Here is a 72,089-nt window from a genome sequence, read left to right on the forward strand (position 1 = left end):
ACATCTCCCTGCCCTGCGGGACCAACCTGCAAGATCGCCGCCGCGACAGAGTAGCACTCACAATCCGGGACCTGCAAGTGACCCGGCCTCGTCTCCTTCCGAGCTTCCTCCTCAGCTTCCTTCACTTTCGGCGGGCGCGCCGAAGACACAGCCTCCCTCGCAGCGGCCAAAAGAGGTGCATGGGATCGGAGTGACACGGCCCTCCTCCACAGCAGACCCGGGGAACCCGAGACTCCCAGATCACTCCACCCCACAGATGGGGCCCGAGGTGGGTGCGCAGGAGACCACAAGCTGGCCGCTAGCACAGCACCGGTGCGGCCCACTCTCCCACACCGTCCCCCAGGGAGCTCTGTCTCCATCTCAGCAGTGCTTCCCCTCACTACTCCCCAGCCAAGAGGGACCCTCCTGCCCGCAACTGCCAGCTCCTATACTGAGTGATGTGGACCCCCCTTCCCTGGGTTCCCCCCCATAGACTCCTCCACCTGCACAGTGGGGAGATGGGGATGTATCTCCCTCTTCTCAACCTCTGGCCCCTACAGCGACCCAGCCATCTTCCCTGCCTCCCCGTAACGGCCTGATACCTCCTGGTGGTAATACTTCAGATTTGCTGGGGTCCATTTCAACATCCGACCCCTCTGTGGACGCAGGGGACCCACTGTCTGCCTCCCTTCCCCCCCCCCCCCCGGCCAGGCGGTAGCTTTACTTAAGGGACATCCCGAACCCCAAGCACTACTGGAGCTGCTCCCCACCAAAAGGGACATGACCGCCATGGCTCTGGATATGAAACATGCCTGGCGGAGGGACCTCCAGCCGGTCAAGAGAGTGAGGCGTCTTGAAAATTTCCAAACCACTGTTCTGGACACTCTGCAGAATATACAAGCCACCTTGAGTGCTCAATCCTCCATACAGCAATCCCTGGCGGACCACCTAGATGACGTCGAGAATAGAAGCCGCCGCAACAATGTCCATATACGCGGCCTACCGGAGGCTACCAGAACCCAGGACCTGCTGCCCACAGTAGTTGGTGTGTTCAACATGCTACTAGGTCACCCACCAGACACTCATATTGAAATAGACAGGGTCCACAGGGCTCTCAGGGCTCCAAGTACGGATCCTACCTGTCCGAGAGACGTCATATGTCGGATTCACAGATTTTCCCTGAAAGAACAAATTATGCTTAAAGTGCGGCAACAGGGTGCAATGGACTTTGATGGTGCCTCCCTCCAGTTGTATCCCGATCTGTCTAGGCATACCCTCCGCCAGAGGGCACTCCTACGGCCACTGTTGCGTATTCTTCAGGACAGACAAATACCATACAGATGGGGCTTCCCCTTCGCCCTGAATGTTGCCTTTGGAGACACTGTGGCCACCCTTCGGTCGCCTAGAGACTTCCCCTTGTTCTTATCCACCCTTGGCCTGCCGAATGTGTCCCTCTCGGACTGGTCCGCCTTCCTGGCAGACCCCTACGTGCCCCTGCAAGCACCCAGACCATCACAAGGATCCTCAGCCAGGCGCCCTAATCCGGGTTGGCTGATTCCTCAGCGTCCGCGGCGGGCGTGCCGCCAGTCGCCTGGGCCCTTCCTGGAGACCTGAAGCCTGAGTTAATGCTTTCCCGTCGTTGCAACTGATTCCGGACTCTCGAGTGGTGACTGTCCTATACCTGATGTTTGTGCGGATGGCCTAGGCGGCCCTACAGGACTTATTGTTATCTTAGTCCGTTTCCGAGAGTTTGTTTTTTCCTGATACTGGGACTGCATTGCTCGCTCCTTCTGATTGTCCGTTTACAGATGTTTTACAGTTATCCTCCCTAGCTTTCCCCTCCCCTCCCCCCCTTCCCGTCCCCTCCCCCTCATCCCCCTGCCCCCCCCCCACCCTCCAGTCCCCACCCCCCCCTCCACACGACCCTCTGCCCCTGTCCTCCTGACCTCCCTCCCATACACCCTCTTGCCACCTGACGTATCATTCCCCCATTCCATTAGCACCTGGTTGCCTCCTATTCCGGGAGGCTGCTGTTCATGCCTTCTCATAGCCGTGGACGGAATTTTTCTTTTTTTCTTTCTATATACACTTGTAACGAATCGCATAGTGTTGCTATTTCCAATCTATTTTAATCTCCGTAGTTGTTCCCCTCCCGAGCGGTTACCCCCACTTAGGGCCGGTGTGAGCTTATCACACCCATTTGGCAGACAAGCACTGTATTCTGCCGTTAGTTCTACCTTGCAAGTTACCTTGCTTTTTGAGTTTTTCATTTTCCACTTGTTTACATTTTGGTTCTTCACTTTCCTCTACCCCTCCCCCCCACCCCCTCCCCCAACCTCAGCTCCTTTTCTGGTCACTCTTGTTTTTTCTTTCTTCTCTTTCTCTGACAGGTTTCACCGAATTGCCGGCCAACTGTATTGCTGCCCGATCGCTGCCTCGATCCCTGACCCGCTGACCGCCTGACTGCATCCATGTCGGAGTTGAAAGTAACCTCCCTGAATGTCCAGGGATTCAACACACCAGAGAAGAGATCGCAAGTCCTGTACCACATGCATAAACAAAAGGTTAGCGTCTTGTGTCTACAAGAGACTCATTTCAAAATGGGCCATGTCCCTGATAGGATGAGCCGCTACTTCCCCACATGGTTCCACAGTTCTGTCCCGTCAGCCCGCTCCAGGGGAGTCTCTATAGGCATTCACCGATCGCTCCCCTTCAGCGTACTGGAGACTAAAGCAGACCCAGAGGCTAGGTTCCTCTTTGTGCGCGGCACTGTGTTGGACCAAGTGGTGACGTTGGCTGCAATTTACGCCCCCAATAGCTCCCAGGTCCCTTTCCTCCTTCGGACCCTTCAAGCCCTCTCCTCCTTCACCTGGGGTCTGCTCATATTGTGCGGAGACCTTAACATCGCCCTCCACCCCTTGCTGGACACATCCGCGCAGCGCTCTGCGATTTCCTATCGCCAACTCAGTCGCCTAAAACGTTGTCTGCACTCCATGCAGCTATGAGATGCGTGGCGTGTGCAGCACCCGGGGGATCGGGACTACACTCATTATTCCAGCCTCCACGCGACCTACAGCAGACTGGACTACATTTTCCTCCCCCACTACCACTTACCCAGGCTTTCCTCCTCACTAATTGGCAATCTCTTCCTCTCGGACCACGCCCCAGTCTTTTGCACACTTCACATGCCCTCACTCAACACCCCTCAATTTTCGTGGCGTCTTAATGAGACCCTTCTCCGGGATCCCCTCTGTTTGGGGGAACTCAAGAGGACCATTGACAATTTCATGGGGGACCACTTGTCCGATCATACGCCACCCCCTATTCAGTGGGAGGCACTCAAATGCGTACTGAGAGGAGTCCTTATTAGTCATGGCTCCCGCCTTAAAAGGGAGAAAGGGGCTAAGATGAAGCACCTCTTGGAGGAACTCCATGCATTGGAGATCTTGCACAAGAGAACGCAACAGGAGTCCACGTTGAGGGACCTCATTAAGACACGCCACGACCTCCGGGCTCTGTTAAACGACTCGTACAGACAGAACAGTCAGAGGAGCTCCCGAGCCTTCTACAAGTATGTTAACAAACCGTGTAGATACCTGGCTAGGGCCCTTAGGGACCAGTGTGCGGCACTTTATGTCCCCTCGATATGCTCCCCAGACGGGAGTACATCGTTCCTCACAGAGGATATTCTCAGGGCCTTTGAACGCTACTACTACAACCTCTATAACCTCCCCCAGCCCGCATCCCCCCGCGCCCCTCCCACCCATCTCCCTGCAAGATTACATACATCAGACTGCCCTCCCCCGACTAGCGGACTCTGACATTGAGATGCTTGAAGCGCCCTTCACTGAGGAGGAGATTGCTCGGGCCATTACCAACCTGCATTCAGGCAAGAGCCCTGGTCCTGACGGCTACACATCAAAATTCTACAAAACTCTCAAAGAGGCCTTACTCCCTATACTTAGTCGCGCCTTCAACAGTGTCTCCCCAGAGTCGACTTTACCCCCTCGTTCCTCCATGCTTACATCACTGTCATACCCAAGGAGGGTCGGGATCCAAATCTATGTGCTAGTTATCGCCCCATATCCCTCCATAACAATGACACCAAACTCTTCGCCAAACTGCTCGCGGACGGCTTGGCGGCTGTCCTTGGACAACCTGCTGATCCACCCAGATCAAACGGGCTTCCTCAGAACTAGAACGGTGAGGGCCTTCTCTATTACACACAGGGCCTCTGTCAGTAAATGGCCCCTGATGCTTCTCTCATTGGATGCTGAAAAGGCATTCGATCGGGTGGACTGCGGGTTAATGGGGGCCTCCCAGGAGCAAATAGGCCTGGACCCCTCCATGCTGAGCTGAGTGGCGGCTCTGTACAGTGACATCCAAGCTAGGGTTAGAGTAAACGGCTCTCTTTCCCCACCGATCCCCATCCGGAATGGAATGCGCCAGGGATGCCCGCTCTCCCCCCTCCTTTACATAATCTGTATGGAACACCTTATGGTGGCGCTACGTAATGATCCGGAAATTAAGGGTTTTTCCTTGGGTGGAGACGTGCATCTCTGTGCGGCATTCGCGGATGATCTACTCCTTTATCTCTCCTCCCCCCGTACATCCCTCCCGGCTGCTCTGCGGACCCTCCGCCTCTATTCACACTTCAGTAATCACAGGATTAATATGTCTAAAAGCGTGGCATTGCCGATAGCCCTCCCGGAGGCGGTTGTCGGCCGCATAAGACGGGAACATCCCTTTCAGTGGGCCCAGGGGTCGATTAAATACCTGGGGGTTCGAATCCCGGCGAACCCGCGCGACGCCTTCTCCATCAATTTCTCTCCGCTGCTCTCCGCTCTCGAGCAGGACTTGACTAAGTGGTCAGTGGGTATCTTCTCCTGGCTAGGGAGGGCCAATATCCTCAAAATGAATATCCTACCGTGCCTACTGTACCTCTTTCAGGCAGTTCCTTTGACTATCCCTTTCCCATTTTTTCGCAAATTAGACACACTGATTCGATCCTTCGTCTGGGCGGGTCGGCCATCTAGGATCTCCAGGCAAGTACTGACTAGACGAAAGAAGGCAGGTGGATTGGCGGTCAAATTCTCCATCTCCTGTAGGGCTCAGGAGACAAATTACAAGATAGTCTCTCAATGGTACAGGGTACTCACATTACTACACAAAATGTACCCATCGGTATCGGACTTGTGTTGGCGCTGTGGGAGAGCTCAGGGCACCATGTCCCATGTCTGGTGGTCCTGTACCTCTCTACAGCCCTTCTGGTCAATCGTGATCTCGCGAATCTCCACAGTGACAGGTGTGTCCTACCCAAATGACCCGAAGGTCCTTCTCTTGTCTATCATGCCCACGGCTCGGAAATCCCCAGCTAAAACCTTAGCCCAGTTCATGCTCATGGCTGCTAGATCAGTGATCGCTAGGCATTGGAAGGCGCCCCTTCCCCCCACTGTCTCTGAATGGTACCAAGAGATACTGTTCCTTTGTCGTATGGAAGAATTGATGGCAGACTCTTCGGGCCGCAACGAAAAGTATGTTGTGACCTGGAGACCCTGGCTGACGTTCCTGGAGACTCCCCTCTACAGGGCGGGGTGATACCGGGGATTCCCCCTCCCCCCCCTCCCGTCGGCTGTGCTCTTCTCCGGTGTCATCCCCTGAGAAGGGGCAAACGCTGAATCGGGCCGGGACCGAGGAGACGCAGGTCATCATATTACAGGTCAGTCTTTATTTCCCCCCCCCCCCCCTGCTTTCCTCTATCCTCCTTTCCTTCTCTTCCCTCTTCTTCCATCTGCTTCCTCAGTTCCTCAAGCCCCCCGACCTCTCTTCCTAACTATTTTCCCTTTGCTGTATTCTCCTTTTTCCTATCTGAATGTCGTCCAGTGCGGATGTTGACACCATGCTGCCTTGCTCGGAGCTTAGCTCACTTGTCGGCAGTACATTGCACAATACACTAAGGTTCACAGAGTTATGTTAGTCTTTTGCATTATACTGTCAATACCTGAGCAACTATATACTTATTGACTGCTTCCACTACGCTGGAACTATCGTTCTCTAATTTGTATGTTCTTGTGTTGGTTTAAATAAAACTTTTTTTGAATGAAAAAAAAAATATTACAGTGAAATCTGGTCCTTTCTGATGGGAAAAAGATTTCCTACAGTTTGAGTATCATGAAGTCTGAAGGTGATCTTTCTGATGTTCAACAATTCCTGATTCATGAATAAAACATTCCTTACATTCAATACAAGAAAGTGGCTTCTCCCTATGGACAAGTTCCTTAGGTTTCTCAAGAGGACCTTTCACTGGACAAGGTTTTCCAGATTCCAATCCCAAGAACAGCTTCTCCCTTGTATGAATTCTAAGAAGTTCCACAAGATTTGATTTCCGGGTAAAACCTCTTCTGCATTCTGAACATGAAAATGGCCTCTGCCCTGTGTGAATTTTTTGATGCTCAACTAGATTTGATCTCTGAGTGAAACATTTTGCACATTCTGAACATGAATATGGCTTCTTCCCTGTGTGAATTCTCTCATGCTTTACAAGATCTGACTTCCGGAAAAAGCACTTCCCACAATCTGAACATGAAAACGGCCTCTGTCCTGTGTGAATCCTCTGATGTTTAACAAGATCTGATTTCCAAGTAAAACAATTGCCACATTCCAAACATAAAAATGTTTTTTCCCCTGTGTGAATTCTCTTATGTTTAACAAGATCTGATTTTGTGGTAAAACATTTTCCACATTCCGAACATGAAAACCTTTTCTCATCTCTGTGAATTCTCTTGTGAATAGATAGATTAGAATTCTTTTTGAAACACTTGCCACATTCTTGACACGCAAATGGACTTTCATCTCTATGAATTATTTCATGCTTACAAAGGTTAGATTTCTTACATTCAGAACAAGTAAACATTTTATTCTCTCTATGTCCTTTACTTTGTTTAACAGTTAGTGATTGATCAGATGAGGTTTCCTTGTTAATAATGGAATCAGTAGGAAGATATCCACTGAAAAGGACTGAGGGAATATTTGGTGTAATATAGAGTTCTTTATAAGTATCTTGTGAAATATTGCCATCTATTACTTCATAATCTGGAGGTAAAAATAAATATCCATTTGAACCACTGGCCCAGTCATCTGTGGGGAAAAAGATGACTTCTATTATTTTGCTTTTACCAAAGCACAATGGATAGTGATAATGCAATTCAAACAATCCAATAAATCAGTGCCTCACCAGCAATAATTTAAGGCTTTTTAAAGTCTTCTATACCCTCATCTTTCTCCACTTTCCTGAGATAAGTTCATGTCAAATAGCTTTGGGAAAGGAAAGGGCCTTACAGGGGTATATTGGCATCACAATGTTTAGTGTATTCCTCTAGCATGGAAGAGTACACTAAGCAAATGCACAGTGTGCACTCTCCGTCTCAGAGATGCCACCATGTTGATCTAGAGGACAGGCTTAAAGGACATCTGCAGAAAAAGACAACTTATACCCTTTTCGGGATAAGTATTTGATCACAGGGGGTCTGACCACTGGGATCCCCCGCGATTTCCTGCACAGTGCCACGGCTCTGCCACGCCTCCTCCATGTATCTCTATGGGTGAGGCGGGGAGGCAGCGTTCGTGGAGGGGAGGCCTGGAGGGGGCTACGTGCATTAGCTGCTCACATAGAGAGGCAATGCGGGGGCCTGTGCAGGAGATCACGGGAGTCCCAGTGTTTAGACCCCTCATGATCAGATACTCATCCCTTATCCTGTGGATAAAGGATAAGTTGTCTTTTGCTGCAGATGTCCTTTAAATGCAGGTGCTTCTGCAAATAGAGCCCCCAATGATTATTTAAATGAACTGCTTGTATCAGGTGGGCAGGGGAGCAAGGGGGAAGTTACCAATCTGAGATGAAGGGAAAATCGCTGAAGAAGAGAAATTCTCTTCAAGGGGGTGAGTCCCTCAATGGAAAGACACTGTTTAATTTCAGCCACAAAAGTATATTGATGATTTGTATAACTTTTAATGAAGCCTAACTGAGCCCTAGTTTTAGGTGTCCGAAAACCCTTTAACTTTGCTCTCTTTATGTGGATAGTAACAGAAACCTCCCCCTAATATTTTAACTGCAACTATTGTTAGCAAATCTAAACTTTAGCAGTCTGCTGAAGGTTCAATTGGCTGAAAGCCACTGATGGTGAGTGCCATTGTCTCATAATTTTCTATACAAAATACTGATGATAATGATACTTACCTATCCTTGATCCGTGGTCCATCCGCCCATTATCTTCCTTATTCAGGCAACAGGCTTGGTGCATGAGTGGAGCTTCAGAAACTGCTAACTCAAGCCTGTTCACAGCTGGGCATAGTGAGGAAGCTGCAACGGTGACATGAGTGCGCTCCTGGAGCGACGCCAGTGCACCAAGCCTGCTGCCTGAACAAGGAAGAAAACGGGTGAACAGGACCATGGATCATTAAAGGGGTACTCCGCCCCTAGTCATCTTATCCCCTTTCTAAAGGATAGGGGATAAGATGTCTGATCGCGGGGTCCCACCGCTTAGGACCCCCGGGATCTCAGCTGCAGCACCCCGCTGTCATTACTGCACAGAGCAAACTCGCTGTATGCGTAATGACGGGCAATACAGGGGCCGGAGCATCATGATGTCACGGCTCTGCCCCTCGTGATGTCACGGCCCGTCCCCTTAATACAAGTCTATGGGAGGGGACGTCATGAGGGGCGGAGCCGTGACGTTACGATGCTCCGGCCCCTGTATCACCCGTCATTACACACAGAGCGAGTTGCTGCAGCAGAGATCCCGGGGGTCCCCAGTAGCGGGACCCCCGCGATCAGACATCTTATCCCCTATCCTTTGGATAGGGGATAAGATGTCTAGGGGCGGAGTACCCATTTAATAGGTATAATTATCATCAGTGTTACCAGCACAACAAACCTGTACTAACAGGTTAGTACAGTGGCACTGACAACAGTTTCCCTTTAAGCTGTAAACATTTTCCTGTGTCTTAAATTTGATGAATATTGGAAAAAGGTCTGGTCATTTCATGTCTGCACATTGACCAATATTTTGTGGATATTACTCACCTGGACTATTAGCTGTATTTGTCTTTTCCTTACACTGCTGATCCCCCAACATATCTGTCTCTTCTTCCACTATAACTTCAACTTTAATATCATTAAGAACTTCTTTCTAATTTAAAATGAGAAACAATGTACAATCCTTTAAAAAATGTAATCTAAAAACAATATGGGTCTATTTCATGAGACCAACCTCATAATCCTGCAGAACATTATGACTGGGACAATCCTGAGAATGAAGAGCACTGGAACAGTTCTCTGGTGGAGTTTTCATTCTGGAGCCATCCATAGGAAACACACAAACTGCAAATACATTGATTAAATAGATTTATCAGGTGTTTCTAGCTGACCCTCACTCTTGCTTATTTACAGTCAATGAAAAGCTCTTCTTACCTGGTGATGCGAGGGACTGGTGCTCCTCCATAATGATGTCTTTATATAGATCCTTGTTTTCTTCCAAATATTTCCACTCCTCCAAGGAGAAATAGACAGTGACATCCAGAAACCTTATAGGAACCTGATAAATACAAAGTCATCATGTAATGACATTGCTGTACTTACATACTGTGTAATGTCCCAGCATCGCTCACCTCGCCGGTCAGCAGCTCAGTGATCTCGTTGGTGAGTTCAAGGATCTTCTCTTTATTGTTTCTCTCATGTAGCTGGGAATAAGGTGGATATTCCATGATGGGGCTCTGGCTCCTGTTCTGTTCTCCCAATTTAGGTGAATTGCAGCTGTATGTCCTATTCTGACACAATGTCTTCTTAACTACTGTGTAATCCTGGGAATGAGAGATTCTGAGAATTTGTACAGTATAAAGGTGGCTTTCACACCACGTTTTGTACTTACGGTTCCCGAATACGGCTGGGAGGAGGGGGGGGGGCTTAATCGCGGCGCCCGCACTCAGCCGCATTCGGGAACCGTTTTTAATGCATGTCTATGAGCCGACCGGAGTGAACCGCAGCCTCCGGTCAGCTGCGTTTTCGGCTGTATGCGGTTTCCCGACCGCAGGCAAAAACGTGGTCAACCGCGTTTTTGCCTACGGTCGGGAAACCGCATACGGACAAAAACGCAGCCGACCAGAGGCTGCGGTTCACTCCGGTCGGCTCATAGACATGCATTAAAAACGGTTCCCGACTGCGGGCGCCGCAATTAAGCCCCGCCCCCCCTCCTCCCAGCCGTATTCGGGAACCGTAAGTACAAAACGTGGTGTGAAAGCACCCTAAATTATACTCTTCAGTTGAGTTCAAAATTTATTTAGGAATAAGAATAAATACATAATAGAGATGTGTCATTGAAGCAACAAATTTCCCCAGATCCCTCACCTCTCCAGTCAGCAGGTAGATGATCTCTAGAGTAAGATTTAATATCCTGTTGGCCATTTTATTCCTGTTCTTATTCATCCTTGCTGGGATGGACAGGAAAATTATCTTTGTTGAAAAGATATCAACTGGGAGGATCCTAAAATGTATAAAACCAAATGGATAAAACCTTAGTTATTTTAAGATGCTATGACACAATCCCTTATCACTACTATAAAAGGGGTATTCCAGGCAAAAACTTTTTTTTTTGTTGTAAAACATTAAAAGAATAACATCAGTACTTGCTCAAAAGTTTTTCTTGTTTTTTGGAGTAAGTGATATAGGACGGTAATAATTAAAGGGGTATTCCAGGCAAAACCTTTTTTTTTTATATATCAACCGGCTCCGGAAATTTAAACAGATTTGTAAATTACTTCTATTAAAAAATCTTAATCCTTACAATAGTTATTAGCTTCTGATGTTGAGTTGCTGTTTTCTGTCTAACTCCTTTCTGATGACTCACGTCCCGGGAGCTGTGCAGTTCCTATGGGGATATTCTCCCATCATGCACAGCTCCAGTGACGTGACATCATCATTGAGCAGTTAGACAGAAAACTTCAGAAGCTAATAACTATTGGAAGGATTAAGATTTTTTAATAGAAGTAATTTACAAATCTGTTTAACTTTGTGGAGCCAGTTGATATATATAAAAAAAAGGTTTTGCCTGGAATACCCCTTTAATTATTACCGTCCTATATCACTTACTCCAAAAAACAAGAAAAACTTTTGAGCAAGTACTGATGTTATTCTTTTAATGTTTTACAACACTGGGAAGCCAGATAGTAAACTATTTGTTTGTGTAAGTGCTATTAACTTTAGAGATCAGACACCTCTCTGGGCTATGGACATTGGTGTGGATGTCTGTATGCTGGAACTTTAGAACCTGAGGTCTATAGGAGAAATCTGGTCAAATAATGTTAAAGCAAATTTAAATGTGTGTGTGTGGGGGGGGGGGGGCATATATTAAGCATTTAAACCAGGTTTTTGTTGTAAAAAAAATTGCTAATTGTTTTTCAATACTCAGTTGGACAGAAATCTGTGACTTTTGGCCGATGCCTTCCATGCCCACCACTTGTGACATAGAAGAGACATGGCCATGGCAGCCTGTAAAATATACTATGATTTACACCAGTTAAAGGGGTACTCCAGTGGAAAACTTTTTTTTTTTTTTTTTTAAATCAACTGCTGCCAGAGAGTTAAACAGATTTGTAAATTACTTCTATTAAAAAATCATAATCCTTCCAGTACTTTTTATGGGCTATATAGTAAAAAAGAAATGCTTTTCTTTTTGGATTTCTCTGATGTCATGACCACAGTGCTCTCTGCTGACCTCTGCTGTCCATTTTTGGAACTGTCCAGAGCAGGAGAAAATCCCCATAGTAAACATATGCTGCTCTGGACAGTTCCTAAAATGGACAGAGGTGTCAGCAGAGAGCACTGTGGTCGTGACATCAGAGAAATCCAAAAAGAAAAGCATTTCTTCTGTAGTATACAGCCCATAAAATGTATTGGAAGGATTAAGATTTTTTAATAGAAGTAATTTAAAAATCTAAAAGATAAAAAATATTGAGGCTCAAGGTCTGCAGATATTTTACACACTTATTTATTAAATGATAATTGATGAATAATACATGTCACACTGATAGTCCTGGGATCACAGGGCCCTTGTGAATCCGCAGGTTCAGAGTGATTATAATGATAAAATAACATGAAGAAGATATTAATTAGTTAAAATATAAATAGCAATAAAACCAGACCACTGTAGATAAATAGATAAATACGTAAATAGATGAAATAAACAGCTTTTGCTCATCGTTGATTAATAGTTCTATCTAGGCAGCTAATCACTGTAATGCTGTCAATATATATCCGTTGAAGCCCTGTGACAGTCAAAGGAAATATCTGTATATCTGTATGCCAATAAATTCACAGTTTTTGGCAATGGAACAATGTAACAGTTCAGGGGGTAATTAGATATCCATATCCTATGCCAATAGAATCACTGATGGAGCAATGCAACAATGTGACAGTTCAGGAGACAGTTATGTATCCATATATCAAAAACTCAATAGGCAGTAGCGATCTCCTGTGGACACTTTCACTTATCAGTGCAGTGCCGCTGAGTTCAACAATGGTTGCCGGCAAATCTTTAAACTATGCGCATAGTATAATGTAACAGGATCGCTCACCAGTCTGGATGTCAGTTGGAGATATTATAGTTACCACTTCTTGTGATGCTGGAAGCGATGTTCCGCGGCCGTCCCGTGCCCGCTCTCTGGGAAGAGAGCAAACCGCTGGAGTCTCGACCGACTCCTATTACAGCAGGGCTTCTGAATGGTGGGCAGCGTTCTCGGGGGCTGCAGCGCTTCTACAGGCACGTAGTCACAGTGGCGTCCTCGTGGTTAGGGAGCGCGCTCGAGTTCTCAAGCCGCGCGCTCACAGGATAATTGACAGGTCGTTGCAATGTGATGGAGTGGGATTCCTATTGACTGTACGTACTGATAGTATTACAGGTGGTCTTTTGGTAATCTCAGGGGGGTTGCTGGACACGTTTCAGGACCCACTAGGTCCTTTCTTCAGCAGCTAATTTTATAGCTATGTCACAGTGTGACATGTATTATTCATCAATTATCATTTAATAAATAAGCGTGTAAAATATCTACAGACCTTGAGCCTCAATATTTTTTATCTTTTAGTAGTTTTTTGCAGACACCTTAGGTACAGGTGTCAGATTGAGTAGCTCGGGTCATATCTGCAAAACTTCCCACAGGAGCCTCTCCATTCTTTCTAATCTAAAAATCTGTTTAACTTTCTGGCACCAGTTGATATAAAAAAAAAAAAAAGTTTTCCACGGGAGTACCCCTTTAAATGACGGAAAACAGAAAAAAATCTATGCTAGCACAGAGCTGGAGTAGATTTCAGTGTGCGGCGCACAGCCAGCTGCTGCACAGTGGCAAATTTATTAAGAGACTGGTGTGTCCTAATAAATCTGACAAGACTAACTGCAGAGGGAGTTCACCTTAGACTAGCATGTAATATGCCAATGTTAGTAAATCCCCCTATGTAACAATCCATAATAGCGTCACTGAATGGCATAATAGAGAACCTAAACCCTACAGCGCTAGTCTATTGGTTCTCTTGTCTGAACCATCAGATGAACTCAGGCCCTGTTCACACCCAAAATATGAAACTAAGCATATGCCTGCCATTAAATCCCATTTCATAACAAAAAGTACACAGTACATGCTTTTTGTACATGATGGCCTTGTATTGAAAGGTATTATTTCTATGCTTTTTAACACATTTCAAATAAAGGTATACAGACATACCAGTCAAAGTAAGGCCTCTTTCACACTATGAAATAGTTCCGTTTAGGAACTTCCGCCACAAGTTCCGTCACTATATTGGGGAAAACCGACCATTACAAAACCCCTGACGGCCGTGACTAAATCGCATTGCAACCTATGGGGTTTTGTAACTGCCCGCTTGCACCCGAATATGCCCGTAATTCATTACGGACGTGATACAGTGACGGGACATCGTGGCAGAAAAATTACTGCATGCAGGTTTTCCCCGATATAATGACAGAACTTTAAAAATGAAAAAAACGGAAGAAAACACGGACATCAAAATTTTAAAATTGAAGTCTATGGCAAACGGATGAACCTTTAATGTCATCCGTTTGCACCCGGGTTTAAAATATCCGTAATTACATCTGAGCATGCTCAGGAGAGGTGACATCAGCAGACTACTACAGTGTTGTGGGACTACTACTACTCTCATCATGGAAACAAGTCTGTTCCATGATGGGAGTAGTAATTCCCCGGCTGCAGGAGTCTGCCGGTGGCTGGGGGGGGGACTACATTAGTGTTTGTACTACTATCCCCATCATGGATCAGGCTCTGTTCCATGATGGGGGTTGTAGTACAGGGGCTGAGGGATTGATCGCATCGGGTCTCACTTCCGAGACCCGATCCGATCAGAAGTTATTAAGCAGGGGAGGGGGCGGCATGGTCCGCAACCTTGCGATCACCAATGTATTTTACTTTCATTTTGCAATTCCCCGCAGGAAGCTCTGAATGGCTGGTACTGAGGAGCCATCCAGGGCTCCCTGCGGGGTTTTTTAAATGGAAAATGTATATGAAAAGCGCTGTGGGGGCAAGATATATAGCACTATATATCTAGCCTCCCAGCGCATTTATAAAGATATAACCCCCGCCAGCACAAAAATATATACCCCCACAGTATATATATGTGACCCCTTACTGGCGCATTTATAATGTAACCCCCGCAGGCGCATTTTTAATTATATACCCCCGCCTGCGTAATTATCAATATATACCCCCCCGCCGGCGCATTTGTCATTAATGCAGTGCTATCTGTGAAAAGCATTTTACGCGCAGAGCATCGCACCAGCTGCCACCGGCGCGATGCTGCTGATAGATTACTATTTATACATAGCGCTGCAGGGGCATATTATATAGAAGTGCTGTGGGGGCCAGATAATACTATATATCTACCCCCACAACACTTCTATATTATATGCCCCTGCAGCGCTATGTATGAATAGTATTCTATCAGCAGCATGGCGCCGCCGGCGGCTGGTGCGATGCTCTGCGCGTAAAATGCTTTTCACAGATAGCACTGCATTAATGACAAATGCACCAGCGGGGGGTATATATTGATAATTGCGCAGGCGGGGGTATAAAATTATAAATGCGCCTGCGGGGGTTACATTATAAATGCACCGGTGGGGGGGTCACACATATATATATATATATATATATATATATATATACTGCAGGGTATATATTTTTGCACTGGCGGGGGTTATATCGTTATAAATGCGCTGAGGGGCTAGATATATAGCGCTATATATCTTGCCCCCCACTTTTAATATACATTGTCCATTTTAAAATCCCCGCAGGGAGCCCTGAATGGCTTCTCAGTACGGGCCATTCAGAGCTCCCCGCGGGGAATTTAAAAATGAAAGTAAAATACATCGTTGATTGCAGGGATGCGGACCATGCCGCCCGCTCCACTGCTTAATAACTTCTGAACGGATCGGGTCTCGGAAGTGAGACCCAGTGCGATCAATCCCTCAGCCCCTGTACTACAACCCCCATCATGGAACAGAGTCTGTTCCATGATGGGGGTAGTAGTACAAGCACTAATGTAACCTCCCAAGCCACTGGCAGACTCATGCAGCCGGGGAACTACTACTCCCACCATGGAAACAAGTCTGTTCCATGATGGTAGTAGTAGTAGTCCTGGCTGCGGCAGTCTGTAGGTGGCTGATTTTTCATACTTAAAAAAAAAAATTTAAAAACTGATACCCATTTGATCAGCCGTTTCTATCCGTTTTTTTTTATTTTAAATGAAACAGGGGCAAATGGCCATCTGAACGCACCCTAATACAGGTGATTTACCATTGAAATGCCTATTCTGATTGGACTGGTATGTTTTGTAGATCTGGACTGGCTGTAGTATTGTATGTTGAGTCTGGATTTCAGTAACAATGGTCCAGAAAAGACCATTGTATGGTGAAAATATTGTAAAATGCAGCCATTGTAACTTGAGGGATCACTGTATAGGTTTTTATGTCTGTAGAAGTGCAATCACAGCATGAAACAGCTGTCACCTGTACACAGCACTGAGGCATCCAAGCCCACAGCATGCTGAAAAACAGTCTGGACCTACCCACTGGCTGCATGTTTAAAGAATAATGCATAAGAACTACTAATGGCGAGTTGCCGCTTCTTTCTCTTTGTTTTATGTGACTGTACCCTTAAAGGAGTTGTCTAGTGAAAAGTACGGTATCTTCAGTCCATTGTGCCCGGGCTGCAAAAAAGAAATAAGAAAACAAACTTTAATTCAAATTCCTCCATTCTCCCCTACAGCTGTTCGGTCCTCAGGTCCGGTCTTCTTCTTTCTTCTGTGTGCACAAATGGTCACACTGCACTTTGCCTATCACCGGCCGAGGCGTCACCTGATCTCCATGGAGCGCCCGACATTCTGAAAGTTTTTTCCAGAACGCCGGCTTTGGGCAGCCGTGGTTGTGATGTCACGCCACGCCCCCTTGTGACTGTGGTGACTTGGGATGAGGGGTGAACAGGGGTGTTGCAGGGTAGTGTTTCTGGGTAAAGGATTAACCCTTAATTATCGTGATGCCAGGGTGCGGGTTTCCTCAATGTATCTATACATCCTACCGCCACCTGTCCCAGGAACGATAGGGAGGAATAAAGGATTGTCCACAGCCGGTACTGTATTGAACTTGAAATAACTTTACTGCAGATTTTATGCAGGATGCAATTAACAAATGTCTTTACTAGAGGACCGTAATTTAGGCTCCTCACAAGTTGGCTGGGACCTTGTAGGGAATAAGCTTTGAATCCTTGCTTTACGCTGTTCCACTGAATTTAGGGGTGTGTTTTAGGTTCAGTAGTCACATAATATTTTAGGATGGAGTTGGATAAACTCACGGTTCAGTATGCAGCTGAAATTGGTCGGCTTCAGGCCTAGATTGCTTGTAGAATGGTACAGAGCTCCGCTCGCTGTCATATCCCGGAGGAAAGAGAGCGATCATTGGATACAGTGCCCTTATATCTGAAGGGGCAGGCTCAAAGCTTATTGGTTCCCCAAACCTGTCAGTCCTAGTACAAAGGATTGTGGATAAAACACGTGACCTAGTCACATGACCCGAAGGTCCTTAACCTCTAATACAACACAAATATCATTGATCACGTGACCTAAGGTCCTGTACATTACTTATACTACATTATAATATATTAAATATATACAATTTCAAGAACACTAGGAGGCGACTAGGGACTATCCCACCAGGAGAGCCCTATCAGCATGAGGAACTCTGACTATGGGGACTTACAACCAAAGGTACGGGACCGAGTCCAGTACCGAGACACCACATTACATAATGCCACGCCCCTTCCCATAGAAATGAATGGAGGAGGTGTGGTGTGACGTCACGACCACAGCCAGGGTTCTGAAAAAAACTAAGAATGCCGGGTGATTCACGGAGATCATAGAGGGTCCCAGTGGCGGGACCCCCACGATGAGACATCTTATAGATAGATATAGAGATAAGATGTCTAGGGGTGGAGGACCCCTTTAACACAAAGGACAATAACAGAGTACAGCAGAGATAAAAAAAAAAAAAAGAAAAAAAAGCCTATTGCCATAAATGGGATGTGTTCCTGCAGTACATAGACATTGTATATACAAAATGTATAGGACACACATCCAGCTCTCTATACACACATAACACTTGTACAGGACAGCTACGTGTGCACTGTACACAGTGTTCTGCTGCAGGCATATGTAACACACAGACAGCTCTGCTACATGCACTATATACTCTACAGCAGTGGTCTCCAATCTGGAGACATTCAAATGTTGCAAAACTACAACTGCCAGCATGCCCAGACAGCTACGTGTGCACTGTACACAGTGTTCTGCTGCAGGCATATGTAACACACAGACAGCTCTGCTACATACTCTAAAATACTCAACATCAGTGTTTTTCACAGTGTGTGCCTCCAGCTGTTGCAAAACTACAACTCCCAGAATTCCTGGATAGCCATTGGTTGTACGGGCATGCTGGGAGTTATAGTTTTGCAACAGCTGGAGACACAGTTTGAAAAACACTGCTCTACAGTAGTAGTGTACAAATTATAGACATCCAGATGTTGTAAAACTACAACTCCCAGCATGCTCTACAGCAACCCTGATCTCCTAAACTTCAGCTCATCCAGGATCAATCACCACCCAAGGCTATGCATACTGTGCAGTTACATCTTCATCAGCCGCATCTGATCATGTGATTCCCTGTCTGATCATGTGACTGTGACATCATCAAAGGTCCTGTTACCACTGAGCAACCACATAGCTACTCTCCTGTTTGAGGTGTGTTGATGTTCTATTTATGTTTCTCATTGTATTTATGCCAGTTTTGTGTATGGATTGTCTCTACCATCCTTCAGTGTAAGGGTATGTTCACATGGTGCAGATTTCTTGCATCTGTAATCTGCAGATTTATCATACCTTGTGCAAAGGAACATAGCAACCTATAACACTCCAGCCTTCATTTTAAAAGGCTTTGGAAAAAAAATGGAATTTGGTTGCTATATCCATATATATATCACTATTCCTTAACCCCTTAAGGACCCAGGGTTTTTCCATTTTTTACAATTTCGTTTTTTTCTCCTTACCTTTAAAAAATCATTATTCTTTCAATTTTTCACCTAAAAATCCATATGATGGCTTGTTTTTTGCGCCACCAATTCTACTTTGTAATGACATCAGTCATTTTACCCAAAAATCTACAGCGAAACAGAAAAAAAATCATTGTGCGACAAAATTTAAGAAAAAATGCCATTTTGTAAATTTTGGGGCCTTCCGTTTCTACGTAGTACATTTTTCTGTAAAAATGACAACTGATCTTTACTCTGTAGGTCCATACGATTAAAATGATACCCTACTTATATAGGTTTGATATTGTCGTACTTCTGGAAAAAATCATAACTACATGCAGGAAAATGTATACGTTTAAAATTGTCATCTTCTGACCCCTATAACTTTTTTTTATTTTTCCGTGTATGGGGCGTTATGAAGGATAATTTTTTGCGCCGTGATTTGAAGTTTTTATCGGTAGCATTTTTGTGTTGATCGGACTTATTGATTGCTTTTTATTAATTTTTTCTTGATATAAAAAGTGACCAAAAATACGCTATTTTGGACTTTGGAATTTTTTTTGCGCGTACCCCATTGACTCTATGGTTTAATTGACAATATATTTTTATAATTCGGACATTTCTGCACATTCTGCGATACCACATATGTTTATTTTTATTTAAACAGTTTTTTTAATTACATTTTTTATAAATGGGAAAAGGGGGGGTGATTCAAACTTTTATTAGTGAAGGGTTTAAATGATCTTTATTAGCTCTTTTTTTCACTTTTTTTTTGCAGTGTTATAGCTACAATATGGGGCAGGTAGGAGGACCCTCCTAGTGTCCTACAGCTGTACGGGATGCCGCAATTTCGCCGCGGCGACCCCGAACAGCCCCCTGAACTAAACGGCAGCAGTTTAGTTTCAATTTAGATACGGCGATTAACTTTGAACACCGTGTCTAAAGGGTTAATAGCGCACGGCGCCGCAATCAGTGCTGCGCGCTATTAGCCACGGGGGCCCGACTCGCTATGATTATAGAAAGGGAGTGGACTCAAGGCATACAGGTACGCCCTGGGTCCTTAAGTGGTAAAAACAGTACTCCAGGATAAGAAATCTATATCCCCTATCCTAAGGATAGGGGATAAGTTTCAGATCGCGGGGGGTACAATCGCTGGGCCCCCTCCCCCGCAATCTACCATACGGGGCCCCGGTAGTCAGTGGCAGCCGACGTGGCAGCATGACGTGGCAGCCGACACGCCCCCTCAATACATCTCTATGGGAGAGCCGGGGGGGCCCAGCGGTCAGACCCCCCACGATCTGAAACTTATCCCCTATACTTAGGATAGGGGAAAAGTTTTTTTTTTTTATCCCTGACTACTCCTCTAAGACCCAATTTTGGCCCTGAGGACACAGCCAATTTTCATTTTTGTGCCTTTTGCTTTCTAGAAGCCATAACTCTTTTTTTTATTTTTCCATCCACAGACCCTTATAAGGGCTTATTTTTTGCGTGACCAATTGTACTTTGTAATGACACCATTCATTTTACCATTAAATGTACGGTGCAACCAAAAAAAATATATATATATTATTTGTGGTGGGATATTGAAAAGAAAACCGGAACTTTTGGGGTTTTTGTTTTTACACAGTGCACTTTATGGTAAAACTGACATGTGATCTTATTTGTGGGTCAATACGATTAAAGCAATAACAATGGCTTTACTATTATTGTACTATTTTTTTAAAGGAGAGCTGAGGTGTAAAAAGTCCCCCTGTTCCTGGACTGCAAAAACATAAAAAAAAAACTTTAACTCACCTTCCTACGTTCCCCCCCGTTTCGGAGATGTCAGCGTCCCGTTCCTCCTGCACATCTGGCTTCTTAGGCTCGAAACATCACACTCCAGTCAGCATATCACCAGCCGCAGTGATGTTCCGCCTCGGCCGGTGATAGGCTGAGCACACTGTCATGTAAAGAGCCCGGGCCCCGTCTTCTCCCTGCTGACACAGGGGGACTCAAAAAATGTTAAAATTTTAACCAAAAAAAACTTTGTTTAAAGTGGGGCTGCACAATTTGGGGAAAATGTCCGATTGCTATTATGGAGGTAAATATTGTGAGATGCAATTGTGATATAATAAACAAATGGTGAAATCCCCCCAGTTCATATACAATCCCCTTATTTAATAAAGCAAACCCCTCCTCCTTAATTTCCTGTACAATGACTGAACATAAAATAGAAGGGATTGGATATGAAACGAGGAGAAATTAACTGAATTCTTCCCCACATTTCATGTACCTAGTCTAGTCCATACACTCTCCGGTGTTGTTGCATTGCTCTATGGTGCAGCGCAGCCGCGTGGGAAGGAGCACTAGGGGAGTGTTTGACTCTACACAGTGCACTTCTCAGTAAAAATGACAGTTTATATTTATTCTGTTTTAAAAAATCTTTATTCTTTTTGTAAAAATATTTGTATGCCTAAAATTGTCCTCCTCTGACCCCTATTATCTTCTTATTTTTGCGTATACGGGGCTGAATGAGGCTCAATTTTTGCGCCGTGATCTGTAGTTTTTATCGGTACTATTTCTGTTTTAAGGGGGACTTTTTGATCACTTTTTTTTTTTTATTTCTTTCATTTTTTTGAACATGAAGTGACAAAAAATTAGCAATCCTGGTATTTTGGTATTTTTTTTTTACATTCACACCCTGGCTGTGTTGTTTCATAAACGTTATATTTTCACAGTTCGGCCATTTACGCATACCACATGTTTTTGTTTATTTTTGTTTACATTATCTTATTTAAAAATGGGAAAAGGGGGGTGATCTAAACTTTTATTAGGGGAGGGGCTTATTATTTATTACCTTTGCTTTAAAAAAAAAATTATTTATAAATTTTTTACTATTTTTTTGTCCCCATAGGGCAGTATTTTCTAAACAGTGTGCTTGCAGCTATTGCAAAACTACAGCTCCCAGCATGCTTAAATCTAAAGGCTGTCCGGGCATGCTGGCCTTTGTAGTTTTTCAACAGCTGGAGGCAAGCTGTTTGGAAAACACTGCATTGGGAACTACACTACTACTTATAGCATTGATCAGTGTTACCGCTGCTGAGGCACCTGAATTATTGGAGCACCGATTGGATGAGCCGGAGGCAGGTAGGGAACCACCGCTCGTCCTCTCAGCTAATCGGGACCCTGCAGGTTTTGCCGCGGTTGTCCTGATCAGCTTCTCTGAGCTGCCGGAGATGGTTTTTGGCATTTTAGACGCTGCAACGAACTTTGATTGCAGCGTTTAAAGGGTTAATGCCAGACATCACCCGGATCTATGATGTCTGGCATTAGCCAGTATGAAGAGAGCTCAGCTCTTGAGCTCCCTTCATACACCCGCTGCACAGCTGTGCCGTATTTATACGGCAGCCAGTCTTGGTGGGAGGAGACACATTAAGACGCACAATGGAGGGGCCCGGTGTAATGAGAAATTCTGTGTCTTGACAAGCTCTGTGTCCCGATCAGCTGATAAAGTACTGAGTCAGCAGAACTGGCAGCACAGACACTGTGATTGGTTGATGGGAGGGTGTGTCTGCATTTCTCATTACACCGGCCACACTGGAGCTGAGCATGCTACCGCCGCCGGCTCCCGTGTTTCACCTTATTGTCGCTCCCGTGCGCAGCCCGGGCCCTCCGGTGTGCGACCCACTTTTTCTCCTCTCAAATAATCGCAAAATTTTGCAGAGGGTCAAATCACTTTATCGTAATCCGCAATTATCGCAATTCGATTGGGATTGCGATATATCATGCAGCCCTAGTTTAACCTCTTAAGGACCCATGATGTAAATGTACGTCCTGAGTCCGCTCCCGTTCTAACAATGGCCGGGGCCTGTGGCTAATAGCGCGCGGCACTGATCGCGGTGCTGCGCACTATTAACCCTTTAGATGCGGCGTTCAAAGTTGAACGCCGCGTCTAAAGTGAAAGTAAATCATTGCCTGTTAGCTCAGGGGGCTGTTCGGGATGTCCGCGGCGAAATCGCAGCATCCCGAACAGCTGTAAGACAGCAGGAGGGTCCCTTACCTTGCCTCCTGGTGTCCGATCACCGAATGACTGCTCAGTGCCTGAAATCCAGGCATGAGGAGTCAAGCGGCAGAATCATTGATCAATGGTTTCCTATGAGAAACCATTGATCAATGTAAAAGATCAGTGTGTGCAGTGTTATAGCCCCCTATGGGAGCTAAACAAAAAAAAAGTGATGTATGTATGTATGATGTATCACCCGTCATTACGAACAGAGCGAACTCGCTCTGTGCAGTAATGATAGCGGGGTGCCGCAGCGGCGATCCCCGGGGTCCACAGCAGCGGGACCCCGGCGATCTGACATCTTATCCCCTATCCTTTGGATAGGGGATAAGATGTCTAGGGACCCCTTTAATTAAATTGCACGGTCAATGGCGTACGTGCAAAAAATCAATAAGTCCTATCAATACAAAAATGATACAGCTAAAAACTTCAGATTATGACGCAAAAAATGAGCCCTCATACCGCCCCATACGCGGAAAAATAAAAAAGTTATAGGGGTCAGAATATGACAATTATAAACGTATAAATGTTCCTGCATGTAGTTATGATTTTTTCCAGAAGTACGACAAAATCAAACCTATATAAGTAGGGTATCATTTTAATCGTATGGACTTACAGGATAAAGATAAGGTGTCATTTTTACCAAAAAATGTACTGTGTAGAAACAGAAGCCCCCAAAAGTTACAAAATGGCGTTTTTTGTTTTTCTTTTGTCTCACAAAAATTTTTCCCCCGTTTGTAATGATGTCAAAAATATACAGCCAAAGTAGAATTGGTGATGCAAAAAATAAGCCATCATATGGATTTTTAGGTGCAAAATTGAAAGAGTTATGATTTTTTAAAGGTAAGGAGGAAAAAACGAAAATGCAAAAACGGAAAACCCCCTGGTCCTTAAGGGGTTAAAGTTTTCCTATTCTGACCGCTATAGCTGTTTTTTTATTTTTCCGGCTGTATGAGAGTAAATTTTTGGACTGTGTAGTTTTTATCGGTACCACTTTTGCGTACATATGACTTTTTGGTCACTTTTTATTTCATTTATTTATAGCAATCTATTAATTGCTATTGCTGTTCAGTGCTATGCATTGGCATAGCACTAAGTATTGATATCTGTGATCCACTTGTATAGCCTGCCAGAAGACAGACCATACACATGGATACCGATCTGGAAGAGCAACATGAAGGCGGTAAGGAGACCTCCGGCCACTATCTTGACTCATCAGACCCCTGCAATTGCAATGAGTCTCACAAAGTCCCGTAGATACTTTACATGGCGTGATCAGTATTGAAGGCTTTCTGAAGGGTTATTGGTAGGCATCAGTGTGATTGCTGATGTCCGCCATTAGTGGTGGCCCCCGGCTGCTTCAGCAGTTTAACTGCAGTCTATGAAGAGTATGCAGCGCCTACGCTCTTTTCATGCTGTAGGGTGTAAATGTACGCCCTGGTAATCGAAGTACCAGGTAGCCATGGCATAAATTTACGCCCTGCGTCCTCTAGTGGTTAAAGGGTAACTCTCATTAAAATACATTTTGCTATTGCACTCCTTATGGTAAATAAAAAATATTTCTAATATACTTTGTTTAAAAAAAAAAATGAAGTTTTCTATGTTTTATTTGTGCTTAAAAAAGCTCAAGAGCACATTTTCCCCCATCTTATACACAGACTTTGGAGCGAAGTCCAAACCCAGGAAGTGCAGCCTGGAGTGCTGAGGGGGGGGGGGGTGTCCAGCCTCATCCAATCATAGCTCCTCTCACACATAACCGCCATATGCTGTTGGTTGGACCCCCCCCCCCCTCCCTCAGCACTCCCGGCTGCACTTCCTGTGTTTGGACTTTGGTCCAAAGTCTGTGTATAAGATGGGGGGGGGGAATGTGCTCTTGAGCTTTTTTAAGCACAAATAAAACATAGAAAACTTCATTTTTTTTTAAATAAAGTATATTAGAAATATTTTTTATTTACCATAAGGAGTGCAATAGCAAAAATTAGTTTTAATGATAGTGCCCATTTAAAGGTTGATAAATCTCCCCAATTGAGATGTTTTTTTTTTTTTCTTTGTGCAGAAACACTGGATAAATTCTGCAACTTGTGAAAATATCCATATACATGACCAGTGAATCCAATCATGGAATTAATATGATTTACTTTCAACAAAAATGCATTGAAAAAAAAACCTAAGGGGGGGGGGGGGGGCATCAAAGGACATTTTGACATTTTTATTTTTTTTATTTATCCCGAAAGCAGGCCGCTAAATGGGATTTGTCAGTGCTGAGTAGTGACAGGATGGGGGGTGGTCTGGGACAGGCAGGCAAAAGTGTGTTTACACATTTAGGCTTTTAATTGCAATAACTGAATACAAAACTATAAAGGTCTATGGGAGGAAAAAGACCACTGAAGGGTGAGAAAACACCAACAACATAAATGTTATCTGGGCATGGCATCACATAATTCCCTGTTGACTCAGAGCTAACATCTGGCCACAGCATTAGCCCCCCGAAAAATGACTATAAAGCAAGTATGCCTTTTTATTGGGTGTCTGTTTCCATCCTGACCGAGAACGGTGTGAAGTACAGTAGTCCCTCAAGTTACAATATTAATTGGTTCCAGGACGACCATTGTATGTTGAGACCATAACTCTATGGAAACCTGGTAATTGGTTCTGAAGCCACCAAATCTAAAAATAGGAAAAAGCCATCATCTAAAAATAGGAAAAAGTGAGGATTAAAGAAAAATAAGAAAACTAATATAGATAAAGCAAATCCTTACATATAAAAGTAAGAAAGATCTGCTGGGAGCTGTAATCACTGTCTGTTTCAGTGTTTTGGCTGTCCGGGCATGCTGGGAGTTGTAGTTTTGCAACAGCTGGAGGCCCCCTTGTTTGGAAACACTGGTCTATGTAGAGGACAGGAGCTTCTTCAGGGTCCTGTACAGTACACAGTGTCCTAAAAAAGTTAAATGGAGCCGCTCTTACTTGGTGTCCAAAGGAGCAGCTAAACATGGCATAGGTTAAAAGTAGTACAGATCATGTAGTACCTCCCTCTACTGTAGGGGGTGCTACCAGACACCAGTCAGGGCATACACTTTAGGAATATAGGGGTTTTACCACTGATATGTCCATTCTAATTGGTCGGTTCCTCCAGCCATTGACATGTTTCACAGATTCCATAGCATTGTATGTTGAGTCTGGTTTCAAGTTACAATGGTCCAGAAAAGACCATTGTATGTTGAAACTATTGTATGTTGAGGCCATTGTAAGTTGAGGGATCACTGTAATAACATCCAGCTAGAGGAGATTCTTGTTGATGAAAGGAGTCAGAAGAGGATGTCCAGTATAGGTCAGATGGACAGAAGGATGTAGTCAAACATTGTAGCCAACCACGTTTATCCCATATATACTATTTATTTCATAGCAGAAGGACAACGCACAAGGGTCATATAGTTATGGATTTGTGCCAGGAACTATACAGTTCTCCTTGATTCCATGATCATAACAATCCCCAGACTTTACTCCTATGGCTCAGTGATCTCCAAACTGTGGCCCTCCGGTTGTTGCAAAACTACAACTCCCAACATGCCTGGACAGCCATTAGCTCTCTCCTGTTTTACTGTTCTTCTTTTATTTCTCCTGAATAAATATGAACACATTGACAACTGGGTGTTGCCATGTGTAAAGTTTGTAGGGACACACCCCAATTAGTAACCTTTAAAGGGGAATTCCAGGAAAGAACTTTTTTTTATATATCAACTGGCTCCAGAAAGTTAAACAGATTTGTAAATTACTTCTATTAAAAAAATCTTAATCCTTTCAATAAATATCAGCTGCTGAAGTTGAGTTGTTGTTTTCTGTCTGGCCACAGTGCTCTCTGCTGACATCTCTGCTTGTCTCAGGAACTGCACAGAGTAGAAGAGGTTTGCTATGGGGATTCGCTTCTAAACTGGGCGGTTCCCGAGACACGTGTCATCAGAGAGCACTTAGACAGAAAAGAACAACTCAACTTCAGCAGCTCATAAGTACTGAAAGGATTAAGATTTTTTAATAGAAGTCATTTACAAATCTGTTTAACTTTCTGGAGCCAGTTGATATATAAAAAAAAGTTTTTTCTTGGATAACCCCTTTAAGATATGTTCACACTGTGTAATTCCTGCGGACAATTCCGCAGCTGAAATTGATTTGCGCAAAGAAAGAACATGTTCATTTGTTGCGCAGAAGTCCGCGAGCACTGCATTGTCGTCAATGCTGATGGTGCTGGGCCGCGCAGTCCTACCGCTGAAGTATTTCGGTGGTGGCGGCCACCAGATGGAATCTATGCTCGCGGAATTCTGCAAGCAGAGATTCCGTTCACATTCCTCAGTGTGAACATAGCCTTAGTTATCCTTTTATTCCTTCATTTATTGGGGGCATATCAGAGTAGCAACATAATTCAAAGTTCCAAGAGAAGATAATTCATGAAGGATACAAGTATTCACTAAAAACAGACATTTGTTATTTTTACAAGCTATAACAACAAAAACTCAGGTTATATATACAATAAGGTTGTATTTTTATATATATATATATATATATATATATATATATATATGTAGGCAGCACACCAAAATAGGTGAAAAAATAAGTGCTTTATTCCAAGGAAAATTGACAACGTTTCAGCGATCTCTCACCACCATTTTCAAGTGATTTACAAGTGATACAAGCGGGGTTAAATACCTCCCCGGATAAGTGACATCATCAACATTTGCATATCATGTGACATCTGACATATTATAAACAAAGTATAAAATATACAAACCAATAAGTGAAAACATAATGAATTTAGTGCATTCAATACAGTGGTGTGAAGTGTATACATCCCTGTATTCCGATCGCCAATCACTTGTAGGATCGGATGGTGATATGTACCTACAGTTATAACAGTGACCGTGTAAACATAATAGTGAATAAAGGGTTAAAAAACGTTACCCAATCAAGCAAAACCCGTTTGCTTAGCCGGCCTCTTAGCAAACGCGCCATGATCCGCAAACCCGAGTCCCACATGGGACGCCGGGATCTACTTCCGGTGTAACCGGAGTTCAACCAATCATAGTAACGGCGTCCCTAGTAGTCATAGAGACGTCCCGACCTGTCAGAACAACATTGACTTGCGCATCGCGGCCAAGCTCTCATGCTCAGTGTATACATAAGTGTTCACCAGCGCCATATTAGTTCAGGGCAAATGAATAGTAAGTCATATAGTGAACTGCTGGCAAAGCACTTCACTCAATTACTAAATATATAATGTATAATAAGAATCATTGTATTCCAATATTGTAACCCCGCACACATGCTAGAGGACAGTCAAGGGACCTGGACACTTGCCCTCTGTTATGTACTGCACGGATCTGGGTGCGACTTATGGAATCCATAGGGCCCCAAAGTACGCTTATCCCTACCAGATTGGTAAAACCTCACCTTCTGGCTATCAGGATTTTCCACCAGACCGTGCTTGTCAATACAGAGGTGTCCAACGGCAACCCATCATACACGTGACAATCATACCAGGGTACAACATTAGTAATAGATATACTAGAAAACATAAGAGATATGTGTCTTACAATATCCATATTGATATAGGGGCGGCGTCACTATACTGGTAAAAATATAATAATTAAACAAATATAGGCAAAAAATAAAAATAAAATTGCGGATCCATGTTGAGGTACTCGGTTCTTTTCTCTGGGTTGCTTGATTGTAACGTAGATGGTATATACTTCAAGATTTCTGAAAATGAAGACGACAAGTATTAGTAAATAGTATCACTTGTAGAGTACATAACCACACTGTACATGACTTTACACTAGGACCCAACAACAATTATCTCATCATCATCTTTGGCGTAACTACAAATTCTACATTCAGACCATGTGGTTTAAGTGAATTGAGGTCATATATCCACCTTAATTCTCTTTTTTGTAATGCGGAGACCCTATCTCCACCTCTCTTTAGTGGTGGGATGTGATCCACCACCATACACTTCAAATCCTGTTCTCGATGTCCCGCTTCCAAAAAATGCTTGGACACCGGTAAATCGATGTGGATATATGTGGATATATGACCTCAATTCACTTAAACCAAATGGTCTGAATGTAGAATTTGTAGTTACGCCAAAGATGATGATGAGATAATTGTTGTTGGGTCCTAGTGTAAAGTCATGTTCAGTGTGGTTATGTACTCTACAAGTGATACTTAGGGATGCACCGATATATCGGCGGCCGATACATTTCGGACGAAAATAGCTATTTCGGCAAAATGCCGAAACAACTAAAAATCTGCCAATAATGACCACCTCCCCTGCCCGCCCACAGCACAAGTTACAAACACTGCCAGTGGCAGAGGCACTCGTGGGCGGTGCAGGGGGGGCCGGCCACAACATCTGGGGGGGGTTGCGCTCTCCGGGATAGGATTAGGAATACTTCTTTTTATGTGCCTGGGCCGGCTCCCGTGTGTGGCTGCAGGCGGGGGCCGACCAGAGCATATAAAACCTAATACTGTATACTAAAATCCAGGGGGCCTCCAGCTGTTGTGAAACTACAACTCCCAGCATGCCCGGACCGGCAAGGTCTGTCCGGGCATGCTGGGAGTTGTAGTTTCACAACAGCTGGAGGCCCCCTGGTTTTTAGTATACAGTATTAGTTTTTATATGCTCTGGCCAGCCCCCGCCTGCAGCCACACACGGGAGCCGGCCCGGGCACATAAAAAGAAGTATTCCTAATCCTATCCCGGACATCCCTGTGTCCCGAAAAATCTTTTCGGGACATAAGGATGTCCGGCGGTCACTCACGATTCCCCGGCGTCCTCCTGCGATCCTCCCGCGATCCTCCTTCGATCCTTCGCTTCTCCGCCTCTATGGTCGTACGCACGGGACGTCACTGATGTCCTGTGCGTACAACCATTGAGACGCAGGAGGACCGCAGGATCGTCGCAAGAGAACGCACGCCGGCCGGGGCCTGGTAAGTGACCGCGTCATCTTCTTCAGTGTTCCGGTCCCGGCACCTACTGCTATGGTCCATAGGCCATAGCAGTAGATGTGACCCCGGGCCGGAGGAGCGGTGACCGGATCACTGTGGGGGCAGCAGTACAGACATACAGCCTCCAGCCATACACTGTATATGGCTGGAAGCTGTATGTCTGTGGGGTGGGGGAACTGCTGACCTAATGTGGGGGGGAGCTGCCTACAAATGTGTGTGTGTGGGGGGGGGGGAGCTGCCTAATATTGTGGGGGGGAGCTGCCTAATATTGTGGGGGGGGGAGCTGCCTGATATTGTGGGGGGGGGGGGGGAAGCTGCCTGATATTGTGGGGGGGGGGAAGCTGCCTGATATTGTGGGGGGGGGGGGGGGGGTTAAGCTGCCTGATATTGTGGGGGGGGGAAGCTGCCTGATATTGTGGGGGGGGGAAGCTGCCTGATATTATGGGGGGGGGGGGGGGGAGCTGCCTGATATTGTGGGGGGGGGGAGCTCCCTACAAATGTGGGGGGAGCTGCCTAATATTGTTGGGGGGAGCTGCCTAATATTGTTGGGGGGAGCTGCCTGATATTGTGGGGGGGGAGCTGCCTAATATTGTGTGGGAACTGCCTACTATTGTTGGGGGGAGCTGCCTACTATTGTGGGGGAAATGCTGACCTAATGTGAGGAACCTGCCTACTATTGTGGGGGAACTGCTGACCTAATGTGGGGGGAGCTGCCTAATATTGTTGGGGGGAGCTGCCTACTATTGTGGGGAACCTGCCTACTATTGTGGGGGAAATGCTGACCTAATTTGGGAACCTGCCTACTGTTGTGGGGGAGCTGCCTACTATTGTGGGGGAGCTGCCTATTATTGTGGGGGAGCTGCCTACTATTGTGGGGGAACTCCCGACCTAATGTGGGGGAGCTGGCAATCTAATGTGGGGGAATCTAATCTAATGAGCGGAGCGCTGCATTTTACCAGAAGACGGGGAGAAGTCATTTTCGGTATCGGTATCGGCCGGACATTTTTTTCGGTTTCGTTTCGGTTCTGAAATTTCCATTTTGGTGCACCTCTAGTGATACTATTTACTAATACTTGTCGTCTTCATTTTCAGAAATCTTGAAGTATATACCATCTACGTTACAATCAAGCAACCCAGAGAAAAGAACCGAGTACCTCAACATGGATCCGCAATATTATTTTTATTTTTTGCCTATATTTGTTTAATTATTATATTTTTACCAGTATAGTGACGGCGCCCCTATATCAATATGGATATCGTAAGACACATATCTCTTATGTTTTCTAGTATATCTATTACTAATGTTGTACCCTGGTATGATTGTCACGTGTATGATGGGTTGCCATTGGACACCTCTGTATTGACAAGAACGGTCTGGTGGAAAATCCTGATAGCCAGAAGGTGAGGTTTTACCAATCTGGTAGGGATATGCGTACTTTGGGGCCCTATGGATTCCATAAGTCGCACCCAGATCCGTGCAGTACATAACAGAGGGCAAGTGTCCAGGTCCCTTGACTGTTCTCTAGCATGTGTGCGGGGTTACAATATTGGAATACAATGATTCTTATTATACATTATATATTTAGTAATTGAGTGAAGTGCTTTGCCAGCAGTTCACTATATGACTTACTATTCATTTGCCCTGAACTAATATGGCGCTGGTGAACACTTATGTATACACTGAGCATGCGCTGAGAGCCACGGAGCTTGGCCGCGATGCGCAAGTCAATGTTGTTCTGACAGGTCGGGACGTCTCTGACTACTAGGGACGCCGTTACTATTATTGGTTGAACTCCGGTTACACCGGAAGTAGATCCCGGCGTCCAATGTGGGACTCGGGTTTGCGGATCATGGCGCGTTTGCTAAGAGGCCGGCTAAGCAAACGGGTTTTGCTTGATTGGGTAACGTTTTTTAACCCTTTATTCACTATTATGTTTACACGGTCACTGTTATAACTGTAGGTACATATCACCATCCGATCCTACAAGTGATTGGCGATCGGAATACAGGGATGTATACACTTCACACCACTGTATTGAATGCACTAAATTCATTATGTTTTCACTTATTGGTTTGTATATTTTATACTTTGTTTATAATATGTCAGATGTCACATGATATGCAAATGTTGATGATGTCACTTATCCGGGGAGGTATTTAACCCCGCTTGTATCACTTGTAAATCACTTGAAAATGGCGGTGAGAGATCGCTGAAACGTTGTCAATTTTCCTTGGAATAAAGCACTTATTTTTTCACCTATTTTGGTGTGCTGCCTACATCCATTTATATTTAAAGAGGACCGGAGCACCGAGGGCTTGCACCCAACCATCTGGATACAAGGAGGTGCTGCTTCATATGATAATTGTTATATACACATATATATATATAAAGAGAAGGCCTGACTCACTGACTCATCAACACCCAGCCTAAACCCTTGGACCTAGAAAGCTGAATTTTTTCACAGGTGTTGTTTTTAAGACGTAGACGAGGAACAAGAAAGGATTTTTTTAAATTCAACCCTTAAGGGGGTGAAAAAAGGGTTGAACGTTTGTATGGATGTCCGTAAGTTTTGAAGCTAGAAGCATGAAACTTTGTTTTTAGGCTAACAATTAGAGATAAAGAAACATGTGTTTTAACATTTTCTTAAATTCCACCCCTGAAGGGGTGAAACGGGGGTTCAAAGTTTGTATGAATTAACCCCTTGCCCCAGAACGCCGAGTATACCTGGCGCTGCAGCACGGGAGTGTTATGAAGCGAGCTCAGGAGCTGAGCTCGCATCATACCTGTACAGTTTCGGCTGCTATCAGCAGCCAGGACCCATGGCTAATGCCGGACATGGCCGTTCCGGCAGATGTCCGGCATTAACTCTTTAGATGTGGCGATCAAAGTTGAAAGAATTCGGGTTGTTTGCATGCCCGTAGACTTTACCCAGAGCGGCCTCATTACTATAGAATCATAAAAAGTACATACTATGTTACTCCAAATTTAACGCGAGCAAAGATGCGGGCAAAAGCTAGTGGTAGATAGAAATCAGAACTAGAGACAGGTCCTCTTTTATATCTCCTCAAATGTTGCCACTTATTTTCTGTTGTTGTTTTATTTATAATTTTTTTTTTCCATTCAGGTTCCTACAATATAGGATCCTCTTCCTCATTGACCCATCACAGATGGATAGGAACAAGATAGCAGAAACTATTCTAAATCTCACCTTAGAGATACTTTTATGGCTTACAGGAGAGGTAAGAAAGTATGGGAATTATACCACATTACATCATTCTGGTCTATGCAGATGAATATGACTGGTAAGAGGCTATTTAAATGTAAATAGTGATTATGTCTCTGCATAACTAGGATTACACAGTAGTGAAGAAGACCTCTAGTGAGAGCTGTAAAGCCTCAGGAAGAACTCTGAACCCAATCACAGAGCCTTCACCTCAGTCTCTGATACAGGAGGAAATCAATGAACAGAAGATCATAGAACTCGCCAACAAGATCCTTATGATGTTGACTGGAGAGGTGAGCGCTGCTTGGAATACTGGGACATTATATGCTTGGAATACTGGGACATTATACTGTAACACCAGAGCCATAATGTGTCTTGATGATGACTGTATCACTGTGTGTATCAGGTTCCTATAAGGTGTGAAGATGTCGCTGTCTTTTTCTCCATGGAGGAGTGGGGTTATTTAGAAGGACAAAAAGATCTATACAATGATGTAATGATGGAGATTCATCAGTCCTGCACATCACCAGGTAATAGACATGGCTAAATTTACACATCATCTTACCGTTTCTCCTTAAAGGGGCACTCCACTGCTCAGCGTTTGGAACAAACTGTTCAGAATGCTGGAGCCAGCACCGGGAGCTCATGACGACATAGCCCCCCCCCCCCCCCCCCTCCTCATGATGTCATGCCCTGCCCCCTCAATGCAAGTCTATGGGAGGGGGCGTGATGGCTGTCATGAGGGGCGGGGCCATGACATCATGAGCTCCCGGCGCCGACTCCAACGTTCGGAACAGTTTGTTCCAAACGCTGAGCAGCGGAGTACCCCTTTAAAGATGGAATTCAGTCGCTGTAAATATTTTTGCAGTTAGGTCCAGCAAGATAGGAACACCCGGGAGATGTCCTAGTCCTTCACAAAATTGTTCAGAAGAAAATCACAATTTACCATGGAATTATCAGGTAGGTGCAGAGAAAGTTTCACAAAACATGATCTGTATAAGGGCTGTGGAGGCTTTGTGTTAAGTCTTGTTTTATCCAACAGTAGGATATGTTTTACTTGTTTAATGTAAAAAGTGGAGCTGGCAGGATTAACAATGACCATAGATATTAGATAGAGGTCATGTGAATCTTCTCACACTTTACTGTCTGAAGATTGCATAGGTACCAATAGGCTAGTTCATACCTTTCTAGTCCTCATCCTCCCCATATATATGAGATTTTTGAGGCAATTATCCATATCCATCTTCTAGAAGGCCTACAGCTATTTGACTTAAAAAAAAATTAGCGCCGTCATGTAATTTGTTGATGTCAAGATCTGGTCGCCTAAAACATTTCATGTGACTTATCCAAGTCTCTATTGGCTTTTTTGAATCAGGCTAAATATCTAAACAATGTAGCTGCCATAATGGAAAAAGAAGAGATGTATGTGAAAAGAGATCAGCAGTGTGAGGGAAACATTCCTATATATAACCACCATGGTAAGTAGTAAATATTCTAAGTAAATATTCTAAGTTATTTGCTGCAATAATGTTATGTTTTTAAGCTCTATTGTCAGATGTTACATGTGTATTTAATTAAAAGTTACGTTTTACGGCACCTTAATTTAATTTTTATTAGCGATCCCAAGAGGCAGAACATTTCTTGTGGATAGTAGATAATGGTTCCTTAGTCTCATTATAAGCCTAATATATTTTCATCATCAGTATTACCCACACATCTATATTTCAAATGTGCAGCATGTTTTATTATCTATAACCGTATGACATAATATACAGTTTAGGGATTAATTTTAAATTACAAGGTCTAAAAACCACCAAATACAACACACAGTGATAACAAAATAATACAGATGTTCCCTCAATAGGGCTACTACATCCCACGGTCAAAAGTCTCAATCTCAGGTGTCCACATCTAGGGTAAAGACCACAAAAAGCTCCCCAAGGGGTCTCTGCGCTAACTTTATGAACAACAAACCTACTGGGGAATAAATCCCCTCAGGGAAAACCCTGACTAAAGAACCCCTATACTTTTATTAGTTCAGTTTAAATATCAGTGTGCTTTTACTTTTTAGCCACTAGATGGCAGTGGTGTTTTAAAATTTCTCAACACTGTGCACTGTGTTCTATATACTGAAAAAAAGTGTCTGCATCCAGACTGCTATAATGTATAGTGAGTAAGACTGCCTCCGGTGCTTTACTGCAGTTCAGCAACAGGAGCGCTCTGACTGTATGGAACTATGGCACAGTGTGATGTTAAAACATAACACCTCTCCTCCTAACGTTTCCCCATTCTTCAATGGCTTTCTCAAAAGTATGAGGCATGTCAGTACCGCAGGCTTGCCGGGTATTTATAGATTAGCACATTTAATTACATGTGCCGTACCTTGAAGCTGATAGATGGAGGGGGCATCACATGAAGGAAATTACCTCACACAAATTACGACGGTCTATTGGCTGCCTAGCACGCCAGGCAATTAACTAATTAAATGTGCCTATTATAACCTTCTTTTGTGCTTGCTGCCCTTGGGTCTTGATCATATTTTGTCCCTATTTTGTTATCAGTGTTGACCCCTGATGACTATCAACTGGTTTTGATTACCGGTTTGAACAGAAATGCGTTGGGCTGTATGGGGCTTATTTTTTAAGTTATTTAGAATTAACCATCTTATTTTCATATTTGTACTGATCAAGTATGGTGCTCTGTGTTACCCTAGATGTGGACACCTGAGATTGAGACTTTTGACCATGGGATGTAGTAGCCCTATTGAGGGGACATCTGTACTATTTTGTTATCACTGTGTGAGGTATTTGGTGGTTTTCAGACCTTGTAATTAAAAGTTTTTACGGCACCTTAATTTTGATTAGCTTCATTTTTGTAAGGTGGTAGGATTGGGAATACGTATATCCCTAATTTATTACGTATTGGCTAGACTCTTGGGATTGCCTGCAGATTGTACTAAGGTGCTCCTTAGTACAATCTACTATTTCTCTTACAGGGCAGTGAATGGATCAGTGGCATTTGTGTCTGCAGATATAAATTGGACTGTTACAGGGATGCTGGGGGGAGATTTATCAAAACCTGTCCAGAGGAAAGGTTGCCCAATGGCCCATAGCAACCAATCAGCTCACTTCTTTCATTTTTAACAAGGCCTCTGTCAAATGTAAGAAGCGATCGGATTGGTTGCTATGGGCAACTGGGCAACTTTTCTTCTGCACAGGTTTTGAGAAATCTCCCCCACTGTGTATACTGTTCTAGGCCCTATTAGGCATTTTAAACTTTTTGGCAATCAACTAATCGTACCCTAATGACCTCTTTCCCAGACAGAAGGATAGAAACGTGTTGGCAGTATTATGTGTATGAGTTGTGTTTCTATAAACTATACTACCCCTGGTGCTCAGGACATGTTATCTACTGTTTAGAGGAACACAAACTAAACCGCTGGAAACTTTTCAAGCAGAGGTTGCTCGACTTTTATTGGGTGTTGGAATTGACACTGAATTGGTGGTGAATTTTAAGAGTTATTTAGTAAATGTTAAGTTTTAAGCACATATCCACTTTTTCAGGTTGTTATTATAATTGTTTGTTGGATATCTATACACCTAGTAGGGTCCCCTGTGAGACCAAAACAGTATACACTGCTCAAAAAAATAAAGGAGACACTTAAACAACACAATGTAACTCCAAGTCAATCACACTTCTGTGAAATCACACTGTCCAACTCAGGAAGCAACACTGATTGACAATCAATTTCACATGCTGTTGTGAAAATGGAACAGACAACAGGTGGAAATTATAGGCAATTAGCAAGACACCCCCAATAAAGGAGTGGTTCTGCAGATGGTGACCACAGAGCACTTCTCAGTTCCTATGCTTCCTGGCTGATGTTTTGGTCACTTTTGAATGCTGGCGGTGCTTTCACTCTAGTGGTAGCATGAGATGGAATCTACAACCCAGACAAGTGGCTCAGGTAGTGCAGCTCATCCAAGATGGCACATCAATGCGAGCTGTGGCAAGAAGGTTTGCTGTGTCTGTCAGCGTAGTGTCCAGAGCACGGAGGCGCTACCAGGAGACAGGCCAGTACATTAGGAGGAGGGCAACAACCCAGCAGCAGGACCGCTACGTCCGCCTTTGTGCAAGGAGGAGCACTGCCAGAGCCCTGCCAAAAATGACATCCAGCAGGCCACAAATGTGCATGTGTCCACTCAAACGGTCAGAAACAGACTCCATGAGGGTGGTTTGAGGGCCCGACATCCACAGGTGGGGATTGTGCTTACAGCCCAACACCGGGTAGGACATTTGCCATTTGCCAGAGAACACCAAGATTGGCAAATTCACCACTAGAGCCCTGTGCTCTTCACAGATGAAAGCAGGTTCAGACTGAGCACATGTGACAGAGTATGAGACGCCATGGAGAACGTTTTGCTGCCTGCAACATCCTCCAGCATGACTGGTTTGGCGGTGGGTCAGTAATGGTGTGAGGTGGCATTTTTTTGGGGGGCCTGACTGCCATTAGGTACCGAGATGAGATCCTCAGACCCCTTGTGAGACCATATGCTGGTGGGGTTGGCCCTGGGTTCCTCCTAATGCAATACAATGCTAGACCTCATGTGGCTGGAGTGTGTCAGCAGTTCCTGCAAGAGGAAGGCATTGATGCTATGGACTGGCCCGCCCGTTCCCCATACTTGAATCCGATTGAGCACATCATGTCTCGCTCCATCCACCAACGCCACGTTGCACCACAGACTGTCCAGGAGTTGGCAGATGCATTAGTCCAGGTCTGGGAGGACATCCCTCAGGAGATCATCCGCCACCTCATCAGGAGCATGCTCAGGCGTTGTAGGGAGGTCATAAGGGCATGTGGAGGTCACACACTACTGAGCCTCAATTTGACTTGTTTTAAGGACATTACATCAAAGTTGGATCAGCCTGTCGTGGTTGTGGGGTTTTCCACTTTGATATTGAGCGTGACTCCATATCCAGAGCTCCATGGGTTGAAAAATTTGAATTCCATTGATAATTTTTGTGTGATTTTGTTGACAGCACATTCATCTATGTAAAGACGAAAGTAGTTCATATGATTAGTTCATTCACTCATTCAGATCGAGGATGTGTTATCTTAGTGTTCCCTTTATTTTTTTGAGCAGTGTAAAACAATATATATACACCAAATCAATATATTTCATAGTAAAATAATCAGTTTTTTTTCTTGGCAGGTGGGTTGTCTAGGAGCTCAGAGGGACATCCAATCTCTCCTGGATTTAAATCAGATGATTGTTATATAACTGAACATATATATGAAGAACATCTAATGTACCTAGATGTACCTTCAGATCTTCCCAGCAAAGATCTATCATCAGAGCCTTTTGAACAGATCATATCTTCTGATTTATTACAGACTGTTGGACAAAATAAAAGCTACCATAGTCTTGAACATCCAACAGATCACACAGGGGAGAAGCCATTTTCATGTTCAGAATGTGGTAAATGTTTTGCTCTCAAAAGAACTCTTGTTGTACATCAAATGACTCACACTGGGGAGAAACCATTTTTATGTTCAGAATGTGGAAAATGTTTTAAACAGAAATCTGATCTTGTTAGACATCAGAGAAGTCACACAGGAGCAAAGCCGTTTTCTTGTTCGGAATGTGGGAAATGTTACAGCCTTAAAACAACTCTTGTTGAACATCAAAGAACCCACACAGGGGAAAAGCCATTTTTATGCCCAGAATGTGGAAAACGTTTTACTCGGAAATCATATCTTGTTGCTCATCAAAAAACTCACACAGGAGAGAAACCATTTTTATGCTCGGATTGTGGGAAATGTTTCACCCAGAAATCAGATCTTGTGAGACACCATAGAACTCACACAGGAGCAAAGCCATATTCATATTCTGAATGTGGGATATACTGTTCTCAGAAATCAGATATTGTTAAACATCAGATGTCGTGCATGGAAGAAGCCATTTTTAGGCACCATCAATCAAGTATAAAACAAATAGATTATACATCCCCAGACAACAAATGGAATCATCATACCTAGAGGTTGTGCAACCCTTAAGCAAAACACACAAAAGTAATTTATTTTAATAAATGGAATATGTTGTTCCAGATCAAGTAGAGGAAAAATATGGAATTTCTTTGAAATTTTAACTTCTAAAACAAATATTTTAAACAAATTACCAAATAAGTCTGCAATTCAAAGAGACTGCTTGCACACCCTTTTGAATTTGGCCACAATAAGGGAACTGTTAATTGAAACTTTGGACAGCATTATAAAACTCTCTCAAAAGATGTTGGTTGTTCCCAATCTGATGTGTATAAACAAAATAAGTGTTATAAAAGGAAAAAGTCTATGCTGATTGGCGGTGCCTGGAGGTGATCTCGGGCAGAGCTGGAATCGGTACAGGTAACTTTATGATGGAAAACGTGTAGACCAAGGAAGATGTTAAACATCTGGATAGAAAACCCTAAGCAGTGTGCTCAACATAACAAATAACAGATAGGTGGAACAGTAGTCAAAAGCTGAGTGAATTGTAAGAAATTGGGTGATTAAAATGATTTTTTTTTTTTTAAGTATTTAAGTTTTGCATTTTAACTGTACATACACCACCAACAAGGTGGAATAATAAACATGACCAACAACAGACTCCGTTGTCCTCAAGGATTAGCTGTGAGGCACAGACAGGGAATCAACTCTACAAAAGCTAGCGCCAACAGTGCAGCAGGGCACATCTGAGACCAATGAGAGGAGGCCCAATAAAGACAAACACACTCACACAGACTCAAACACACATCCCGGCCACCCCAGCCCCTCCCCCCAAAGGACATCAGTACACCATTAAAACCTACTGGGCAACACTAGCTGGAGGGTCCGCCGACACATCTAGCAGAAGCCATGGGGTCCATACTTTGTCAAATTTCTTAGGGCACTTGCGACTCACATATAGGGCTTGATACAACCAGACATATTTGTTGACCATAATTAGCTAACGAGACAGCGGGGGAGGAGAAGTATCCTTCCAGGTCATCACAACCAGTTTACGAGCACAGAATAACAGAAAGCAAAGTAGCAAACGTCTGTGGGAGCCAAAGACCATGTCATTAATAACTCCCAGCAAGTAAACCACCTGAGTAAACAAAAAAGGAAAGTCCAGATTATCAGCAAGAAATTTCATTACCTCCCTCCAGAAGAGAGCAACCACAGGACACTCCCACTCTGCATGCAAAAAAGTACCAACTTCCACAGAGCATCGAAAACATAAATCAAACTGAGATACAGCAATGCGTTTAAGCTTAGCAGGGGTATAATATAACCTCAAAACATATCTGACCACCGTAGCATAGTTAGAGACCTCAACCTCCTTCCATTGACTGTCAGACAAATCAGGGATATCAGCCACCCATTTACGAAAGGCCTGTAAGAAGGGGTTAGGTCCCAGCATCTGGAGGAGCGCATAAGCTTGAGTAAGGGGTTTAGAAAGGTCCGTAGTGCCTAGGAGAAGCTCCAGCTCAGAAAACACAGGGGTAAACGCCAGGGAGCCAAACTGCGCCTGAACCGCATGTCGGAGCTGGTGATACCTAAAGAAGGCATTTCCAGGGATGCCATAACATTCCTTCATATCTGAAAAGGACAAGAAAACTTGCCGCACCAGAGAGGCAGCGGGAGATCAGGGAGGTAAACAAGTGGCTCAGAAGCTGGTGTAGGAAGGAAGGGTTTGGGTTCATGGAGAACTGGACTGACTTCGCTGTCGGTTACCGGCTCTACCATAGGGACGGGCTGCACCTCAATGGGGAGGGTGCAGCTTTGCTTGGGGAGAAGATGGCTAGAAGGGTGGAGGAGTGTTTAATCTAGGGACTTGGGGGGAGTGAACCTACAGCAAAGAGGGGGAAGATAGTGTAGATAGAGAGGTGGGAATTATAAATGTACCTGGGGGTGGAGCGGAGGGAGGGGTTAGAATAGTTAATAGGAATAGGCTTCATAGGAAAATAAAACTTACACCCTTGAATCCCATTAACCCCAATAACATAAAGGATGGAAATGTAAAGTGTATGTTCACAAATGCCAGAAGCCTAGCAAATAAAATTGGGGAGCTTGAGGCCTTGATAGTGGAGGAACATATTGATCTAGTTGGAGTCACTGAGACATGGCTGGACTCCTCGCATGACTGGGCTGTCAATCTGCAGGGGTTTACATTGTTTCGCAAAGATAGAATGAACAGAAAAGGTGGTGGAGTCTGTATGTAAGAAGTGGTATGAAAGTCAGTGTGAACGATGCCATAGTGTGTGATGATTCTGAGGATGTGGAATCATTGTGGGTAGAATTACAAAAGGAGGGAAATACTGAAAAAATAATACTTGGTGTAATCTACAGACCCCCTAATATCACTGAAGAGATAGAAGATCGGCTGCATAAACAAATAGAGAGGGCCGCCCGGGCAGGTACAGTGGTAATAATGGGAGATTTTAACTATCCAGATATAGATTGGGGCCGGGGGCTGGCTAAAACTACAAAGGGGCGACAATTCCTAAATTTATTTCAGGATAATTTTATGGGCCAGTTTGTGGGGGACCCAACAAGAAGTGATGCCTTGTTGGATCTGATCATTTCCAACAACGCAGAGCTGGTTGGTAATGTAACTGTGCAGGAAAACCTTGGTAATAGCGACCACAATATAGTTACTTTTGACTTAAAATGTAGAAAACAAAGACAGGCGGGGAAGGCAAAAACATATAACTTTAAAAAGGCAAACTTCCCTGGGCTGAGAGCTGCACTACAGGACATAGACTGGGGGGAGGTGTTGTCAAATACTGATACAGAAGGTAAATGGGACATCTTTAAATCAATTCTAAATAACTATACAGCTAAATATATACCAAAGGTGAACAAATATAAACAATTAAAACTAAATCCTACATGGCTGACACATGATGTTAAAAGAGCAATAAACAACAAATAAATAGCCTTCAAAAAATTCAAATCTGATGGGTCAGCTATAACATTTAAACAGTACAAAGAGCTTAATAAAATCTGTAAAAATTTAATAAAAACAGCAAAAATTCAAAACGAGAGACAGGTGGCCAAAGAAAGCAAAACAAATCCTAAATATTTTTTTAGATATATAAATGCAAAAAAACCAAGGACAAAGCATGTAGGACCCCTTAATAATGATAATGGGGAGGTTGTCACAGGCGATCAAGAGAAGGCGGAGCTACTGAATGGGTTCTTTAGTTCTGTATACACTATGGAAAAAGGAGCTGACATTGGCCAGGTCAGTGCTGGTAACACATCATGTAATGTACTGAACTGGCTTAATGTAGAGATGGTACAAGGTAAGTTAAGTAATATAAATGTAAGCAAATCTCCAGGGCCAGATGGATTGCACCCAAGAGTTCTTAGAGAGGTAAGTTCAGTAATATCTGTACCCCTGTTCATGATATTTAGAGATTCACTGGTGTCTGGTATTGTGCCAAGGGACTGGCGCATGGCGAATGTGGTGCCAATCTTCAAAAAGGGCTCTAGATCTTCCCCAGGAAACTGTAGACCGGTAAGTTTAACGTGCATTTTGGGTAAATTGTTTGAAGGACTTATAAGGGATTACATACAGGAATACATAGGGGATAATAGTATTATAAGTGATAACCAGCATGGGTTTACTAAGGATAGAAGTTGTCAAACCAATCTAATTTGCTTTTATGAAGAAGTGAGTAGAAGCCTTGACAGAGGAATGGCTGTGGATATAGTGTTTCTGGATTTTGCTAAAGCGTTTGATACTGTCCCTCATAGACGTCTGACAGGTAAGTTAAGGTCTTTGGGTTTGGAAATTTTAGTTTGTAACTGGATTGAACACTGGCTCATGGATCGTACCCAGAGAGTGGTGGTCAATGATTCGTACTCTGATTGGTCCCCGGTAATTAGTGGTGTACCCCAAGGTTCAGTACTGGGCCCGCTGTTTAATTTATTTATCAATGATATAGAGGATGGTATTAACAGCTCTGTTTCTATCTTTGCAGATGACACCAAGCTTTGTAGCACAGTACAGTCTATAGAGGATGTGCATAAGTTACAAGATGACTTGGATAGACTAAGTGTCTGGGCATCCACTTGGCAAATGAGGTTCAATGTGGATAAATGTAACGTTATGCATCTGGGTACTAATAACCTGCATGCATCGTATGTCTTAGGGGGGATTAAACTGGCAGAGTCACTGGTAGAGAAGGATCTGGGTGTACTTGTAGATCACAGACTACAGAATAGCATGCAATGTCAGGCTGCTGCTTCCAAAGCCAGCAGGATATTGTCATGTATCAAAAGAGGCATGGACTCAAGGGACAGGGACATAATACTCCCCCTTTATAAAGCATTGGTACGGCCTCACCTGGAATATGCTGTTCAGTTTTGGTCGCCTGTACATAAAAGGGACACTGTGGAGCTGGAAAGGGTGCAGAGACGCGTGACTAAACTAATATGGGGCATGGAACATCTTAGCTATGAGGAGCGATTAAAGGAGTTACAATTGTTTAGTTTTGAGAAGAGACGTTTAAGGGGGGATATGATAAACGTATATAAGTATATAAATGGCCCATACAAAAAATATGGAGAAAAACTGTTCCAGGTTAAACCCCCCCAAAGGACGAGGGGGCACTCCTTCCGTCTGGAGAAGAAAAAGTTTAGTCTCAAGGGGCGACACGCCTTCTTTACGATGAGAACTGTGAACTTATGGAACAGTCTACCTCAGGAACTGGTCACAGCAGAAAAAATTAACAGCTTTAAAACAGGATTAGATACATTCCTGGAACAAAATAACATTAATGCTTATGAAGAAATATAAAATCCCATCCCTTCCCCAATATCGCGCCACACCCCTACCCCTTAATTCCCTGGTTGAACTTGATGGACATATGTCTTTTTTCGACCGTACTAACTATGTAACTATGTAACTTGGTCCTCCCCAAACAGGTGAAACACAAATTTGACTCCATGAGGTCCCCAAAAACCAGCCTCCTGTAACCCATGTAGGTGAGGTAAATGTACATTCCCCCACAAGGGGGCCCTAGGAGAAACCAGCGGTTGGGGAAATTTGCTCAACACCACGCACCACACTTTAGCAATTGTCAGAAGAGGAACAGGAAAAGAAGAACGAGAGTGATACCTGTAGAGTATATTAGTGAGAGCTTCATAGGATCCCATTAGTACACCAGACAGGGCCATTGTAGAGTTCGACAGATCCAGATCGAGCCACCACACTGCATAGACCAGTTGGGAGGCAAGAAAATAATTATACATATCAGGGGCCGCCAGGCCACCATGCCTTTTAGTAGCCTGGAGAAGAGCCCGACCAAGTCTGGGGGACTTCCCCTGCCAGTAAAAGGATCCCAGAGCACCACACAAAGTATTAAAATATTTCCTAGGGGGAATCACAGGCGCTAAGTGAAAAAGGTAGAGGAATTTAGGAAGGTATATCCTATCCGCTAAGGAGAGAAGAAGTGGGGACCAGGCGTTCAACTGCTCCACAGTGGAGCGCAAGAGTGGATCTAAGTTCAACGACATATAATCTAGTAGGGACATAGTCACCTCCACCCCCAAGTGCCTGAAACGGGAAACCATTTGTACCCTGGCCAGAGGATGGGAAGGAAGGGGAACTCCAGATGAGAGAGCCATCAAGGAGGACTTGGCCCAGTTAACCCGCAAGTCCGATATGATACTAAACTGGTCAAGTTGGTCAATAAGTGACAGGAGAGAGCCCTCAGCATCCGCCGCATACACCAGTGTGTCATCTGCATAAAGGGAAACCTTCTCTACAACAGATCCCCTGGGGATACCACAAATATCAGGAGCCCTACGAATAGCTGCAGCCAAGGGTTCCATCGCCAGGGCAAAGCGAAAAGGAGAGAGCGGGCACCCCTGCCGTGTCCCACGACCCAGGCTAAAAGGAGCAGACACAGTCAAATTAGTGCAAATGCGAGCCCTAGGACTATCATAAAGTAAACTAACCCCAGCACAGAAACGAGGCCCAAATGCACCCAATACTTCCCAGAGATAGTGTCACAGAACCGTATCAAAGGCCTTATAAATATATATGCTGACTACCACACCTGTAGGAAAGCCTTCCCCCCACAGCAGCTATGTTGAATTGCAGATGCTTCACATTAACATCAGTAGCCCTACCCGGCATAAACCCAGTTTGGTCAGGATGAAAGACAATCGATGACCCCGTACAGCCGAGTAGCCAATATTCTAGCCAAAATCTTAATATCAAAATTCAATAAGGAAATAGGTCTATAAGAGTCAGGCAGTAACAGATCTTTTCCAGGCCTAGGAAGCACTACAATCAACGCCTCCTTCACAGAGTCTGGAAGAGCATCTGCGTCCGCTATGGAGTGAAACTATTTAAGAAGTATAGGAGCCAATCGTTCTTCATTCATCCTGTACCAATCACCTATCATCCCATCCAAACCTGGGGTCTTCCCATGAGGAAGATCTCTAAGAGCCTGTTCCACCTCCTCAGCTGAAGAGGGGGCATCTAACTCCTCCGCCTGAGAGTGATTAAGCGTAGGAAGGGATAAATCCCTAAGGAAAAACAAAATTTCCCCCTGACAGGGCTTAGAAGGGGCAGCATACAAGGAGGAGTAAAAGTCCTTAAAGACAGTGTTAATCAACAAAGGATCAGTCACCACCCCACCATCTGGGCCCCTGATACTCAGGATAGAGGCAGCAGGGTGACTAGCATGCGCCAAATACGCCAGCAGTTTACCATTTTTGTCCCCAAATTCAAACAAGGCAGCCTCCCTATCCGCCATGCGCAACTGGACCCAATCCTTCTGGATGACCAACAGATGCCTCTGAGCCCTGGCCCATGCCCTCTCATTCTCAGGGGAAGGGTCCTGAACATACTCTGCCTCCAATACCCCCACCTGCAACAGCTTAACCTCCATAGCCGACCTAATTTTCCTACTCCCGCTACTCCCGCTATGCTATAAAGGCACCTCTAACCGTGGCTTTGTACACATCCCATTGCTCTAAAGGGTCAGGGTAATAATCATTATGCTCCCAATATTGAGCATGGGCAGAGCATCCACAACTGCCTCCACCTGTAACCACCCAGGATGCATGCGCCAGATACGAGGAGAAGGGCAGGGGCCTAGATGAAGGATTACCAGTATAGCTGAGTGGTCTGAGATCCCCCTAGTGGTGTAGGAAACGTCTCTTACTGCCTGAAGAAGGTCCTCAGATGCCAGAGCGAGGTCAATGCGAGAGAATGACCTATGGGCCGCTGAGTAGAAGGAAGACGTATTTCGATATTTCCACCACCAGAGGTCGGTCAGGCCTATGAAAAGAACAGGATCAAAGGGAAAAGACAACAATTTATTAGTGACCAGTTCAAGCACAGAAACATGAAAAGGAGGGGGGACATAGACAGAGACCAAGACAAAAGTTGAAAGAACCCAGAGAACAATGTATAATCACAAACCTCTAAAAGTGGTCACACACAGCCAGGGAAACCGCTAATGGCAGGGACTTGGTTATTCAGACAGAAACACCCCTAGCATAATTAGAATAAGAGGCATGATAACCCCACGCTATCCAGGCCCTCTTCAGGGCTAGGACCTTCAGACCCATAACATGAGTCTCCTGTAAATGGATAATATGAGGAGATTGGCGTTTCACAAAATCAAGACACAAGGCCCTTTTAAACTTAGAATTAACCCCCCGAACATTCCAACTAATCACCTTCAGGGTCCCCATCAGAACAGAAAACATGAGCTAGAAACAGGAGAGACCCAAGCAGGGTCAGGACAGAGAAGGGCATAGCACCGGGACCATAAACACCGCACACAACCGACAACACAACAGACAGGGCACAGACATAAAACAAATACACAAAAACAACATGGCATAACCAAAACATCCCCAAGAAAACCCTGTCTAACACTAAATGGGACAGAGTAACCTATACCCTAACACAGTGCAGACCTAGACCCAAAACTACAACTAGTAGCGGAGCATCAAAAGAACGCCAAATGAGACTAAACCACCAAGACTAATGCACCCTCCTGCCATAGGCTAAAAATGGCCGTCAACTAAGTAACTACCCCTGGAGACCTAAGGGATACAGGAACCTAGGCAGGCCCTAAAAAAGAAACTACCTCCCTATTCTCTATCTAAAGACAATCATGGGGAACAGTCTTTAGTAATGAAGGTCAGGAAGGTTCAATCCAGAGGCCTGAAGAGGGGCCGCATCCACCCAGTGAAGCGCTTCGGTCGGAGAAGTGAAGAACTTGGCTGATGTGCCATGCACTACTCTCAAGAGAGCCAGATAAAACATGGAGTAGCGGTAACCCTTGGCATGAAGCTTCGCCCGGACCTCCGTGAAGTGCACGCGCTGCTTGCGAAGCTCCACAGAAAAGTACGGATAAAAGGCACTGCTTCCATCACAAAATGACTTCTCCCTTAATACGTACAGCTTGGAGAATAGCATCTCTGTCTTTGAAGTGGAGAAGTTTGGCAAGGAATGGACGTGGAGGGCCACCAGGAGGCCGAGCCGGAACTCTATGAGCTTGCTCAACCGAAAAATAGGGAGAGAAAGTATCTAAGGGGAGGATCTCCTTCAGCCACTATTCTAGGAACAACACTGGATCATTCCCCTCAACCTTCTCAGGAAGGCCCACAAGGCGAATGTTATTGCACCTCAGACAGTTCTCCCCTCAGACAGTCATCCATGCGGTGCAGAAACCCAGTAACCTGACGCTGCAGAGAATCCACTCGCTCCAGCACTCTTCAGTGCACTCACTGATCTTTTGGGTCTCATGTCGCAGGATAACAAATTCTTGGTGCAGTTTGTCAACTTTGGTCACCATAATAGATTGACAGGAGGTAAAGGCAGCCAAAAGTTCAGTAAACCGCTGATCCATAAGCACAGCATCATAGACAGGCCTTTCAGGGGACATCTGCTGTGGCAGTGTCGTAGACCCTTCAAATGTCGACAGCTGAGGAGCAAGAGAATCGTCCCCAGAACAGTCCGGAGTGATGGAGAACCGGCTCAGCACTTTCACCGCCTACACAGAGACTCTGGAAGCAAGCTGGGTCTAAGCACCAGGATTTCTTTGAGAGGGGCCACCAGAGCAAGAGGACCCATCAGAGGAGGCATCCTCATCAGAGGTCGGCCAAGAGGCCTCGGCATTCAGTTTGGACTTCTTGTTCCTTTTATTACCCTGAGAGCCCCCCATGGAAGCCAGGGTCTCAGAAAGAGCAGGCAGAAAGTCACTAGCAGAACAGTCACTGATCAAGGAACACACTGCACTGCAGATGTATCCACGGAGCATGCACTGCACCAAAAGTCCCTTCAAGACAAAATGTCTCCTACCCACAATCTGTATCAGAAGGGCAGCCGACAGCAGAGCAATAGACCCAGATGGATGAGGCCAGGACTCCATCAGGTCTCTTCAGGGTGCCAGCATGCACCAAGCTTTAGGTCCCCAGGGAGCAGCACAGATGAAACAGGGTCCGCTCAGCTACAAGGATCTAGCACAGGCCACACTTCATGGCGGGAGTCCCTACAGCAACCAGACCCACCGGTGGAAGGCACGCCCGCGAAGGTCCGTGATGGCACTCACCGCCAGAAAGGGCCGAGAGAACAGGGAGCAAGGTACCGGAGAAGACCACCGCCAGACTGCACAGAACATCCGCGACCAGGGGAAGGCACCACACCCACCAGCATCGCCACCGTCCAAAGCGCAGGCCGCAAGAGGAGGAAGCCGCCCACTCCACCGGAACCGGATCAGAACCAGCCCCGGGTGTTCCGCCACTCCAGAGGGACCCACCAGGAGAAGACCGGCCACTCAGAGTAAGAAAATACAGGGTTACAGAGCGGGGTTAGCGGGAGCCCTCAGCACAGCCGTCCGCTCACTCTGGCATCCAGGTCACGCCCCAGTAAAATGAGATTCATGTGTAGAAAATTCATAGAAAGACCAAAACACCTAAACAAAAAAGATGGGTTACAGTCAGCAAAGGAGAATGGCTGCATGTCTGAAGCTGGAATTCCATTTGTTTTTTTTTTTGTTTTTTTGGGAAAAACGCCAGTTCTGCCGCATGGCGTTTTTTCGGCCAAACGAACGTGTGTATGTATACAGATCACGCATTGCCGTAAGTGGCAACACAGGCCGTGAGGTCAGAACGAGGCTCGGGAGCACCACATGATTATGAGTCACGTGATCCTCCTAGGCCGCCTTTGCGCTGTAAACAGTATCACAGGTCGAGAGATCAAAGCGAGGCTCTGGGGTGTCACGTGAGACACCTAGGCCGCAACCCTTAGTAACCGCTACCGACGCCAAAGCTCGGTGTGGCACAAGATGAGAGTCACGTGTCATGCCGACACCGCGTGTCATAGCAACTGCATCCCTAATAGTTTACAATAGAAACATTAGCAACGGAAGCCGGCACAGGACAACATATATAGGACGGACTAATACATAAAACATATAAAGTGCACACCAAAGTGAAAAAAAGATGCAAAAAAGTGACTTACCCAACACCAGATCAAAAAGTGTGCAAATTGTGAAGTGAGTGGATGAAGAGTGACTGTGAAAGAAAATGAAAAAGAGGGGGATTAATGACAAACTGTTATTTTCCTCAGAGCTGTGATTGGCTGCAACCATCTGGCCAATCACCACTCTGGGCGGAAAATATGAATGATGTTCTATTCATATCACTGACCGGAGTACAGAGCAGAGATGCGAGCACTGTATAGAGCGTCTCGCACCTCTGCTATATTATGGACGATGACATCGAGTGTCAGGACTGACACCCGGGGCGATATGTCTATAGTACAGGTACTACTACTCCCATCATGGAACAGTCTGTTCCATGCTGGGAGTAGTAGTACTACCTAAAAAATATAAAAAATTTAGTAAAAAATGAAACACACACTTTATTAAAAATAAAAATTTTGTAATAAAATATATACATTTTGTTTAATAAAAATGTTTCCATCACTGCTGCATCCTTTTTTTTATTTTGGTACCCAACAAATTTTGGGTAACAAAAAAAACTACCAAGGTGCAATTTCCACACAAATGAAAAAACGCCAGAAAAAACACCAGAGGCAGGAAATTGCACTGGCGTTTTTTTAAGCGTTTTTTTAATCCCAAAAAACGCAGCACAAAAAAACAAGTGGAATCCTAGCCTGAAAAAGAACATGGTTTAATAGCAATAAATACCTTAACAGTCAATGCACAATATACACAGATAATTGAAATGCTTTTCTCATTCCATCAATGGAAAATTGGTGACAATTAGAGATGAGCGAAGCTACAGTGATTCGATTCGTCATGAACTTCTTGGCTCGGCGGTTGCTGACTTTAGCCTGCATAAATGAGTTCAGCTTTCAGGTGCTCCGGTGGGCTGGAGACGCTCTCCTAGGACTGTATCCACCTTTTCCAGCCCACCGGAGCACCTGAAAGCTGAACTCATTTATGCAGGCTAAAGTCAGCAACTGCTGAGCCAAGAAGTTTGTGACTAATCGAATCACTGTAACTTCGCTCATCTCTAGTGACAATTAAGGGATTTTTCTAGGATGTTAATGCAATCTGAGCAATGAGTGTTACTCTATATCTGAAAGAAAGGCATATCATTGGATTGATGTGGCCAGCAAACAGCCCAGATGTCAGATGATTAAAACTTTATGGTGGTAATTTAAAAACTGATCTATGACAGCATCCTGCAAAGTTAAAAATGAATTTTCAGCTGTCTAATAAATTAACATTATATGACATAGTTATTTTATTGACTTTCTTTGATCTTTAATGGTTTCCTTTTGCTTTTGATAAAAACTCTCTGCTCTGCTGTCTTTAGTAACTTGACTTCCTGTCTGATGTAAATCCTGTAACAGACTTCCTGTTCCTGTGTTGACTCCAGCTGGGATTTTAGTCAACTATAGCACCTTTTTTGACTATTTCCCTCCCATTATGTGAGAGGAATTGAGTTGTCTGTATTTCTCCCTAAAGCACACACAGGAAACAAGAAGTCTCTTACAGGATGTACATTAGACAGGACATTGATGATACTGAAGACAACAGCACAGATAGTTTGTAACAAAAGCAGAAGGAAAGCATGAAAGACCACAAAAAGGTAGTAACTAAGCTAAGTGGACCAAGATATGTTTATTTCTTTAATTGTTCATGCATTATTAAAAAACAGTATCCTTCAAGGTACAGGATAACTAGCAGCTAACATATTTCAGATATAAATTCTTATTCATAGCATATAGTTACAAAGCAGTGAGGCCTTAAGGGGGTGGTCACATGACCAAGGGATGTTTTACATAAAGCCATTCCATTATCAAAATAGTCAACTAGACCATAGATTTATGGCATAATATACTACTAATAGCACCTAGCTCATTCCCATGTGGCATAATATCAAACAATCCAAATGTATGGTCCACAGCACCAAAGTATCCTTTATTCATATCCATTAAAATCAGCATACAAAAATAAGGTGAAGGGTGCAGCAGATATGACCATGGTGAGCTTGTCCTCCTGTATTCTGACGCGTATCCACCCTAACGGGCCTTAGTCGTAGATACCAAGGGTATCCCAGTTGGGGTATACATAGACTGAAATAAATGCACCTGATTCACAGGTGTGAACATGTATCATGTGATTAAAAGGTAAAAAACAAAAGTCATGATTAAAATAGATCAATAATACACTTACAGGACATGACTAAGTCCAGTCTATGGTTCAATCCTTTAGGATAGGAGGTATTAAATATTAGGATCCAAAAGGATTCTCTGTTTAATAACTTAGCTCGTCTGTCCTCTCCTCTGACAGGTTTAAGGACTCTTTCTATGCCGGTAACTACAAGACTTGTAGTATTTCCGGTGTGAGGTGCAGAACTGCGCCCTGTGCAATTTTACGTTGGGAAGGGGAAGGCAGAGATGGGCATGATGCAGTTCTGCACCTCCCTGTCAGGATCCGGGCTGGCGGAGGGTGAGGACACTGGAAGTGGATCCTCTGTGCCAGAGAGGTGATGGCGTGGGCAGTACCAGGGGAATGGAGTCTAAGGGGTTACTGGTATTCACCAGAGCCCACCTCAAAGTGGGATGCGGCAGGTAATCCCCAGGTCATTCCACCTGGTAGCGACTCAACCTCTCTAGCTGCTGAGATGGCGCGGTACAAAAGGACAAGGCAAGGCAAGGTCAGACGTAGCAGAAAGGTCAGGGCAGGCGGCAAGGTTCTTAGTCAGGGGCAACAGCAAAGATTCTGGAAACACAGGCAAAGGACACACTGGAACGCTTTCACTAGGCACTAGGCAACAAGATCCGTCAGGGACAGGAAGGGGAAGTGATGTTTTATAGGGAAAACAGTGATTGGACTTGATTGGGCCAGGCACCAATTAGTGGTGCACTGGCCCTTTAAATTTCAGAGAGCCGGGGCGCGCGCCCTAGAGAGCGGGGCCTCGTGCGCTGGGATGGGACAGAGGAAGGACGGGGCAGGTGAGAAGAGACATGGGATGCGATCCGTGGGTGGGCACGTCCCGTCCCGCGGATCGCATCCCCTCCGGTGACAGGGTAGCAGCGCTCTCGGTCAGCAGCGCCGACCAGAGCGCTGCAAGCAGAGTAACGCCGCGAGCGCTCCAGGGAAGCAGCAGGACCCAGAGCTCTCGGTGTTACAGTACCCCCCCCCCCCTTGGGTCTCCCCTTCTTTTTGGAACCCAGAAATTTACGAATGAGTTCCTTGTCAAGGATATTGACCTCGGGTTCCCAAGACCTCTCTTCGGGGCCACAATTTTCCCAATCAACAAGAAAAAATCTTTTACCTCGGACAACCCTGGAGGGGAGGATCTCTTTCACAGAGAAGATATCAGAGGATCCAGAGACAGGAGCAGGAAGAGTGATTTTGGGAGAATAGCGGTTAAGAACAACAGGTTTGAGTAAAGAGACATGGTTAGAGTTAGGAATACGGAGAGAGGAGGGCAGATGAAGTTGGTAAGAGACAGAGTTGATTTGTTTTTTGTCTTTGAAAGGGCCTAAAAATCGGGGGCCCAACTTGTAACTGGGTACACGGAATCGAATGTACTTAGCAGAAAACCATACCTTGTCACCAGGGGAAAATACCGGAGGAACCCTTCTCTTTTTATCAGCATGCCCCTTCATTCGAGATGAGGCCAGTAGAAGCGACTTTTGAGTCTCACGCCAAATGGAAGAAAAATTTTGCGTCAATTCATCCACGGCAGGAACCCCAGAGGAAGTGGGGATGGGGAGGGGGGCAAGCGGGTGACGGCCGTACACCACAAAAAAGGGGACTTGGAAGAAGACTCAGAGTTTTTAAAATTGTACTTAATTCAGCCCAGGGCAGGAGGTCCACCCAATCATCTTGGCGAGAGGAGACAGGTAGTCACCAAGTATCTGATTTACTCTTTCCACTTGACCGTTGGATTGAGGGTGCTAAGCAGAAGAAACATTTAGTTTGATCTTTAATTGACTGCAGAGTGCCCTCCAAAATTTAGAAACAAACTGGACGTCTCTGTCTGAGACGATGTGCGTGGAAAGCCCGTGGAAGCAAAAAATATGAAGAAAAAATAGTTTCGCCAATTATGGTGCAGAAGGAAGACCCGGCAGAGGAACAAAATGAACCATTTTAGAAAAACGATCAACGACCACCCAGATGACTGTATTATTGCGGGATGGTGGCAGATCGGTAATAAAGTCCATAGCAGTATGGGACCATGGCTGTTCAGGTACAGGTAAAGGAAGGAGGAGACCTCTGCTGTGGAGTCTTGTCACGGGCACAGGTAGTACAAGCCCGAACAAAATCAGTCACATCCTTCTCCAAGGAGGGCTACCAATAGTGTCTGGAAATCAACTGCACCGACTTCTTGACACCAGCATGTCCGGCCAAAAGAGAAGAGTGACCCCATTTAAGAATCTTGAGGCGAAGGCGTGGAGGTTCCCTGGAGGAACTTGCACAAGAGTGGTAGGAGCGGAGGAGATGAGACACTCAGGAGGTATGATGTGCTGTGGAGGGGCTTCAGATTCGGAAACATCGGTGGACGTTCTTGTCGGCTGGACGAAAATGAATTTCAAAATTGAAGCGGGCAAAAAACAATGTCCATCTAGCTTGACGAGGGTTTAACCTGTTAAGGAGCAAGGGAGTAAACTTACGCCCCTAGTCCCGCTCCCGTGATCTAACGCGGGGTTACACGGTAACCCCGCATCATATCATGGTGGGCCCGGCATCATAGTGAAGCCGGGACCCACCGCTAATAGGGCGCGGCACTGATCGCGGTGCCGCGCCCTATTAACCCTTTAAGTGCGCGCTCAAAGCTGAGCCACGCGGCTAAAAGTGAAAGTAAAAGTGCCCAGCTGGCTCAGGGAGCTGTTCGGGATCGCCGCGGTATAATCGCGGCATCCCGAACAGCTGTACTTCAGGAGGAAGGTCTCCTACCTTCCTTCCTGCAGTCCGATCGCCGAATGAATGCTTCAAGCCTGAGATCCAGGCTTGAGCATTCAATCGCCGAAAACACTGATTGATGCATTCCTATGGAGATGCATCAATCAGTGGTTAATATCAGTACATGCAATTTTATAGCCCCCCCTGGGGGCTATAATATGGCATAAGAAAAGTGTAAAAAAAATCATTAACCCTTTCAATTATTTCAATTATTAATAAAAGTTTGAATCACCTGGCATTTCCAAGAATAAAAAAAAAAAGTGTGAATAAAAATAAACATATGTGGTATCGCTGCGTGCGGAAATGTCCGAATTATAAAAATATACCGCTTTTTAAACCGCAAGTTTAATGGCGTACGCGCAAAAAAATTCCAAAGTCCAAAATAGCATATTTATGGTCACTTTTTATATCATGAAAAGATGAATAAAAAGCGATCAAAAAGTCCGATCAATGCAAAAATTATACCGACAAAAACTTCAGATCACAGTGCAAAAAATGAGCCCCCATAGCCCCCTGAACATGGAAAAATAAAAAAGTTATAGAGCTCAGAAAATGCCAATTTTAAATGTATAAATTTTCCTGCATGTATTTATGATTTTTTTCAGTAGTAATGCAAAATCAAACCTATACAAGTAGGGTATCATTTTAACCGTATGGACCTATAGAATAAAGAAAAGGTATCATTTTTAACGAAAAATGTACTACGTAGAAACGGAAGCCCCCAAAAGTTACAAAATGGCTTTTTTTTCAATTTTGTCGCACAATGATTTTTCTTTCCGTTTCGCCGTAGATTTTTGGGTACAATGACTGATGTCATTACAAAGTAGAATTGGTGGCGCAAAAAATATGCCATAATACAGATTTTTAGGTGCAAAATTGAAAGAGTTATGGTTTTTTAAAGGTAAGGAGGAAAAAACTAAAGTGCAACGCACGCTTCCCTTCCCCCCCTGCGGTGCCATGAGTCACAGGCGCACAGGCTGGGCGGGAAATTTTTAAAAATTAATAAAAATTCACGGCAAAATCCTGCGGCAACCCGGGCAGTGCCGAACGGCACCCCGGTTGGCAATCACTGCCCTAAATGGTATACCCCTGGTATCTACAACTAAGGCCCGTTAGGGCGGAAACGCATCAGAATACAGGGAGACAAGCTGACCATTTACTGTATTTTTTGTATGCTGATTTTAATGGATATGAATAAAGGATACTTTTAACTGACTTTTAACATACATTTGGATTTTGCTGTCTGCGATTGAGAAGGATAATTTTTTTGCCACTAGCACAGGAGAGGTGAGCGATACTTTTTCTACTTTTGTATGTCCAAACGATGCAGCATCGCGAAGTACATAATACACTAAGAACTGTATACATATTACATTTATACATGAACAGTATATGGCGCATTGCACTGATGTATAGAAATAACATGCAGATTATATATATATATATATATATATCTCACCAGATTCCTAACTACAATGAAAGTTCATGTGGCCAGTGATCCTGCTGAGGGAGCAGGTCCTGCTCTGACTCCTTGTCTCAGAAGCCTGGAGAAAAGGCAAGTACTGGGAGGGATCATTAGTCCATGAAACAGGCTCTGCGGAGGATCAGAGTAAGTATGGTTTGTTTTTACATCATGTTCAGCAAGACAGGTATTTAATGGGAATGCCCCTTTAAGGGTCTTCACATTTCTTAAAGGGGTACTCCGGTGCTTAGACTTCTTACATCTTAGATCTTGCATGCGGCACCCAGTTTGTAATCAGTCCCCGGAGCGTGTTCGCTCCAGGTCTGATTACCGGCGACCACACGGCCGGCGGCGTGTGACATCACGCCTCCGCCCCCATGTGACGTCACGCTCCGCCCCTCAATGCAAGCCTACGGGAGGGGGCGTGACAGCTATCACACGCCGCCGGCCGTGTGGTCGCTGGTAAAGAGACCCGGAGCGAACACGCTCCGGGGACTGATTACAAACGGGGTGCAGCGTGCAAGATCCCGGGGGTCCCCAGCGGCGGGACTCGCGTGATCAGGCATCTTATCCCCTATCCTTTGGATAGGGGATAAGATGTCTGAGCACCAGAGTACCCCTTTAACTCCTTGGGGACGAAGGGCGTATGCATACGCCCTCGCGCCCCGTCACTTAAGGACGGAGGGCGTATCCATACGCCCTCGGCATTTCCGATCACTGCCGCTCGCCGGGCGGTGATCGGACCGGGATGACTGCTGATATCTATCAGCAGGCATCCCGTGGCAATGCCTAGGGGGGTCATGAGACCCCCCCCCATATCGGCGATCGCAGCAAATCGCAGGTCAATTCAGACCTGCGATTTGCGGCGATCCGGGCAAATCGGGTCACTGGTGACCCGATCTCCCGGAAAATAAGACTGATCGGAGCTGTCAGAGACAGCTCCGAACAACAACAAAAAACGTGGTCTCAAATGGCTGGAGGTGCTCAACCCCAAATGCAGTTGTGCATATATACTGGGGGAGCAGATCCTGCCCTTGTAGTCCGTTGCTAGGGGCGATCCCCAGCATAAAAATGCATACAATGGATGATGCCTGCAGTGGACTACAAGTGCCACAATAGAATCCTACACCAGATAAACGGTGTGGATGTGTAACAATTAGAATACAATACAGGAAATATGGGTGCACTACAGTGGTAGATGTATACAATGACATTGGCTAATCCCTCAACACTGATGTTAAAATTGAGACATTCGCCAGTGTATCCTTATATTGAGGACACACCAGAGCCCACACACCAATGCCAAGGTTTCTTAGATGGCACGGGACCTCACGCTAACCTACCTGTGCGTAATAAGCAAAAACCAGGGGCCAGTAGGCAATAACAGCAGCACTAGGCCGACATGCAGCCTGCTCCCAGTTCCCTCCAGCGTGACTAAGCACACATACAATGGAAGGGGGGAGAGAGGCTACAAGCCCCACCCAATTGGCTGATATAGGTGCATGGCCTCACAGGTGCAACCCTAATGCTGCCTGGAAAATGTTCAAGGCGCATTAACATATGGAGTTTACACACCTCCACAGAGACAGCTCCGACCAGCCTAAAGGATAGGAGCGAGGTGGCAGTGTTGCCACCCCCTCCTATCCCCTGCCGTTGGTCGGTCAGGCTGACCACCAATGGCAGGAGGGGGGCGGGGGGGGTTAGAGTTAATTTCCCCCGCTCTGGCCACCGATCGGAAGTCGGTACAGAGCGGGGGAACACGGGCGGAGAGGGAGGGGGGCATGGCCCGGCTTACCCGGACCGGAGGAGGCGGCATCGGCGGCATCCCGGAGCAGCCGCTGCAGAAGGAGGAGCGGCGGCCGGAAAGTGCGTCTGAGAAGGCTGCAGTGAAGATCGCGATAAGTGATCTTCACTGTGGCCTTCTAAAAGCTGCAAAACTACAACTCCCAGCAAGCCCACACAGCCAAAGGCTGTCTGGGCATGCTGGGAGTTGTAGTTTTGCAACATCTGAACGGTCACAGTTAGGAGACCACTGTGTAGTGGTTTCTAAACTGTGGTCCTCCAGATGTTGCAAAACTACAACTTTCAGCATGCACTGACTGTCTGGGCATGCTGGGAGTCGTAGTTTTGCAACATCTGAAGTGGCACAGTTTGGAGACCACTATATGGTGGTCTCCAAACTGTAGCCCTCCAGATGTTGCAAAACTACCACTCCCAGCATGCCCAGACAGGCAGGGATGCTGGGCGTGTAGTTCTGCAATATCTGGCCCTTCAGATGTTGCAGAACTACAACTCCCAGCATGCCTGGACAGTCTGGGCATGCTTGGAGTTGTAGTTTTGCAACATCTGGAGGGCTACAGTTTGGAGGCCACTGTTCTTCCCCAGTTGTTGCATAACTACAACTCCTAGCAAGCCCAGACTGTCCAGGCATGCTGGGAGTTGTAGTTCTGCAACATCTGAAGGGTCAGATATTGCAGAACTACACGCCCAGCATCCCTGACTGTCTGGCCGTGCTGGGAATTGTAGTTTTGCAACAGCTGTAGGCACACTGGTTGGGAAACACTGAGCTAGAGTCTGTTTCCTAACTCAGTGATTCCAACCCGTGTGCCTCCAGCTGTTGCAAAACTACAACTCTCAGAGTGCACTGACAGGCTGTACATGCTGGGAGTTGTAGCCTTGCAACAGCTGGAGACACATGGGTTGGAATCACTGAGCTAGAGTCTGTTTTCTAACTCAGTGGTTCCCCACCAGTGTGCCTACAGCTGTTGTAAAACAACAACTCCCAGCATGTACGGTCCGTCAGTGCCTTCTGGGAGTTGTCATTTTGCCAAAGCTGAAGGTTTCCAGTGGGTTTCCTTCAAGGAAACTTACTGTGAACCCCTGCCTGTGTGAATGTACCCTAAAAACACAACACTAACTAATAAAAAGTAAAACACTACACATACACCCCCTTACACGTCGCCCCCCCCCCCCAATAAAAATGAAAAACGTCTCATACGGCAGTGTTTCCTAAACGGCGCCTCCAGCTGTTCCAAAACCACAACTCCCAGAGTTGCCGGACAGCCATAGACTGTCCTGGCAGGCTGGGAGTCCTGCAACAGTTGGAGGCACCCTGTTTGGGAAACACTGCTGTAGGGTTTTGGTGGAGACAAGCCCCGTCCTTGTAACCGGGTCCGCCCCTATTGCAAATTCCTTACTCAGGCCTCAAATGCGCATGGCACTCTCTCACTTCAGAGCCCCGTCGTATTTCAAGGCAACAGTTTAGGGCCACATATGGGGTATCTCCGTACTCGGGAGAAATTGCGTTACAAATTTTGGGGGGATTTTTCTCCCATTACCCTTTGTAGAAATGGTAAATTTGGGGAAAAAACTGCACTTTAGTGAAAAAATTTTTTTTTCATTTACACATCCGAATTTCACGAAAAGTTGTCAAACACCTGTGGGGTGTTAAGGCTCGCCGCACCCCTTGTTAAGTGCCTTGAGGGGTGTAGTTTCCAAAATGGTATGCCATGTGGGGGGTTTTCTGCTGTTCTGGCACCATAGGGGCTTCCTAAATGTGACATGCCCCCAAAAACCATTTCAGCAAAATTCACTCTCCAAAATCCCATTGTCGCTCCTTCCCTTCTGAGCCCTCTACTGCGCCCACCGAACACTTGACGTACACATATGAGGCATTTCCATACTCGAGAGAAATTGGGTTCCAAATTTTGGGGGGCTTTTTCTCCCATTACCCCTTTTAAAATTTCAAAAACTGGGTCTACAAGAACATGCGAGTGTAAAAAATGAAGATTTTGAATTTTCTCCTTCACTTTGCTGCTATTCCTGTGAAACACCTAAAGGGTTAAAACGCTGACTGAATGTCATTTTGAATACTTTGAGGGGTGCAGTTTTTATAATGGGGTCATTTGTGAGGTATTTCTAATATGAAGGCCCTTCAAATCCACTTCAAAACTGAACTGGCCCCTGAAAAATTCCGATTTTTAAAATTTTTTGAAAAATTGGAAAATTGCTGCTGAACTTTGAAGCCTTCTGATGACTGCCAAAAGTAAAAACATGTCAACTTTATGATGCAAACATAAAGTAGACATATTATATATGTGAATCAAAATATTGTTAGAATGTTTATTTTCCTTACAAGCAGATAGCTTCAAAGTTAGAAAAATGCAAAATTTTCAATTTTTTCATAAAATTTTTGAATTTTTCACCAAGAAATGATGCAAGTATCGACAAAGATTTACCACTACCATAAAGTAGAATATGTCACGAAAAAACAATCTCGGAATCAGAATGAAAAGTGAAAGCATCCCAGAGTTATTAATGCTTAAAGTGACAGTGGTCAGAATTGCACAAAAAGGCTCCCGTCCTTAGGGTTATAATGGGCTCCGTCCCCAAGGAGTTAAGAGGCTTACGTCTACATCATAAACCAAAGCGCACTGACGGATAGATAGACATGATTGACATCAGTGATGCCCAACAAGCACCCCTTACTAATAGTGGGGTTCCAACAAAGGTGTCCATTGCTTAGAAGTGGGGAAAAAAAACATAAACCATAATGCAGATCTGAATAGACCCTAAACCAACTTTTTATGTATGTGGAGATGCTAATTGCTTGTTTATCTTCTCTCTGTATTGTCTGAAGAAGGGGCTGCAACAGATGCAAATAAAGATACTGGGTAACCATTGAAATGAATGGCATCCGCTTCTCTCTGCCACAGTATATGTCGGCATCCTGTTTTCAGTAGACTTTGGCTGTCCGGGAATGCTAGGAGTTGTTCGGCAACAACTGGAGGCACCCTGGTTAGGAAACGTCTACAGGCAGATGACATTGGACTGTGGGAAAGCCTGAAATGTGAGACTGCTAACTGAGCTATGAAGAGAGAGTACTGCACGGTCCCGAGTGACAGTGCTGAAGTAGTGACCAATGCTCAGCTGGAGAGACAGCCAGGCCTGGAGAGTCCTGTTGAAGGACTTTACTGTCAGTGACAAGTACAGTATGTGACTGCAGAGTAGTGGGGCCTGTAAGTGTATAGACTTGGAGCATTGCCCCCTGACCCAGAGGTAGAGAGCAAGCTAGTAAGAGTCAGAACCACCAGCTTGCAACTGTTATAATGGGAACCCTGCCTCTACTCGAGAACCTGTCAAGCATTGTCAACATGCATGTATGTTACCAAATTGCTAAGACTGTGTCTGTCAAGTTACCTTCTGTGCCATCTCCTCATCTATACCAGCAGTCTACAGTGGGTTAACCATCACACACCACATGGCCTCTCTTAGGCTAGGTTTATATTTGTGTCAGAGGCATCATTTGGGGCCTTCATCGAAGATTCTTTTTAGGAGGAACGACTGGAGCTGTACAGTTCCCTGCATGATAAAGACCAGCAGATTGTGAGAGACACCATTGACTTTTATGGGCTAAGTCGGTTCCTTCTGGTGTGTCATACAGCAGGATCCTAAAACAACAACAACAAAAAATACTACATGCATTGTTTTTGTCTCATTATTACAAAGAAATCTGTGAAGGAGGCCCTCAAAGTATGGGTAAAAGATGTGCTGTTGTGTGACATAGGTCTATGATAGCAACCATGAGAAGACAGGCTTATTGGGGGACATGTATCAAAGATTTTACCCGTTTTGTGTGTATTTTTTTGCGCAAAATTTTGCGCAAGCCCTTTTTTTCGCGCATTTTTTTGCGCACGTTTTGGTAGAGCATGTCGTCCAGATGTGGCTGAATCAGGGTACCTTGGAGTGACATCTATAGTACACATGGATTTATTACCTGCGTTCTTTTCCTTTACACCAAAAATTTTTACGCAAGTGCGTCTTTTTCCCAGCAAATATAAGCCAACTTTAACTGCACGTAGCGATCCTTTCTATTTCTGAAGGAAAGTTCTACTAAGGAACCACCAGAATGTTTTTACTTTCCTATCTCAATTCCTCATTTGGTTTGCTTTATATTGCTTTTTACTCCTTGGTTATTCCAAAGCACTTTTAAAATAATTTGCATATAGAATATTTGTTTACAGTTCAGTTATTCATTAGATCACTTGTATATTGGTATTGTTATTTTATGATCCAACAATTTAATATATTTACATAGGAAATGTTTGATAACTTATCATTGAACAAGCTCCGTTACATTAAATAGCTTTGTAATCCACTTAACACTGTAGATCATTCTCCTTTTATTTTTACAGTTTACTGCTTTCCGTTATACTTTTCCCCAGCGCCCGGTAAGATGGTGGCTATCACTGATAGCCAGCCATCTTACCATGTGACCACGGGGGTTTCATCCCCCCCAGCGATCGTTGCTATCAGTCAAATCTGACTAGCTGATAGCAGCGCGGTGTGTGAGTCCGGATCACGGGGATCGGGACACACACCGCTCTGCTAAGTGTCCCTTACCCATCCCCCGGCGTCACTTACCCGGCCATGCGGTGCCCCGAGCGGTCCCGGTGCGAGCGCCGTCCTCCAGGCAGTCCCGGAGGTGGTGTGAGTCCCCGCGGTGAGTTTGTTGCAGCAGGGCGGCATCTTCATTGGCAGCAGTGAGATCGCCGTAAAGCGATCTCACTGCTGCCTCTGGGAGTTTCAAAACTGCAACTCCCAGCATGCCCAGACAGCCTTTGGCTTTCTGTGCATGCTGGGAGTTGTAGTTTTGCAACATCTGGAGGTCCACAGTTTGGAGACCACTGTATAATGGTCTCCAATCTGTGCTCTTCCAGATGTTCCAAAATTACAAATCTTGGCATGCCCACTCTGTCGAGGCATGCTGGGAGTTGTAGTCCTGTAACATCTGGAAGACCACAGATTGGAGACCATTATACAGTGGTCTACAAACTGTGGACCTCCAGCTGTTGCAAAACTACAACTCCCAGCATGCCCAGACTGCCCAAGCATGCTGGGAGTTGTAGTTCGTCAACATCTGACCCTTCAGATATTGCCGAAATACAACTTTCAGCATGTCTGGCCATGCTGGGAATTATAGTTTTGCAACAGCTGGAGGCACCCTGTTTGGGAAACACTGGCATAGAATACCCCTATGTCCACCCCTATGCAAAACCCTAATTTAGGCCTCAAATGCGCATGGCGCTCTCACTTTGGAGCCCTGTCGTATTTCAAGGCAACATTTTAGGGTCACATATGGGGTATCGCCGATCATCGAGAGAAATTGGCTAACAAATTTTGGGGGGCTTTTTCTCCTTTTACCCATTATGAAAAGGAACAGTTGGAGTCTACACCAGTATGTTAGTGTATAAAAATGTAATTATTTACACTAACATGCAGGTGTTGCCGCATACTTTACATTTTTACAAGAGGTAAATGGGAAAAAAGATCCCCATTTTTTGGGACACAATTTAGCCAGAGTACGGAGATACCACATATGTGGGCGCAAAGTGCTCTGCGGGCGCACAACAAGGCCCATAAGGTAGAGTGCACCATGTACATTTGAGGTGATTTGCACAGGGGTGTCACAGATGTTAAATGAAGAATAAGGACATTGGTATAATTGATGTGTTATAATTGGGTGCAAAAAGTGGTATTATTGTGAGATTAAAACTCTACATAATGAAGAAAAAAAATTCTAAAACTAATAACGAGGACACATTTACTGTTTAGGTGCAGAAACGCTGCAGACAAAGCTCCTACTAAATAGAGCTGCGGTGTAAATTTATGCTCTGAGGAGAATTCTAAATTTAAACGCAATTCAAGAAAGTAGCTGCACAAGAATGATAAATTTAACGCAGCTGCGCCAAATTTAGACAACAGGCAGAGGGGTAAAACACTTCTATTATACACTGGAAATGATACATGTCCCCCATTGACCGTTCAGTGTCTATTTTTTCTACTTTTAGCATCTTTCTACTAGCCGCCTCTGTTGGCTGCCCAATGTTTAGGGTGGGTGCCTATGCCCAGATCCTACCTTTTCTATATAAAACAGCACATCTGTGAAAAGACAGGGTTCACAGCCCTCCAGGGTCTTATGTATACCTTGATGGGAATCATTGGGTTAGGAGTTTTATACCACCTGAAAAAACTAAACATTTATGTAATTGGATTGTCCAATCTATATCTATATATATATAAAACTCAACGTGTGTGTGTATGTATGTTCCACAAAAACTTTCAAACGGCTAAAGATATTAACATGAAACTTGGCACACATGTTACTCATATATCAACAACAAAAATAGGATAGGTAATTTAACCCTTACTCACCCCCATTTGTCAGGGGCGGGGCTTATGTTTAAAGTCCCATACAAGTCAATGGGAAATATATGTTACTGCATAACTTCCAAATGGCTGGAGATATTTCGATAATACTTGGTCCCATGTTACTTATATGTCCACTTAAAATATAGGATAGTTAATTTAACCCTTAACTACCCCCATTTGTGACGTTTGGGGTTTTTATTTAAAGTCCCATGCAAATCAATGGTAAATGTATGTTCCCACATAACTTCCGTACGACTGGAGATATTTCAATACCTGGAACACATATTACGGGTCGGGATATGAGGACGGGATGGGAAGTCGGGATAGGAGGTCAGGATAGGAGGTCGGGATAGGAGGTCGGGATAGGAGGACGGGATAGGAGGACGGGATAGGAGGTAGGGAAAGGAGGACGGGATAGGAGGTCGAGATAGGAGGATGGGATAGGAGGACGGGATAGGAGGTCGAGATAGGAGGACGGGATAGGAGGTCGAGATAGGAGGTCAAGATAGGAGGTCGAGAAATGAGGACGGGAAAGGAGGAAGGGATAGGAGGTCGGGATAGGAGGACAGGATAGGAGGTTGAGATAGGAGGTCGGGATAGGAGGTCGAGATGGGACAGGAGGTCGAGATGGGAGGACGGGATAGGAGGTCGGGATATGGGGTTGAGATATGACAACAATATATGAGGACTGCATATGAAGTCAAAAGCTTCCTCCTTTGTTTATTTTCCTCCCCAACAAGGATTAGGAAGGAAAAACCGGGCAACGCCGGGTACTCAGCTAGTATATATATATAACTCAATGTGTGTGTGTGCGTGTGTATGCATGTATGTATGCTCCACAAAAACTTCCAAACGGCTAAAGATATTAACATGAAACTTGGCACACATGTTACTTATATGTCAACGACAAACATAGGATAGGTGATTTAACCCCTACTCACCACCATTTGCCAGGGGCGGGGTTTATGTTTAAAGTCCCATACAAGTCAATGGGAAATATGTTACTGCATAACTTCCTAACAGCTGGACATATTTTGATAATACTTGGCCACGTTACTTATATGTCTACTTAAAATATAGGATAGTTAATTTAACCCTTAACTACCCCCATTTGTGAGTGTCGGGGTTTTTGTTTAAAGTCCCATGCAAATCAATGGGAAATGTATGTTCCCACATAACTTCTGTACGGCTGGAGATATTTCAATACCTGGTACACATATTACAGGTCGGGATAGGAGGACGGGATAGGAGGACGGGGATACGAGGACCGGGATAGGAGGTCGAGATAGGAGGACGGGATAGGAGGTTGAGATAGGAGGACTGGATAGGAGGTCGTGATAGTAGGTCGGGATAGGAGGACGGGATAGGAGGTTGGGACAGGAGGTCGGGACAGGAGGTTGGGATAGATGGACTGGATAGGAGGTCGGGATATGGGGTTGTGATATGACAACAATATATGAGGACGGGATATGAAGTCAAAAGCTTCCTCCTTTGTTTATTTTCCTCCCTAACAAGGTTTAGGAAGGAGAAACCGGGCAACGCCAAGTATTAAGCTAGTTGTCAATAAAAATTGGTTAGTGCACTACTGTGTATGCCTACAAATTCAGGCCAGTCGCTGTTGTGTTCTTTCTTAGTAAAAAACTTAAAAAGTACCTGTCATTTGAAGAACCTTTTTATATAATGTAGATATTAACATTATATGCATATTTGTAATATACATTGGTTAAAACTGCTTGTCCCACTTACACTTCCTGTATTTCTTTTTTGTCTTGTCCACAGTGCTCTCTGCTGACACCTCTGACAATGTCAGGAACTGTCCAGAGCAGGAGAGGTTTGCTATGGGGATTTTCTCCTGCTCTGGACAGTTCCTGATACGGGCATCAGGTGTCAGCAGAGAGTCTTGTGGACAAGACAAAAAAGAAATTAAAAAAGAAAATAATTTCCTTTGTAGCATACAGCTGCTAAAAGTTACTGGAAGGATAAAGATTTTTTTATAGAAGTCATTTACAAATGTTTAAACTTTCTGGCACCAGTGCATTTAAGAAGAAAAAAAATTTCTCCAGAGTACCCCTTTAAAGGGCGAGGAAGAAAAAATGAAAATGCAACAACGGAAATTGGCCTGGACCTTAAGGGGTTAATTGGAGCTAATTAAGTAATTTATTTATGAAATTTCCACCGTTCCTGATTGCAGGGACAGTAATACCCTACTTGGGCTGCTGTTAGGTCTAAGGGAATACAAATTATTGTTATTACTGTACTGAGAAATTAGAATTATTCCTACTAGCACAGATTGGTGGGGTCTATAAACATGGTGTGGCAGGGCAACAGTGGGATAGAAGAGGGCACCACACATTTTAGGTAATGAGTTTAAGGGGCTATGGTCTGCTTAATCTGCTTTTGTCTGATAGACTGTCTGATAGAATACCAGCACCAGTGAATAGTAGCATGTCTTTTTCACTCTGCTGACACCTGATGCCCATATCAGTAACTGTCCAGAGCAGGAGAAAATCCCCATAGCAAACCTCTCCTGCTCTGGACAGTTCCTGATATGGATAGAGGTGTCAGCAGAGAGCACTGTGGACAACACAAAAAAGAAATTCAAAAAGAAAAGAATTTACTCTGGAAGGTACTGGAAGGATAAAGATTTTTTAATAGAAGTCATTTACAAATCTGTTTAACTTTCTGGCACCAGTTGATTTAAAATAAATAAAATAAATAAATGTTTTCCACCGGAGTACCCCTTTAATAGCCATAACCTTATAGCCATTATTTTTTCATCTACAGACCCATATCAGGGCTTATTATTTTTTTGCGGGACCAATTGTACATGATCTGTAATTTTTATCGGTATCATTGTGGTATTAATCAGATTTTATTATCACTTTTTATTTCATTTATTCTGGGGTATGATGTGATAAAAAAAAAAAAACGCAACCCCTTAAATCAACTGGTGCCAGAAAGTAAACCAGATTTGTAAATGACTTCTATTTAAAAATCTTAATCATACTTATCAGCTGCTATATGCTCCACAGGAAGTTCTTTTCTTTTTGAATTTCCTTTCTGTCCGACCACAGTGCTCTCTGCTGACACCCATGTTCATTTTAGGAACTGTCCAGAGCAAGAGAAAATCCCCATAGAAAACCTATCCTGCTTTGGACAGTTTCTGACACAAAAAGAGGTGTCATTAGAGAGCACTGTGGTCAGACAGAAAGGAAATTCTAAAAGAAAAGTATTTCCTGTGGAGCATACAGCAGCAGATAAATACCGGAAGGATTACGATTTTTAAATAGAAGTCATTTACAAATCTGTTTAACTTTCTGGCATCAGTTGGTTTAAAAAAGAAAATGGTTTCCAGCAGAATTAGATTCATTTCAGCAGTAGAGGTATAGCACAAGTAGAATGGTGGAGATTTGGGCAATGTGGGCTAGGGGGCCTTGAGATCCTTGTTTTTGTAAGAAAACTTGAAGGTTCTCCTTTTTCATGGATTCTCTAGCAGGTATTTTTATACATCTAGCATCCAGAGCATGTGGGTAGTCTTTCTTTTCTGTAGCTGGAGAAGGATAAAACAGCAAAGAGATGACTTGGTTAGTGTTCCAAAAGGATGGTACCTTGTGAATAAAACATAGGCACTCATTTGGCACCAGATCTTAGCCCTGCCCACACAGGAAGTGACCTCCGATGGCCCAACAATAAAGAAGAAAAGCATAATAAACTCCTCATACAAGGAGATTCATAATTAATTCATATATTAAATAAATCAATACATAGGTAATAAAGCCATACTCTGGCTAAAACATACTTTTAATGATAATCTAAATTTCAAAAAGATACTGCCACACAATTCTGCCCAAGCAGAGCACAGGAAGTGTGCGGCTGACTGACGGGCACCTGACTCACACGGAGAGCTGCGTGAGAAGCAGAAGATGGACCAACAAGCACTGAGCTGACACAGCCATCCCTGAACGACGCACAAAGGATGCACAAACATATTAGGCTCTGCACTTTTCCAGCATTATCCTCCCTTTTCCCCCACACATGCCTCCAGCCTCCTCCAAACACAATGCCACCAGCCTTCCCACAACGCACAAGGTTTCCAGCCTCACTTAAATGCATTCAGCCCCCCCCCCCCACAAGCACACGCAATGCCTCCTGCCTTCCCCATATTTCTCCAGCCTTCCACACACACAATGCCTCCAGCCTCACAGTGACAGAGGGGTGTACATGGGAGACAGGGGTGTAGAAGAGTGTACATGGGTGATAAGAGGGGTGACAGAAGGGTGTACGGAATAACAGAGGGGTGACAGGGAGGTTACAAGGGGTGATAGAGAGGTGTAGAGGTGTGAAAGAAGGGTGGGGGTGCACTACCTAAAGCTGAGTAGGCCTCAGTCAGCACCGCTCCTGCTCCTTTCCTCCATCCACATCATTCTGCTGAGGGACCAGGGAGTAACCAGAATTCACAGCTGCTTCACAGGAGAAGGAGGATACACAGGGATTAGAGCTGCAGCATCCTGACAGGGCACACATATGTGTCTTCTACCTGGCCTGCACGCCTGTGACTCACTCACAGCGCGGAAGGACCTGGCGTGCCGCGAGTCACTGGTGCGCAGGCCAGGATGGAAAATCAACAACATTTTTGTGTCATCTTTCCCACTGGAGTGTCCCAGCACCTTGGTTGGGAATCACTGCCAAATGTAATGTGTGCTGGACTCCCTGTGCCGGACATCCTATGCCGATGTGCCCCCTTGCAGGAGCATGCCAGAGGAGATCGCCTCAGTCACCTTATGGGAGCTACTGACATGGGTAAATTAACCTTAACACAGAGGGACATTTATCATGGTCTTTAACCCTTTTGTGTGTGTAAAATTGTCTATTAAAAAAAGTCACTGAGAGCTGCAATTTTTACACACCACATTTAGCAGTGGTCATCAGTTTAACATTTGGGACTTTTGTCAAAATTTGCTAATTTATGTGCAATGGTCCACATTTATGCACTAAATGACACAAAGTCTGACCACACAGTAAAAAGTGTATAGGAAATAAATGTCTAATCATTGGACTGACCACCGGGACAAGGAGGTGTAGCATAGTCTCCCATTCATAGGCCAGAGCCAGTTTTAGGTCTAGACATCAAGACCATGCACTGGATTCAAGTATCAGATGACTCAATGATGTCACTTCATGGCTCTGCATGTGCTGCACTCAATATCCCATAATAAGAATGAAAATATAATAATTTTTTTAATTTTTGAAAATGTATTAAAAACAATAAATTAAAATTTATCATGGACATAAGTATTCAGACTTTATGGGGGAGATTTATCAAAATCTGTGCAAAGGAAAAGTTGCCCAGTTGCCCATAGCAACCCAACAGAGTGCTTCTTTCCTTTTGCAGAGGCCATATTAAAAATGAAAGAAGCGAGCTGATTGGTTACTATGGGCAACTTTTCCTCTGCACAGGTTTTGATAAATCTCCACCTATGACACTTGAAATTAATCTCTGCCTTCTCCCACTTCTCTTCAGATGTTTCTACACCTTGGTTGGAGTCACCTGTGGTAAATTCATATGATTGGACAGGATTTGGAAAGACACAACCCTGTCTATATAAAAGGTCTCACAACTAATAATGTATATCAGAACAAAAAGAGCACATTGACCTCCATAATTCTTAAATGGAAGATATTTGGAACAACTAGAACTCTTTCTATAGCAGGCCACCCCACTAAACCAAGGAATTGGGGGGAGAAAGGCCTTGGTAACAGAGATGATTAAGAACCCAATGGTCATTCTGGCTGAACTCCAAAGATCATATGTGCGGATGGAAGAAACTACCAGAAGGTCTTCCATCACTGGAGAACTCCACTAATTTGGGCTTTATGGCAGAGTGACAAGAAAGAAGTCTTTCTTCATTAAAAGACAAACAAAAGCCCATTCAGAGTTTGCAAAATAGCGCCTAAGGTTATGTTCACACGGCGCAAAATTTGTGGAATGGACATTCCGCAAGTTTGCATGTTCCACCGGCTCTAGGCCAATCTGAAATGCATCTTCTCCATAGATGGCAATGCATTTCTGAGCGGAATCCACAGAAACAATTAATATTCTCATTGTTTCTGAACACGTGGTAATCAGGAATTCCACAACAGATGTTTCCGCTGCCGTGTGCAGCAGAATCCCATATTTCCATGGAATTCTACTTGACTTGAGTGTTTGAGTGATTGGCTGAGCGAGCATGTCCTTCACCAAAGTGCTTGTTTTGGACGCAGAAAAAAGACAGAACATCTGAATGGAAGGAAAAAATTGGAAGCTGCGGGGGTCAGGGTTAAGCAATTATGGCCCTTTTTTTCCTAACTCTTATGGGCCCAAAAAACTGATGACTTTTTATGCAAACACTGGAATAACCCTTTAGGTGCTTTCTTTTATCTGAACCACATCACAATTACAATTATAACAATAGTAAGTCTGTAAATATACTTTGTATAATCCTTTAATTTATTTCGAATTTACAAGCAAATGTCTTAATACTTTGGGCACTTGAGGCTTGGTCTAGTAGCAGATCTTCTTATAAACAGTACATTGGAAGTCTCATGCTTAGAATAAGACATTTCTGCCTGAATATTAGGAGGCCTTTTTAACCATGTGAGTTTTCAAATGTTTGGTAAGATGCGATTTCTGGAAGAAGCTCTTCCCACATTGAGAACATGAAAATGGCTTCTCTCCTGTGTGATGTTTCAGATGTTCAATAAGGTGTCTTTTCTGGATAAAGCGTTTCCCACATTGTGAACAAAGAAACGGCTTCTCCCCTGTGTGAACTCTTTGATGTCTCTCCAGATGTGATTTTCTGGCAAAACATTTACCACACTCAGAGCATAAAAATGGCTTTTCTCCTGTATGAGTTCTCTGGTGTTTAACAAGGACTGATTTGGTGGTAAAACTTTTCCCACATTCTGTACACGAGTAAGGCTTTTCCCCTGTGTGAACTCTGTGGTGCTCAACAAGTACAGATTTCTTAGTAAAGCATTTCCCACATTCCGAACAAGAGTATGGCCTCTCATTTCTGTGAATTCTGTTGTGCATATAAAGATTAAAGGCATTTTTATAAAATTTTCCACATTCAGAACACTGAAATTTTTTCCCCTCTTTATGCTCTTTCATTTGTTTAACAATCTGTGATTGATCGGATGACGTCCCTTTGTGGTTAATTAGATCAGAAGACAGATCTCTGCTGTGAAGGACCGAGGATATATATGGGTTCATGGAGTGTTCGTGCAAAGTATGGCGAGAGGCATCTTCAATTTCTGCTTTATAATCTTGAGGAAAAGAATATCCCTCGTGTTTGGTGAAGTCATCTGCTGGAAGTAGTAGTTCCAATACAAAGAACAAGACAAGTAAACATACAGCTACCGCTAACTCTTTCATATTACAACGTAATGAAAGCGCTTTTAGAGGGCCACACAAAATTACAGTGAAAACAAGACCAATGTGCATGGAATGTAGGAAAACTGAAAAGGTCTTAGAAAAAGAAAATGCTTTTTGGGGAGGCTTCACTGCACACGCATTTGTGTGAAAAAACTGAACAGTGGATAGAAAGGGTTGTACTAGAGGAAAAGAAGGGTCCACAATTTCGAATTTTCAATTTAATGGTGCTGAGCTGGACACAACCTACTGACAGATGGGGCACAGTTTCTGTAAAAAAGTAGACTGTGGCAAACTAGGGCAGACATTTCTAGGAGGTACTAAAAGGGAGCTATGCATTTTTTATTTTTTATTTTATTGAAGAATTTCCACAGGTACATTAATGGGGTAGTCCAGTGCTGAAAAACGTACCCTCTATCCTAAGGATAGGGAATAAGTTTCAGATGGCAGGGGGTCCGACCGCTAGGGCCCCCCCCCCCCCCGCGATCTCCTGTACGGGGCCCCAGCTCGCTGGCAAGATAGCGGTGTCGACCAACGCACGAAGTGGCGGCCGACACGCCCCCTCAATACATCGCTATGGCAGAGCCGGAGATTGCCGAAGGCAGCGCTCCGGCTCTGCCATAGAGTTGTATTGAGGGGGCGTGTCGGCCGCCACTTCGTGCGGTGG

General features: G+C 44.5%; 2 protein-coding genes across 5 annotated transcripts in view; one reads left to right on the plus strand and one right to left on the minus strand.

Annotated features, from left to right (window-relative positions):
- The window catches only part of LOC130282840 (gastrula zinc finger protein XlCGF48.2-like), a 20,425-nt gene extending 11,283 nt beyond the window's left edge, over positions 1-9,142 (minus strand). The window contains exon 1 of one of the 2 annotated variants that reach the window (XM_056531679.1): positions 9,062-9,142. The gene's annotated coding sequence lies outside the window, so the exon portion shown is untranslated. Of the gene's footprint in view, positions 1-6,216; positions 6,325-9,061 lie in introns of those variants that run through there. The other variant, XM_056531680.1, reaches the window with a different exon arrangement.
- A 9,082-nt stretch (positions 9,143-18,224) lies between these two features.
- On the plus strand, positions 18,225-39,664 carry LOC130282834 (oocyte zinc finger protein XlCOF8.4-like). 3 transcript variants are annotated; one of them, XM_056531659.1, is made up of 7 exons: positions 18,225-18,340; positions 32,790-32,904; positions 33,017-33,181; positions 33,295-33,418; positions 33,757-33,848; positions 34,264-34,366; positions 38,102-39,659. In XM_056531659.1, the coding sequence occupies exons 2-7, from the start codon at positions 32,833-32,835 to the stop codon at positions 38,926-38,928; spliced, it is 1,383 nt and encodes a 460-aa protein (XP_056387634.1). In that variant the 5' UTR covers positions 18,225-18,340; positions 32,790-32,832; the 3' UTR covers positions 38,929-39,659. The 3 variants fall into 3 exon arrangements, with proteins under 3 accessions (XP_056387634.1, XP_056387636.1, XP_056387635.1); XM_056531660.1 differs by lacking the exon at positions 18,225-18,340 and adding an exon at positions 30,757-30,922 and having other exon boundaries at positions 38,102-39,660; XM_056531661.1 differs by lacking the exons at positions 33,295-33,418; positions 33,757-33,848 and having other exon boundaries at positions 38,102-39,664.
- Positions 39,665-72,089: the final 32,425 nt, after the last annotated feature.

Source organism: Hyla sarda, chromosome 7 (assembly GCF_029499605.1).
Source record: "Hyla sarda isolate aHylSar1 chromosome 7, aHylSar1.hap1, whole genome shotgun sequence".
Lineage (NCBI taxonomy): Eukaryota > Metazoa > Chordata > Amphibia > Anura > Hylidae > Hyla > Hyla sarda.

Coding starts and splice junctions, on each gene's coding strand:
- LOC130282834 (XM_056531659.1), top strand. CDS start 32,833: ATGGATAGGAACAAGATAGCAGAAACTATTCTAAATCTCACCTTAGAG. Junction 32,905..33,016: donor TTTTATGGCTTACAGGAGAG/GTAAGAAAGTAT, acceptor CTGCATAACTAG/GATTACACAGTAGTGAAGAA. Junction 34,367..38,101: donor TCCTATATATAACCACCATG/GTAAGTAGTAAA, acceptor TTTTCTTGGCAG/GTGGGTTGTCTAGGAGCTCA.